The sequence below is a fragment of the Dioscorea cayenensis genome, chromosome 14 (genome assembly GCF_009730915.1).
Source record: "Dioscorea cayenensis subsp. rotundata cultivar TDr96_F1 chromosome 14, TDr96_F1_v2_PseudoChromosome.rev07_lg8_w22 25.fasta, whole genome shotgun sequence".
NCBI classification, from domain to species: domain Eukaryota; kingdom Viridiplantae; phylum Streptophyta; class Magnoliopsida; order Dioscoreales; family Dioscoreaceae; genus Dioscorea; species Dioscorea cayenensis.
The window spans coordinates 17,982,562-18,054,650 of NC_052484.1; the positions used below are offsets into that span (position 1 = coordinate 17,982,562).

The following is a 72,089-nucleotide window of genomic DNA, read 5'->3' on the forward strand; positions in this document are numbered from 1 at the left end:
CGCCACGACGGGTTCCGGGAAGCTCGAAGAGCAAGCCCGGCGATAGCAACACGAACAGCAACACGCCGATCACCACCGGCGCCCAATCCGCCATTGATTGAAAGAGATCGAGAGTGAGATTGAGAATGAGAGAGAAACGGAAAAAATGGAAAAAAGGGCGAAAAGTGAAGAGGGGAAAAGGACTAGTCGTTTTTAATGGCGCTTTGGAATTCGATGCCCGGAATTCAAAAGCGTTTGAAATTTTATTAATTAATCGTGGCGAGAGACAAAGGCGGTTCCTGAGGCCATTATTGGAAATTCGTGTAAATTATTTGTCTAAATTTTATTTAGTGCCTCAAAATATATGTTATTTTTAAAAAAATTTATTTTAAAATAGTTGTTATTCCACAATATTAAGATAATATTTGTTTTTTTTTTATTTTATCTATTTTTAATTTTTTTAATTTTATAAATAAAAAAATAATATTTATAATTAAAAAATTCATAGTTTTAAGAAAAAGATAATTTAGTAATTTAATTATTTTTTATGTTAAACTTAAAATAATTTAATAATATTTTTAATTCTTGTATAACATTTTTAAAGGACATACATTTAAAAATAAAAAGAGTAAAAAAATTGAAATTATTCAGCTGATTTGTCTAAATATGTGATTATTCGCTTTTTAAATTGTTTTGATTGAAAAACAAATATTATTATTTTACTTATTTTGTGTGGAATCGTTGTAATTAGTGTTTGTTTATAAATAAGTAATGTTTATTGAATTGGTATGGATTAAGAGTGGCTTTTTTTATGAAATTACTAGGACCTCACACTGTTGTGTACTATGTTGAGTTGAATAACTTATTATCTAATAAGATTAAATAATTTGTTAGTAATTAAATAATCATTGTGAATTATTGTAACTACAGTGCTTTTTCACTTTGCCTTTTCAAGCCGAACAATTATAGGAGCATCTATTTTCTAAACATTAAATCCAAAAATAATTTGATATTACTAATAAGAAATAACAAAAAAGGGCGACATTTTTTCCTTTTAAATTGAAAATATTTATTTTAAAAAATTAAAATAAATTTTGTACTATCGTTTTAGCTTAATAAATCTGTGATTTATCCACATTTAATTTTAAAAAAAAAAAAATTAAAATAAAAGGTGAAATTGTGTTAAAAAAACAAAAACAAAAACAATATATATATATATTTAAAATACTAAAAACAAAACCCATGTGAGAGTTATGTACATCAAGCATCTCTGCTGGTCCATCATCTCTAGTTTCCAAGAAACTAATTTATTACCAATATTAATAATATTATTATATACATATGCAAAATAATTAATAATAAATAAATAAACCTAATTTGCCCCCAGATTTGGAATTTCCCAATTTGCAATTTAAGAGGGAAAAGAAAAAAAAAAAGCATCTAATTAATCCCAAAGCAAAGGCGATGCCCAAATGCATAGTCAACAAACACAACAATCTCATAAAAAACTAATAAGATATTATAATCACAAGCCAAGTGTTTGAACAAATGCCTGAGAGAAAGACGAGATCGGAGAGGTCGATCAGGAGCCGATGTACATGTGGACGCGGACGGCGAGGAGGAAGATGGAGATAAGAGCGAAGTAGATGAGGGAGTGGACTAAGATGGAAGCGCCGCTGGTGTGAAGCGTGCCGAACTCCGCCATCCGGTTCTTACCCGGGATCTGGACGAGAAGTCCCGGCGAAAGCACCACGAAGAGCACCACCGCCACGAAGACTGGTCCCCAATCCGCCATCGATCTACCTCGATTGATCAATGGAATTGGGAATAGATGATGGATCTCTAAAAAGGAGAAGGATTTGAGTGGGGGCTTTTGGGGGAAAAAGAGAAGAGAATGAGTGGGAGATGAGGAGTGGAGATCCGAAACCCTGACCTCGCATCCACCTTAAATTTTTTTTTTTATATTATTTCCTTTTTTTTTTGTGGGTTTTTATATCTGAGTCCTTGGAATTCTTGATATTTGAATTAGTTTGCATGGATTTCACGTGTGTAGAGGTTGGCGGGTCTTTTTTTTATTTATGTTTGAGTACCCAACCTAGGGGGCGTTCATTTCACTGTAAGTGAGGGGAAGTCAGGAAGTGAGGAAAGTGTCATTTCCCTGAAGAGGGAAGAAGTGATATCACTTCCAGGACTTATGTGTTCATTTGTTAGAAAGTGAGAATAGAACCGAAGAATTTAAGTGTTGGATGAAGTTCTATAAGTTCAAGAAAGACTTTAGAAGTGAAAAATAAATTAGTTTTTTTATAGATTGATCCCACTTCCCACTTGCGTAAAGAAAAAAATACTAAAGTGAGCTTAGTTCAAAAATCCACTTTTGGTCGGGAGTGGGGAAGTCGCCACTTTTTCCCACTTCAACGACAAACGAGCCAAAAGTGGGGAAAATTTGACTCACTTTTCCCCGAAAATGAACGCCCCACAAGCCCTCCAAGCCCTTTTATTGGATGAGTGAATGGGCTTTGTAATCCAACTATGAATCTGATCCATTTAGGAGGTCCACTCCAACACATGTATCTGTGTTATAATAGACCTGACCAAATCCGGGTTACCCACACAAGCCCGAAGGTCCGTCCGAAAAATGAGAGGGTTTGGACAAATATATAAGGCCCGATGTCCAGCCTTGGATAAAAAAAAAACACATTTTAAAAATGGGCCGGGTTTGGTTTTCATTATTAATAGTCTGGTCCGGCCCGGTTCAAATTATAAAATATATTTATTAATTAGTTTTGTATATACTTATATATATAATGGTTTGAATTTCTATTGATTATTTATTAATTAGTTTTGTATATACTTATATGATATATATTTATTGTATATTGTCGTTGATTATAATAGTTTGAATTTTAGTTATTGTAATTGGATACATATTTACATTTGGTATTTTAATTTTTTAGTGTTTTATAGAATAATATTTGGTCATATTAACATATTAATATTATTGTTAAGTTTTTTTATAAGTTATATATTATTTGATAAAAAACCTACTTGGGCTGGCTTAAGCATGCCTTGGGTAGAGGTCATTAAATTTGGGTGGGTTCTGACAAGAATTAAGGCCCAGATTTTCTGGCTAGGTCGGGCTTAGACAAGTTTAAATTTTAGTAATTATAGATAAAGCCCGGCCCAGACAGGGCCATGGACAGGTCTAGTGTTATAGATTTTTACAAATTTGGATAAGACTTATTTTAAGAACAGGCAAAGGTAAAGAGCTAAGCTCTATAATACTTATATGAGTTGATATTCAAACCTACCTCCAAAATGAAAGAAATACCCTATATACAAGAGAATCGATGTTAATAAACTATACAGTTGTTGATTTTATAAAATTTTATTGCAAAATAAATTATTAATGATGATTATAATAGAACACTTGACATTTCATTAACTCCTCTATGCAAATAGCTGAAGTAAAAAAATTGAAATTTCAAATACATACCGTGGTTTACCAACATTTCTTAATAAATAAATTATTAAATTGAGCAAAACTACACCCGGTTTGCAATTTTAAGTAGCTTTAAAACAGTGTGATTACTAGAAATGACCTAAGAAGTTTTTTTTTTTTTTGAAGTAATAAGTAAGTCAATCCATTTATTTCATAATCCGTTTATAATAAACTCAAACTAAGCTAAAAAGAGTTGTGTCTGAACTATCTACTGTTTAGGTCATAGTTTGACCTTTTAGTACTGTAGTTTGATTTTTTTTTTTTTTACAAGGAAAAAATAATAATAACTTTTTTTAATAAGTTTTACTTTAAAAAAATAATAATAATAGTCAAAACATGGGTAAATATCTTGAGTGGGTACTATACTATAGTCAAATTTCACTTTGAGCATCAAACTTCAATTTGTATCATTTCGGTTATCCAACTTCAATTTGGTTTCACTGGACGATTACCAAGAGGTTTCTGGGAGGAATTTGATGATCTTGTTGCCAGAATTGCCTTGTCCATAGCAATTAACGATGTCATCTACTAATGTGTGTATGCCACATCATCAACAATGTCCATGTTACCACCTATTATGTACACGAGGACATCATTGAATTGCATAATAGGTGACTATATTGACATCGTTGATGATGGGATATGTAGCCACAATAGATAACCCCATGAATTGCTACTGACAATGCAATTCTCGTAGCATCATTATTAAATTCCTCTAAAAAGTCTCTTAGTACCCGCTCAGTGAAACCAAATTGAAGTTGGATAACTGAAATGATTCAAATTAAAATTTGATGTTTAAAGTGAAAATTGACCATAGTACAGTACCCACTCAAGATATATGCCCGTCAAAACATATTTAACAATCTTGTGAAATATGGTTGACAAAGGATAACAATTGTTTTATTGTAGTCGAGCCACCTCATCAGACATAAAATAAGGAAAGTGAAGGGATTGAGATTTTTTACCGTTCTCATTCTTCACAAGCTAATAGCACCATTAAAGAAAATTAACAAGTTTCTTATCTTTTTCAATAGAAATACAATAATATTTTTAGATTGATAAAATTGCTTAATTGTATCAACTTATATAATAAAATAATACTTAGAAATTAGGGGTGTGTCCAACAAAGTACTTGAACTGATTTTCAGAACCGGATCAAACATATTTTATTTTTTGGATAGGCAAAAGGTCGATAATCGGGTATCAATTTTTAAGTATCTGGTTTAAACTGAATTAAATATTAATTTTTTGGTTCCAAATTTAAGTTTTGCTTAATTTAAAATGAATTTTTTTATAAATTATTTCATATAAAATCAAATTTTGTTTTTAATTATTATTGTTTAAATAATCAATAAAACATGGAGTAGAATTTTTTTCCGGTTCATAATTAACTAGTTTGATGAATATAAATAAAAATAATTTTTTTAATAATATATAATTTAACACACTTAATATTATTCAAATTAACTAATGATAATGATGTAACTTAACTTTTTATATTTTTTTAGAAATCAAATAAATAAGTTACTGGATTACAAATGAAAGAATCTTTTAGGTCTAAACATTTTGAATATAATATTAAATTATCATATATATATATATATATAATGGATTTGTTATCTAGCTTTTTGTTCTCCTCGACCTTATATCGCTTCATCTCAAAAAAATCCTGCGATAAAAACTTTGATCATTGGATTGTGTTATTCACCCTTACTTAGAGTATATTCATTGTGGGCAAGTGGCGAAATAACAAGTTAAGGTGAAATTTCAATTTTATTTTATTTTATTTTATTTTATTTTGAGAAAGCGCAATGTCACGAACCCAGGGGACGAACACGTGGGGAGCGAAAGACTCACCACCGAACCGTGCCCTCACCTTGCCCGAGATGGGGATCGAACTCGAGAGCCACGCCGACACTCGAGCGAACACCCCTATGCAGTGAGACGCCGATCGATCAAATTTTATTTGTTTCTAAAGAAACATCTTTATTTTTTTCTAAAAAAACATCATATTTTTTTATATATATATATATATATATATATATATATATATATATATATATATATATATATTATATTCTAATTCAACAGAAGCTAGAAGAGATGATAAATATAGTGATAAGTGTCTTTGCAAAACGTGAAAAGGTATTTTTAATCTCTTGATTATAGATATAATTTAGAGACCTAAACTAAGAAATCATGCATAGTGGAACTATATGCCCAACATTTGGATAGATATCTGTTAGTTCCGTCTGTGTATTTTAGAACTAACTTGTAATCAAGACATTTATGCAGCGTGGTTCTTTATAATGAAGTTTTAATGTTTGATTATTTCTTTAGTAGAAAGTTACATTCTCATAAAACCATATTTTGCATAAAAGGATGAGGTTTGTTCATTGTTCAACACATTCCTTAGCAATCTAAACTCACTCCCACTAATAAACCATATATTGATATACATACATACATACATATATATATATATATATATATATATATATATATATATATAATTAACCTATTGAAATAAATGACAAATGATAACAAAAATAATCTGAATTATTATTATTTTTTTTTGATAAATATGGATAAACCACAGATTTATTAAAAAAAAGACAACAGTACAAGGAGAAACATAGTAACAAGGAAAGAGTCATCACTCACCAGAGATGATGAGGAACAAAGAAAGCGAAAACAGTAAAAAAAAAACAGACAGAGTAAGTGAGCTTAGGAGATGAAAGATGTCGTCTGACATCTCAGGCCTACTAAGACGAGCAACATGAGCATCTACTCCTAAGCAGTACCGATGTCTTGATCACCAGCAGAGGTGGATTCTCTAGCGCTGAGGAAGTTGAGTGCGCGCTTGATTTTTTGGGTTGCTTCATTGAGGGGTTGCTGGTGCCTATCAGCTGCTAGTACATTTTAATATCATATAATCATTTTGTTATTATTTTGAACTAAAATTTTCTCTGCCTTGGATGATCTGTGGATGCTCAGTGGGAATGGGCTTAAAGTTTTCAAATGGGATGTTTGACCTTCGGGAGCAATGCTGGTAATAAAAAGCAATCTTGGACGGGACATGCCTGCGGCCAAGGAGTTTACCATTTTAGTTTACCATTTTGCCCTTACTATTTGCCGTATTGGAGTAAGTTGGCCAAACGGTTAAAGTGATTTTACTATTATGCCCTTAATGTTGAGCAACATCAACAGTGTATTCTGTCGACCGAGAGGGTCTTTTCCATTTTGGTTCTACTTGCGCATTATAGTCTTCCACTTCAGGTTGTATGTTGTGAGCTCTTCTTTGTCATGTTAAAGTAGCTGATCGAACAAGTATACGTGATTAGTGTTGCAGAGTAGGGAAAAGAGATGGCCGGCTTCACCGAGGACAATCCTTGGGCATTCACCTGCGCTATCATAGGTACGCACATGTGTGTGTGTATATACATGTATGTATTTCTTTTTGTTATCAACTCCATCTTCCTAGATCTTCATACTATTTTTTTTTTCCCTTCCAACCATGATATATATATATTGATCTGTCTTGATTATACATACATATATATATATATAAGAGTGATCATGATTATAGAAAGATATATATATATATATATATATAATATAGAGAGAGAGAATGCTCCCATCTCCACCACCGAGATGTCGCCCGATAACTGGTCGTTACCGATCCCAAGGTGTCGGAGAGTAAAGCCTTGGATTTGAAAAAAACACCTCTCTCAAAAACTCCATTTGTGCCCATCCCCCAACCTTTTTTTGTTTTGTTTTTTTGTTTTTAATGTAATATCCTTGTTTTTATTCATCATCTTCAATTTCTTCTTTTTTTTTTTTCCTTTTCTCTCGTGTTACGAATATTTTTTTAAAAAAAATAAATAAGAGTTCTAAGATGCACTTGCTGCTTGTTTTCATGTTTTCATGGCTGTTTTTCTGTGAGTGTGTACACAACTTGGTTGTATATCATGGAGGTGCTTCTTCCATGGGAGGATATATGGTAGTGTTTTTCTGGTGTTGTAGATGTGTTTACGAGGTGTGATGGTGTTCATAGTGTTTTAGTCCTGATTTACAAGGCTCAGTGGGGTTTTTTTTTTTCCATTTAGTATTTTGTGTGAGTGTGTGATTTTTTGCTTGTTGAGATACCAATATCCATATCTTGCTTTTGGTCAGATGTGATGTACTCTCTTCAAATTTTGAATTTAATTAATTTTCTCTTATATTATGATCTATGGTTTATAAAAAAAGAAACAGTTTTATAATGAGAGGAAAGATGGACATGCATACATTCAAACTTTGCAAATTTTATTTAAATTTTTTAATGAAACTGATGATGAGTTTTTTTAACAGCTAATACATATTTCTCCTTTCTTCCTGTTTTTGTAGGCAGCGTCATGTCCGGCGTCCTGTATCTAACTCCACTGTAAGATTGATAAATACTTGCTGTATATAATATTATCATTCCCAACACATCAATATATTTGTTGATTTACAGGCGAACATTTTATGGAGTTTATAATCTTAAGGGAGGCATTGAAGAACTCACTCCAGTGCCTTACATCATATCATTGTTCAATTGTATGCTAAGGATTTATTATGCAAGCATCAACGGCAGTGGATACATTGTGTTTCTCATCATCAATATGTTTGGGTGTTTCTTCAATGCCATGTACATCATCGTATACCTTATTTACACTCCCAAGAAGGTTAAAGTATATGTTTTTTTCTTTCTTTCTCTTGTCGTTTTTTTTTCACATAAATATATAATGAAATAGATGAAGCTGTGGAGGATAAACATAACTGCATGTGTGAGAGTTGTATGTATATATATATATGCAGATGTACACTGGTATCTTGATCATCATCTTGGATGTGTGCTTGTTCTCTCTAATTGTTCTCTTAACTCTCTTGTTATGGAGAGGCGAAGAACGCATCCATGTTCTTGGTTGGATCTATCTCATCTGCCTCACCTTCAGCTCAGTTCTGTCTCCGTTAAACACCATTGTACGTGAGTCTCTGTATAAATGTTCGTTTTAATTAGTGATTCTCTTTTGTTACCTATATATATATATATATATAGCTAGCTAACTCAAGGACTTTGAATTATTGTTTGTGTTCAAATATACATAGTGGCAAGTGATTAAAACGAGGAGCATCAAATGCATGCCATTATATGATCCTTTACTCACAACAGTGGGAGCAACCTCGTGGTTGGCCTATGGCATACTCATGAAGAACGTAAACATTGCAGTAATGTCTCTTTTATCAGCTCTCCATCAAATCTTGTTTAAATTACCATCTCTGAAGAAGTGTTTAATATATCATCTATTAATCTTACTGTGATAATATAAATGCAGGTTCCAAATGCATTGTCTTTGATGTTTGGTGTGATTCAAATTGTGATATACATGATGTACAAACATGCTGCTACTGAAGAGGTGACTGATTCTCTTCAGCTGGCGGAGGGACATTCCGGAACTGGCAAGGGTGAGGTGATTGTTGAGATGTCGATTGTTGTCTAAATTATTTAAATATATATGTTGATATATATATATATATATATAGTGAAAACATCATCTAGCGACGTTCTCTAGATTTTTAAATCTCAGGATGTTTTTAAATCTAAGTTCACGGATCATCATCCAAATTCGATCGATTATATAAACACCGTACACATTTTTACCGTTCACGACATCGTGACAACAAACGTAGAACGCGGTTTCTACTCGTTCATAATGATAAGAGCTGGCTAAATTTTTCATCCGACTGGCTACTACTGACATCTCTCAGACTTTGAAAAATAAGTGACGCTCTAGATGATTTAGCTTCATCTATATATATATATATATATATATATATATATATATATGAGACCTGTTTCTAGAGGAAATATTATTTACTTGTATTAATATTGAACTTTGTGTTTGTATTAGAAACTTAAAAAGGTTGTGGTTGGCGTGAGAATTTTGGCTTGTTTGTGTGTGTGTGTGTGAACGTAAGTGTGAAAAAAGTCAATAATGGCTGTCGAAGGGAAAAATCCGAAATGGGTGTGTGTAAGTTTGATGATGGATAGAAGATTAGCTCTGTAAAAGAAGTTTAATTCCATTGTTTTGAATCATGATCCGTACCTAAATATTCTTATTCATTATGGAGGTCCTTTATGCAGGATTTCTCATTTGTAAGTGATTAAAAAAATATAAATTATAAGAACTTACAAGTTTTAAAGTCGATGTGATTAAAAAATTAATAAAAACTTGTAAGTTTTAAAGTTAATGGAGAGTTGTTCCGCTGCGATGCTAGAGAAGTAGACAAATAGCATAACCTCATAAAATTCGTGTGTTCCTTTTCTTTCTCTTTTCATTTTAGTATTTTAATATTTGTTATGTATTCATTCATAATATCGGTTAAATTATTAGTATTTAAAATATGATACTATTTGCATATATATTACTATTTATGATACTATTTATACATATGGTAGTATTTATTTTTACTCGGTTTTCCTAATAGTTGGGACCTCAATATTATTATACAAACATAATGGTAAAACATTTACTTCAAAAAAATTATATGTATATATATAATATGGGATTTTTTTATTTTTTATTTTTAAATTATTATGATGATAGTGGCTTCTTCGCTTCTTAATCCATTAAGTTATGAAAGAAATCAAGGGTGTGCACAAACTTTGATGAAGTAAGTTGGGTTGAGCCTGTGCGCATATGATTGCTATAACCATTCTCATATAACCACTTAATTACACTCTAAAAATTATGTTTTCACTTGTAAATCAAACTCTAACCATTTCTAAAAAATTCTTGCGGGGCTGGATATTAATAATTTTTTTTGTTGTCCCATATGATATTAATAAAAGGACCTATTTTCTTTCTATAGGTCCTTTGCTTAATTTTAATACTAGAAATACACATCTATGTTCTCTTGTTACCTATTATTGAAAACTACCCAGACCAGTAAATTATCTATAGATATTAGTAATTAGTTTAAATGAAACAGATATATGCACTATGAATAAATATAAATGATGACTAATTGATTTATTGTATGTGAGAATTAATATATGATTCAGAAAGAAATATAATATGAAAGTCAAGAGCTTATGTTGCTCCCACATGAATGGCTTTGATTTAAATTTATAGAAATATTTTACCCTGCTTGAGCCTTTCTACCAAACAACCCTAATTGAACAAGTATTAAACATTGACATTTTATTTATATTATTTTAATACATAAAAATAATCGTTAGCATGTTTGAAAAATAACGTACAAATTTATGTTAAAAAACAAACACTATATATAATGACATATTATTTTACAAGTCTCTGGATTTTAAGGGAAGTCCTTTTGATTTTTCGGCACTTTTACATGACAAAAAAAAAACTAAAGATTTGCATGCATGTGTACGTACGTTTGACTGTTTTTGAAAATCAAAAGTAAAATATTTTGATACAATGATCTTCCTTTATCTACATAATTAGTAGTTCATGATGTTATTTGGTAATTATATATCATGTTTACTGATAGTATCTATCTCATCAATTAATTGCACTCCATTCAGAAGAAGAGTGAATGTAAAGTCACCCAAAGAAGTGAAGTCAATGCCTGAGTGGATAAAAGAAAACAGTAGGCGTCATGATTAATAGTAACCTTTATGAATCGGCTTATAATTTTTTTTTTCTTATCATTTAATTTCACTCTTACACAGAATCATTAATACAACATATTTGGTTAAATTGTTAAAATATAATTGATGTTTTTAAATATCATAGAAGTATGAATTTAGTATTATTGTTATTTAGAAATAATCTGTATATTTGATAATAGTATTAGAAAATAACTATATTTAAAAGTAGCCATCTCTGTTTAATCACATATTTACTATTGCATCAATTAATGTTGACTAGTATTATAATATTTTTTTTTTCTTATCCTCATCTTTTTATATATATATATATATATATATGAGGACCTGTAATCTAGGGACATTTCTAAATTTAAAAATCTAATAACGTCCACAACAACCGTTAGATCATCATTTAACCGTTGTTGTTTTATTATAAAGCTAACCCATTAACCCCTATCTGGGGTTAAAAATAAAACAACAATCATTAGATGAGTGATCTAATGGTTGTTGTGGGGATATCATTAGATTCATTTTTTGGGCGCGTCCCTAGAAAATATATTGGCTATATATATATATATATATCTTCTCCACAAGAGAAGGATATGTACTTTCCTTTTTTTCTAAAATTTCTTTTTATATAAATAATTATTTAATTATCTAAGTTTTAGATAACAAATACAAGAGATGTATAAAGGAAAAATAATACAAGAGGGCTATAAAATAAATAAAAATTGTACTAAAGAAAATAAAAATCTCCTCCAAAGTGAGTAATCAACTAATCATGTACTAATAAACCTTGTGAAAACCCATGGTAAAACTAATAAATTTCAAATAAAAATTTACATAAATTGATTCTCATCCAAACAACCCAAATTTTCTTTTAAGTAAAAATATGCAAAAGAAATTCATCTCAGAATATTTTTTTATTAATTTAAATTTAAAAATAAGAATTTACAATACCTAAATTATAGTTCATGATTTATTTATTTATTTATGTTTTTATGAAATATAGACAAAGTAGTGTTAGGGGTGCACATCAATGTGGAGTAACAAGCTTAACACATATGTGCCTTCACTTTGTGAACACTATATACAAGAGACCTAGCGAAAATAGCCCAAAAAAATCGTTGGCTTATTTATTTTATTTTGACACAACATAAATTTATTTATTCATTTTTTTGAGTGATAGGGATAGAATATTTTTTTTTTCTCTTGTGAAAAAACTATTAAATGGATATTTTTTTTGTTATACTTCAATTTTTTAAAAATTTAAATTAACAAAAAAATAGTGAAAAAGGAAAATATATTTTTGTTTGAATAATAAAACTTAAATGGAAAATTCATTTCTCATAGAAAAAATGAAATTCAATTTTATTTTAAAATACCTGTTTAGCTTTAGCAAAGAAAATGGTCAATTTTTTTAAAACAAATTTAGTTAAAATGTAACTAACCAATATTAGGAAAATTGTTATTTATTTCCCTACCAGTAAAAAAAATAAGATTTTTCCATATTTATGAAAATATTTTTCATTAATAAAAATAACTTAATTCTGTTAAGTTAAACAGTTACATAAGACTTATAATATGTTCCTTGATGGGAAGCAGTGAAGCAATAAGATAAGGGAGAAATTTTTGTTCAAATAATAGAAGTATAATTAGATTATTTTTTATAAATATGAATAAGTCATAAACCTTCAGCTTAAATCCTTCACCCTTAATTAAAAATAAAAAAATAAAAAACTATGTCTGTTCTTTTGTTATAAAAGTGATTGATTTTTCTTTTAATAAATGTGGATTAACCATAATAATTAATTATTATTGTGAAATGAAGTTAAACACTATTCCTCACTTGCAAAAAAAAACAGAGTTACCACCTTTTATTATAGAGATAGTGAATATATAGTTGAAATTTTTTTTATAAAAATATTATATATATATATATTCTAAATTGGCATGATCAGCGTTAGATCAGAGATGGATGGTATGATGCTAGGCTTCAATCTCCTTAAATTTCGAGACGTACTCTTGGATGACAAACATTACGCAAGACTTGTTTGTTCACAGTTCAACAATACTTCACGGCGGTTTAGCGGTTTAACCCGCCGCAAATACAAGACATTAAACTCGTCATCCCACGGCGGTTTAACCCGCCACAAATACAAGACATTAAACTAGCCATCTCACGGCGGTTTAACCGGTCGCAAACACAAGACATCCAACTCGTCATCTCACGGCAGTTTAACCCGCCGCAAATACAAGACATTAAACTAGCCACACAAAACGTTCAACTCGCCATCTCACGGCGGTTTGACCCGCAGCGAATGCTTCATGCCATTCCCAACCCTATAATTACTTCACATTTCTTTACATTTTTTAGGTGGCATCGTTTGAGCTCTGTTCTCTCTCATTGAAGATAGGTTAACAAGTGTGGCCTGGTGTGTTGCAGTGAACAAAGAGATGGGTGCCTTCGTCTTCGCTATCCTCGGTATTTATTTCCTTTTTGTTATCTAATTTTTATCTTCCTTTTCAACTACTTTTTTTTCCCTTTAATTATACTCATCGTGGTCAGTGTGCTTGTGTGTGCTTGTGGGATAGAGGAATGATCCGATCGATCTCCACCGTGATGTTGTAACCGATCTCATGGTGTCAGAGTATGAGTTTTGCATTTAAAAAAAAAAAATCCATTCAATCCTCCTTTTTTATTTTTAATTTGGTTTTTTTATGATGTCCTTGTTTTTAAACATCATCTATCTTCATGTTTGTTTGTTTTTTCACCTTATGCTTGTCTGTCCACGATCATTCAAGTAAGCTCTTTATATATAGTCCGGCGAGGTCGCATGTGGCTCGCCGGGTTGAGCTTACCCTGGTCTGGCGTGAGCTCTCCTCAGCCTCAAGGGAGCTCCCTTGACACCAAGAGCTTGTTAATATATATATATATATATATAAAGCTCGTTTTATAAATGTATTTAAAAAATAAAAAATAAAAAATTATTAAGGTTAGTTATTGACAAGTAAGCTGTTTGTTTTTCATGGGTTTTTTCCTCCTGTGTCGATGTGAGCTTGCATGGAAGGATGATTGGTGGTGGTGGTGGTGTAGTTTCTGCTGATATGTTACCAGGTGTGATGGCCTTTCATAGTGTTTTAGACCTGTTGTTCTGGCTTTTAGGACCCGTTTGGATCATGGATTGCAATCCAAACGGGCCCTTAGTTCTAGATTTGATTGGGTCTTTTGTTCCTTTGGGTCAGTTCTTTTCATCAAGTTTTTTTTTATGTTTTTTTTATATATATATTTATATTTTTATTGGTGGGTGACGTGGGTCCTGCGTTGTTTGTTGAAATACCAACAACTATACCTTTTATGTAACGGGATGAATAATTTAAGATAAGTTATATATATATATATATATAGAGGGAGGGAGGGATGGATAGAGGGGAAGTCGATAGTGAACAAGATAGAGATTAGAGAGTGATGGATAATGTAAGGTGAATATATGTTGCATCTGGGCTAGCCCAAGACCAATACAAAATCTGGGCCAAACGCCAAATCCAATGTACGCCCAAACCTAAGAACCTCTTACTATAATATAAATTTTGGAAGAGAGAGAGAGTTCATTCTTCAACTCCTCGACTCATTAAAGTAAGTGTTTTTTATTAAATGAGGGGCTGGTATCTCTTAGAAAAGCTCCGTTCAAACTATGCAATTTTTTTTAGTTTTTAAAAGGTGGATAAACCACATTTATTAGCAACCAACTCTACATTTTTTATTTAATTTTTTAATAAAATTAATGATGAGATTTTAGCAACTAATTATATATATTTTCCCCACTTTTTTATTTTTGTATTTTTTGTAATTTTTGTAAGCGGCCTGATCTCCGCCACGCTGTATATAACTCCACTATAAGATTGATAAATACTTGCTGTACAATTCTATCGTTAAATTATTATATATTATCATTCAAGATGCATCGATATATTTGTTAATGTCACGTCCTAGCCCCACAAGCCGGGTCCACTGACAGATCGGCGTCATCCAATAGGACTGGGCCCCACTGGGTGCAAAGCCTCAGATTTGACCTGGTCAGAGTCAACCCTAATAAATAGAACAGAACAATAATATAGACTACAAATAAAGTCACAGAAACAAAGATAATACAGATATGGACTATGACAGTCCTACGGAGTACACAAGTAATTTACATGCCAAATTATACAAACAGAATACAAGTTTCACTCATACAGAATAAAATAACATACAAAGTTCACAACCTCAAAGAACAGGTGTTTGACAAGTCAACAACTACAGAAGAAGCCCCAGAACAACCCACCGATCCTAAACTTGATCTTCTCTTGTGGAAGGAAAAATTCACAGAGTACATGAGCCACAAGGGCCTAGTAATATCACAGAAAATAACAGAATAATACATATATAATAGAATAATTAATAATTCAGACAGAATACAAAAATAATCAGAAAATACAAAAAACACACAGAAAAACAGACATGTACATCTCCTCGATCGATAATGAAATCAACAGACGTACGGTGGATCATCGATCGTGAAGTCGGAGCAGACGAGAATATCAGCGATCAAGCTGGATCTTCAACTGCGATCGGAATCGGACCGCATGTCCGTGAGTGCTACTATAGAAAACATGTGCACATGGCTAGGACTTGCTCCTCCTAGCTGGGTGAGCGAGGAATGGAGATGTACTAAAAGCCACGAAATACTGTAATCATGATTGAGAAAAAAATACTCGAATAAATCACTTGACGAATATATAACTTAGATAATTAAACGGAATACAGAATAATAAATAAAATATGAATAAATATTGCAAGAACAATATAATTAAATAAATAAATGGCCACACACAAAATACAGAATTATACGGTACAAGAGCCTACCTGGCTCCGAGCTACTGTGCCGGGTTCACCAAGTCCCACGCACTAAGATTCTTTACCGAAATCTAACCCAACAAAACAAGCTAACTTAGATTCGCAAGACTTGGGCTGGGTTTTAACTTATAATTATTAGGATAATTTCAAGAGGATGAACAAGAAATAAAATAATAATAATATTATTTTCTAAATAACCACTCACAGAACCCACAATATTAACTTAATAACACCAACTAATATAAAAGGAGAACAAGCATTCTAACATGATACCAGGAAAAAAAAAAAATACCAAAATGAAGAACCAAGTTTAAGATCTCATGCAAATAAAATTTAAAAGAACATGCTCACAGACATTAATACATGTTTCAAAATATAAAAAATTTATATTTCTAACATGCACACACAAGCATTAACAGATAAGCTCTATTATAAAGTAATGATAAAGAAAACCAACTTTGGAATGGAGTTGTCAGAAATGGGTAAATTCTCAACGCAACAGGATTTAAAAAGAAAAAGAAACTGAAATGCATGCATACATTAATATATATATATATATATATATATATATATATATATATATATATATATATATATATATATATATATATATATACACAATTAAACTTATATGATAACAATTCAAAAACCCAACCAGAACATTGGCCATAATATAAATCTTGCAGCAAGGATAAACATGAGTACAAGGTGAACTACACTAACAAAATAAAACATGTTTTCAGGTTGCTATGCATGCTTACAAAATCAAGAAGGATAAATGTGGGCCCCACATTTTTTTTAAATTATTTTATTGATTGTGCATGGATGGCAGTTAAGGAATTTTATTTATTTATCTTTTATTTAGGTTTCAAAACCCTAGAGGCCGTCTCCTTGTTTCTCTCGTTATGGATCTTTGTTTGGATTAAGGAAGAAGGAGAGATCTAGTTTTTTTTCCCTCTTCTCTTTTTCTTTTGATTTGGTGTGTGGTGCCGGCGGTGAGGACGGGGATAGGTCTCTCCGTCAAGAGTTTTGTCTCTTACGTTGTGAGGTTCCATCGAAAAAATATCGTAGGATTTTGGGGGTTTTTGAGCGATCGACAAGTAAGTAAACCACATATAAACATGTATATATATGTATGTATTTAATTGTTGGTTACCGACAACGATCTACATAATTATTTAATTACCTTGAGTTTTACTGTTAAAGAAATGATTTATTAAGTCAATATTATTTTGGTTTTGACTGCTGTGAATATATTCACTGTCAAAGGTTGCAAATTTCACATGTATTCATTTGTTTATTTAATCGATTAATCCTTGATAATTTAATTAAGTATGGATTTCATGTTCTGTCAACAACTATTCAATTAGTTATTGTATAAACTATTCATTTTGTTTTATTTTGAAATTACAGAAACAATTATTACTTGAGATTTGCTGGATTGCTTTCAGATTTATTATTCAAAAATCCTAATCATAAACTCGAGTGATGGTTTTTATATATATATATACTTAATCAATTACCGAATTAATCATTGAGTTGTCAACTATGTTACTTAAATTATGTTTATTATTTGTTGAATTAGATTATGAATATGGTGACTTAATTATTGATTAAGTTAAGTCATTATTATTTTTGAAATAATTGGAATTAATTTTTGTTAGAAAACGGGATCATTAAATTTTCATATTATTGCGTTGACAATGATTTTGAACCCGACATATTTTTGTATAGAAATTCGTAGTCCCCAATTAATCGTCATGATAACCACTGTCATTGGGGGTTAAACACGCCAGGTAATGACACGCATGCTTGACGTAAAAACTATAGTTTCGCACCATTCCGTCGGTGAAGAATAACGACTTCTGATATTCTAGCTCGGGTCACCGAGGGTGAACCTATGAGTTCCGAAATCCGACTCGGGTCACCGAGTTTAAATAAATGAGTTATGATATTTTGTTTTGGCATTAGTTGTTTGGGGGACATATATGCTTGTTATTTTGGTAAAGTAAATCTGTATGATTTATTTCCGATTTCTAAATTTCACTTTGTTATTTATTCCGTTTTGTTACATTTTGTATGTTTTTAGAAATTATTGAATATTTTTGTGATCCCGATATTTTTAGTAGTTGCTTACTGGGCTCCCAAACTCATTAAGTTGTTTTCTTTCCCTTTCAGATCAGGAGTAGGGTTGAGTGTTGGAAAACTTAGCAAGGATCGTTGGGTATTTCGCCGTATAATTAGCTTGTAATAAGTATCATTTTTTTTGGTGTGGGCCTAAGTTTTGATTGAATTAGTTGTTTTGTTTTTTGCAAACATTCAGTCTGATTCTTTATTCTGTTTGGATCAGGTTTTGAGGCCTTGTATGTCTACTTGGTTTCGGCCTTGTAGGTGTGCGGCCGTTTGTCAATGCACTGGGCCTGGTGAGCCGGGTTCGGGGCGTGACAATAAATAAAATCATAATACAACAAGGTTGCAGGTTCACACCATGCTCAAAGTTACAACACGCACACATAAAAAAGCAAGATAAGAAAACACATCCATCACATGAAGAACAAACATTAGAAAAAAATTCTCAGACTTAACATGCTCAAAGAATTAAACAAAGCTTTAATCAAGACATAAAATGACAAACAACCCCACAAGGTCAAGCATTCAACACCAAAAACACCTACCTCTGAACTTGCTGGTGAAGAGATCCTCCAAAATCCAAGCTTCAAGAGAGAATAGAAGTTGAAAATTTGGCCAAGGTGTTGAGTTGTTATCAAGGAGGAAAGAGCTTTAGAGAGAAGAATGGTTTGGTTTTCAGACAAGCCTTTAAGAGCATCCCATAATCTCAATTATGAGCCTCAAATAATTCACCATCAGTCAGACAAGATCCAGAATTTAAGGGCAAAGAGACAAAGGTGGGGCTCACTCAAAAAATTCTCAGTCAAACCAGTCAAAGCACCTCTCACTCAGCAAACATTACAGTTAATTTACAGGCGAACATTTTATGGAGTCTATATTGAGGGAGGGATTGAAGAACTCACTCCAGTGCCTTACATCGTATCACTGTTCAATTGTATGCTAAGGATTTATTCTGCAAGCAGCATCAGTACAAGTGGATACCTTGTGTTTCTCATCATCAATATCTTTGGATGTTTCTTCAATGTCATCTACATCATTGTATACCTTATTTACTCTTCGAAGAAGGTTAAAATATATGTTTTTCTTTTTTTTAATTTTTTGGTCGCTTAAATATATAATGAAATAGATGAAGCTGTGGATGATAAATATAACTGTGTGAGAGAGTTGTATGTATATATGCAGATGTACACTGGTATTTGGATCATGATCTTGGATGTGGGCTTGTTCTCTCTCATTCTGCTATTAACTCTCTTGTTATGGAGAGGGGAAGAACGCATCCATGTTCTTGGTTGGATCTCACTTTTGTTACATATTATATATATATATATATATATATATATATATATATATATATTTAGAGAGAGAGATAGCTAACTCAAGGGACTTTGAATTATATATGACTTGTGTTCAAATATACATGTAGTGGCAAGTGATTAAAACAAGGAGCGTCAACTACATGCCATTCTATGATCCTTTACTCACAACAGTGGGAGCAGCTTTGTGGTTGGCCTATGGCTTACTCATGAAGAACTTAAAAATTGCAGTAATGTCTCTTTTATCATCCTCCTTCAAATCTTGTTCTAATTACCATCTCTGAACATGCATGTGTCTAATATATATATTCTTACTGTTATATATATATATATATATGAGGTTGCATTATCTATGAACGTTCGTATGAACTGTTCGATTGAAATCGAACGGTTCAGCACCATTGTGTCAACAGTAATATTGTGCATTATTCATAAGCACAGTGAAAAATGAGATGCATAGTATTTTAATCTGAACCACCAATCAATTTCAGCACAGTAATTAAACTAAACACAAATTAAACTAATCAATCCAACCCTAACCCAAAATTTTTTCTCACTGTAGCACAATTAGAGTTACTGTGCTCACCTAAGAACGTCCACAGATAACGTTTACCCTATATATATATATATATATATAAATGCAGGTGCCAAATGCATTGTCTTTAATGTTTGGTGTGATTCAAATGGCTGTCTACGTGGTGTACAAACATGCTGCTATTGAAGACCAAGGGGATTCTCTACAGCTGCCAGAGTGCCTCGCCGAAGCTTGCGAGGTGAAAATTGAAAATGGCGCCGGTTGTCAAAATCATTTAAATATGTAATATGTTAAGATACAGCCTTAATTAGTTTCTTGAAAAACACATTTATTATTATTATTAATATATAATGTGCCCTGCATTTATCTTGAAAACAGTTAGCTTTATTTGGGGGCAAAAGAGAGGAAAATCCTTTTCTTTATTTATTTTAATACAATATCATGTAAAAGATGGTAAAAAAAAACTGAAAATCCTAAAGCGAGGACACACTATAAAAAAACAAACCACGCACATTAAGAAGTGTTTAGTTGTCAAGAGTGGATTAGGGGAGGAGTGGAATAAGAGGGAGATGCGGGGGAGTGGAGTAGGAGTGAGAATGAAGAATATGTTTGGTTAATAAGGATTGGAGAGTGTAATTTATTGGAAATGAGAAAAGTAAGGAAGACAAATATGATAAAATGACATTTATGCCATTTATTCAAATGAATATTATGTAAATTGAAAAAAATAAATTAATTGTTATAAATAAATATTTCAAATTTTTTGTTAATATCATTAGTAATTAATTAACTATAATAAATAACTATATCGAATTGATAATTAATTATATTTTTTTTAAAATAATTAATTATTAATTAATTAATTATAATAATTAATTAATTAATGAAGAAGTATAATTAATTAATTACTAGATTTATGTGCCCGCGCTAACGCTGCGGGTTAATCATATCTAAAAGAAAGATTACAAAAATAGTATAAATTTTGAAAAAAAATTTGTTCATGTCATTTTTTTTATAAATCGTTTTCAATATGAGAAGTATATTTGCAAGATGTGAAAGGTTGAGAAATATATTTATGGAATATGTTATATTATTTATTGAATAATAAAAATGATTTTCATTTCAATGTTTTGAAAGGAAAAATAATTTCAAGTATTAAGGATTTTATTTATTTTTTTTTCTTTTTTGTTATAAAAATTGAAATAAGATACCTATCTAATATATATATATATATATACAAACACTTCATCATTTAAGAGAATTTGTTACAACTCATCATTACATAAATATTAATTTAAGAGCAATGTTGTTGTTCAAGTTCTCATCTTCAACACAAAAACTTGCATGACCACCATGTTCATAGATCATGGATCCTGAAGCTGGTTGAATAGATCCCAGTAAGCATTTAATGTTCTAATATCTATAAAAGTCAATATATATACACCTTTTCCTATATATACACACAAAAATAATAATTAACTATTTTTTTTTTTTATCAAAGTCCTTTCAAGCTGGTAAGCTAACCTTCAAGTTAATTTTTAATCATGAAGAACATCATGCTCTAATATGGGATGCAAACCCATTGCATTTCAGTGCTAAATATTTACTAAAGTTGCTCATGAATGAAGAACATAGCATATGTATTTCTTAACATTATTAACTTATTAATTATAAAATTTACCTGGTTTTCTGAATGAAGGATGGACTCAATTCGGAATGCAATGAGTTATAATGCACTCACACCATTTTATAAGTGATGAAATGTTTTTTTTTGTAAAAAAAAATGTATTAGTGTGGCAAAAGTCAAAAAAAGAAAAAAAATTACTGACATTTGTAACCAAAATGTCAACAATTTAGGTTCAAGCATGTTAGTAAATATGGATGCATTACAAAAAATCTCTGACATTTGTAACCAAAATGTCAACAATTTAGGTCAAGCATAAAAGAAACCTCTGACACAACCTAATTTGTAACAAAGTATGTACAATAGCTTAGAATGTCAACATTAGTGGCTAATAAATCTGCCAAAAATCACATCAAACATTTTTAAATTTTATCCTTTTCCTCACATGTCTAAATCACATGCATTGATGGAACACCTTTTCTTTTCTGTTCATGCTTCACATATCAGACCATATCCTCATCAAAATCTAAATATTTTAGCCTACAGGTAACAATAACCTGATTTTCCAGCTTGTCTCATATCATCCATGTTCAATGGCATGAGGATTACTGTCTGTTCTCCATCTAGCATAGCAAAGTTGAAACCCTACGGAAATAAATAAATAAAAAAATTATAATGGTATACCGCATAACTTTCTCATTCCTCTTAACTTTAAGAGGTCCCTAGTTCCACTTGTTGATCCATACTCGACGGATGAACATCCGGGACCTATAAACACACCACACTCATAAACATAATTATATATATATATATATATAACAAAGAAATAATTGAACAATAATGGCGACCTCCATCAAGTGAGAATAAGAATTTCGGGATTTTTCAATCTTGAAGCACAATAACAAAAATAAAGAAAAAGAAAAAAATTATGCCATTTATGCAGAGTGAATTACGAGTAGCATATAATAGGATAATAGTCCTGTTCATAAGCTAACAAACATATGCTAAATTAACTAAATATTTATACAACCAACAAATTTATAATCGAGTATTGTTGCAATAACAATGCTATACGCATCACGAGATATTTTCCTTATTAAATGATATCCAAAAATCGGGGTGCTACTAATTGATGCCTCTGTAAACCAAATCCGGGGGATTCCGGATATCTAAATCCGGGAACTCAAACCAAATCCGATGAAGATTGTAAAGATAAAAGATGCAAAGTTTAGCTAAAAACCCGGTTTTCGACGATATGCCTAGAGGGCGAGATAAAGCACCACCCTCAATCGCATAGGCCATTTCATAGGTTGTGCTTCCCACAGCAGCATTCGAGAGTTCAAATCATTATACACAACCTTCATGCAACTTGGAATTTATACAATAGAGCAGACAAACAAAAATTGATTCTTTGGCGGGTGTTTAATCTAAAAATATGTCAATAACTTGCTTTTTGAACAGCAGTTCTGCTTTGCTAAAAGCAGAATAAAAATCCAAATTGGTAACACCTGTGGCGACATACAAAAGATAATCGGGTTGTCGGATTAAGAATAATCTTACAATGAAAAAAAGGTGCTTAGCAAGAGTATCATTGGGCATATATTCGACAATAAGCAACCTCTCTTCGCCTTGACACGGCTGACCAAGTAAATTTGCCAATCTTTGGCTTCTAAGTTGACCAACAGATCTCGTTTCTTCCTAAAGCAAGGAAATCTTAGATTAGTGAGATGGCTAAGCAAATATGACAAATCAGGGTTTGATTTTTAATAACACACAATCAAAAACTCATTCTCATCGCAAGAGTTACAAAAACTATTGGGGCAAAGGTAAAATCAGTTGAACCAGCATTAGCAATGTACCAACTCACTTGCAAAGATGAAGCAAAGATGATTTAGAATGGTGTCATGTATATGATCAAAAAGAAGGAGAGCAACGAGCATAACGGACCTACGGTCTCCCTCTCACAATAGGCACTCATGTAAAGCTGAATAGAATTTCATTTTGCGTGAAAAAAGACAAACAATGCCAGTAGCCTAGTGCTATCTAAATGTGAAAAAAATTTAATTCACGACAAACAAACGAGCACTTCACGGAAGACCATATATTACCAAAAGCGAATTGAATATCAATTACCAAGAACTGGCGAGGATCGAGGCCATGCGAGCATGATTGAACCAGCTAACGGCAATCTGCGTTGCGCATCTAACTTCCCCTTGTACACTACATTAGGCGCCTTCTCCCTATGCTCGGACACAATGTTCTCTACCAGTAAAACCCAAATGTAGCAAGCGGGACTGCTCAAAAGAATACTCTCGGAACACGCAGCCCATCACCCTCACTCTTCACTTCACTCTCTGCAAACACAACCATCAATCACCAAAGCTCCAACACACCAGAAAAACACCAAAACCAACTCACAAAACTCACCAACATCCGAGCGTCTCCGAGACGAGTAACATTATTGTAAGAGCCCCAGTGACAAGTTCTCGACTTGGAGAACCGAGACCCCATGGGGGGATTTAAATGGATGCCAATCTTTGAACTCTCTTCTCAAACCCCTCCGAAATCCACTCCACCACCTCATGCGGACCCAACCGCCCAAATAAAAACCTTCGCAGTTCTCTAACCGAAAAGCTAGCTCCTTTATCCGCTCCGCCGTGATGATGATCGCATGGTTGGAAAGCTCGACTTCTCGAGCCGGTCGAGTATGATGGGAGGCGAAGACTTCGGGAGTTGAGAACGAGGTGACATGGATGGTATGGGGAAAGCCGGGGATGGAGAAAAAGCCCGAGCCGTCGGAGATGGAGTTGTCTGGCGGTGAAGGTCGAGATCATTGGCGGAGCGAGAGAGAGGAGAGAAGGTGGAAGAAAGGGTCACGGAGGGCGAAAGACAGGCGGAGAAGAAGTCGGGCGGCTTCTCAAAAAAATTTAAAAACCATAGAAAAGGGAGGAAGGTGGAGAAGGGATGGAGGAGACGACTCCGGCGCCCTCTTCGAGAAACCCAATCGAGGCGGGTGTGCTCGCTCTTGAAATGCCATTTGTCTAGTGTTTATTGGCTATGTGGGTGATAAGTGGATTGTGTTTGTTAACTTTTATCTTGGCAGTTGGATGAGATTCTGATAAGATTGGAAAATCAAAACACCCCATCAATCAATTAAAATAGCAACCATCAATCAATTTTACAAATATTTATTATTTACTAATAATACCTTGGATATACCAATAATATCTTGCCAAATGTCCACTCCGGAAGAAATTGGATGAATAGGAAATTTGGGGGATAGGATTAATATGAAGTATATATTATAAATAAATATTAACTATAATTATTAGTTATTATTATTTCATTTTAATTATTAATTATTATTAAATTATCAACTTAATTATTATATTTAATTAAATTATTATTATTTAATTAATGATTATTGTTAAAATTAATTAATTAATTATTATTTAAATTAAATTATTATTTTAATTATTAAATAAAAAGGGCAAATTGGTCATTCTCCCCAAGGAGTGAGGGAGGAGTGGAGCAATCCCCATTGCTCCACTCCTCCCTCACTCCTCATCCACTCCTCTCTCACTCCCACTCATGATCATCCAAACAAAGGCTTGAATTCACTCCCCTCCCACTCCTCCTACTCCAATCATGTGAACCAAATGCATTGCCCGGCAAAGTACACATCCGAGTGTAATATTGCCGAAAGTTCATTAATTGCAAACTTTATCAAATTTAATTTTTTTTATTGATATTTACCTATTTTTAGATTCTTATATATATATATATAATAGATAAATGAAATCAACGAAAACTTCAGATAGACAACTGTTACACGTGTACATAAAACAAAAACAAGATAAACATATAACAAAAACAAAACAGACATTGAAAAGACGAATGATCAAATAAAACAGCAATCCAATAATTCAATTTAAAAATAATTAAAATTTAATCAATAATTCACAAATAGATAAACACCAACCCATGCAGTAAAGTAGTAGAGCCTAGATTTTGATCAGCATTTGTTGATTAAGTATCTTGTGGCGAGCTTCTGAGAGCCGGTGACTACATATTTGTATGCTGAAAACAAAACCAATATTAAATGTCAAGAAAAAATGAATCCCTCAAACAAAAACATAAATGAAAAATGATGAAAATCATAAGAAATACAACATTGAAAACAACATCAACTAAAATTGCATCATATCAACCCCAACTCTACATATACATCATATACAAAACATACACATATAATATCACAAAATAGAAGATAACATGACAAAACAAAATGACAAGAAAAATCGGTAAAAGTATATAATTGACAAACAATAAACATATCAACAAAATCATCACATTCATAAGAAACAATAACTCTAAAAAGAGTTAAAAAAAAAAAACCCCCCGATTAGGCATGAAATTAGGGTTATGGCTTGCCTGTTGTCCAGTTAGCATTGCAATTTGTTCCTCTAATTGTTTTATTTTTTCTTTCATAGCATCAAATTCAACTTGTGTAGGCCCACCAGAATAAGGCATACTATTTGAGTTGCTTGATGATCCATATATTTGGGTTTTGACGACTCCAAGTCCCAAGCCTCGAACATAGCCCGGGTGTTCTTTGCCAAAAACACTAATATATGCATCATTTTCGGATAAAATCTGAGACTGAATAACTAGTTTTTCCTGCATAAGAAAAGTTGATGTTTTATAACCACTTATTATCACACAAATATCGAAGATAACATATAAAACCATATTTAACTTACATGATTCTTCTTGGCCTTCTCGTTTACAAAAGACCCATCATGTTTTTTTGTATAGCCAGCTTTAAACAACGCAACTCTGGTAACAGGCTCATCACCTCCAACTTTCTACAAAATTATATCAGTTTAATATATAAACAATATCGTGTACAACTAAATACACATAATTAAAGTTGCTCATGAAATGAAAGTAATAACCAGCTCATTCTCCAATCTAGCAAATGACTTTGACCCTAATGTATGATGCATTGTTAGGCTTTTGCAATTCCTAGTATTTTGGGTCGCTTTCTTCTGCATAATGCAATAGAAACATTAAAATGGAAATGCTAAGTAATAACCAATGATGAAACAAATAATCTTTGTATGAGTATTACCTCTGTGTCAGAGCAAGCTCTGTACATTAAAAAATCATGCCAATCATCCAAATTATTCCAATCATTAAAATCATCCCGATCATACCAATCATCCCTACTAGTGTATAGGCTGTATTGATAGTTATAGTCAACCAAATTATCACACAAATCAACCCTCCTGTTTAGTTCGTATCGATAGTCCCGCCATTTCTTTCCTAAGCTCTTGAAAATATAATTCTTATGTCCAGCATCATTGACCTCAAATTTCTACAAATAAACAAATATATCAATATACATGTTAGAAAATTTACAAATAAATGTGATTTAAATATGATTTAGACCTCTATAATGCAATTCCACACAGAAGCTTTATAATGTTGTGGAACCATACTCCACTTTTTGTATCCAATAGGAAGCATGCGATATTTTCTTATAATAAGACCTAAAAATCGACAAAGAATCCCCCCAGACTCATCAATTGGTTGGTCCTGATGATTCCATTCCACAACAATCCTCTTATGTCGAGGAAGCTTCTTAATGTCTTTTGTTCGTAAGCGTTCTCGGTTCACTTCTCCATTTGGCCCTAACATTTTAAAAAAAAAAATTTGAATTAATAAATAAAATATATATGTTAATAACCTCTAATTAGCACGTTCCAGGTTCTTCTTCCTCTTTTACGATTTCTATCAACACGAGCACCAACATTTTCTTGTACAATTTCTACTTGCTCTGGATGCATAAGAGCTTCTTGGTGCTCTTGAGCATCAATCTGTGGTGCTGACACAAATGTATTTGGCCACATAGCATGGATCGTAATTATCCCCAAACTCGATCCATGCTGAATTTGATGAGGGTAAACCTGCTTTGACCAGATTTCTGGTCAGGTTCAAGTAAAATCTGACTATTATGAAGTGAGGAAGGGGCGGATATGGGATCTAATACATTATCCAACAAATAAAATTACAAAAATGCCCTTAAATTATACATACCAATATGAATACCCATCTCTTGAATTTTTCTTTTAGTAGATTTGAAATAGTTAACTTTGTTGATGTAGGTTTATAATAATGTTATTTGTTTAGTATTATAATTTTATAATATTGTTATTTTGCTTTATTTAAAAAATATTGCATACTTGTTAGTCTTGTTTTAAGTTATTTTTTATAATAAATTAGATTTTAGATTATTTTTTGTGTAGGGGTGGAGGCAGAGATCCTTGCGGATACCCGAATCCCTTGTTTAGGTATAGGGTGGGATTTTGAAAATCCGATGGGCATCGGGGGTGGGGCAAGGAGGGCAAAACCCTGCCTCAACCTGATGCCCTGCCATCCCTAAGAGTTAGTATTAATATTACGTTCGGGTAAAGAAAATAGACATAGTATCATATCATTAACTAAACCACATTGAAAAGCAAACTCAATGAAAATCATATCTAATCATCCGCATGTGAGTTTTGGAGTGTTGGAATCCAAGATTTATCCATACCTATTACTATTAAGACTTTTTTTTTTAAACATAAACAACAAATAACACTTATTTGTTGATACTTATTTACTTAGTTAACAAGTGACAATTACAAACCAATGTTGTTAGACTTAACCTGGGCATTGATCTGGCCAAGCCAGAAGGTTAAGAATCAAGGGCTCAACCGGGTTTGACTCAAAAATTGAATCGAGGTCAATAATAAAATATAAAAAATATATTACAATAATTAATAATAGAAAGATGTGATTTAAAATATAATTATAATAATATAAAAAATCATAATGAACTAAATTTAATATGTAAAACTTAAATTTTATATACCACTTAGTCTCCTAAAAGCTAAAATATTCCAGATCATCATAGAAATGAAAACCCATAGAAATGACATGGTCACATGAAATGATAAAAAAATAATCTTTATTAATGGTATACCAGGAATCTAATAGAGCAACACGAAAGACCTTTAATCCACTGGCAATTGATGGCATGGCTAACACTGATTCTATTGGCTAACAATGCCATCATATAAAGATATCAAAATAAGATAAATACTTGATGAAGTCTTTTTTTCATAAGTGCTAATGAATCAAAATAAAGAAAACCATTGAGCCATACTGCAGTGAAATACAATTCAAAAGAAGAATTCATGATAACAGCAGAAGATAGCCCATGAAAGATAGCAATTATACTAAAAATAATAATAACTAGGTCATGATGGTCAACATATATAATTATTTTGAAAAAAAAAATAGCAGGCTGAAGCAAGCAACAATAAGCTTGACATGGACTTCATATGTCACTCATCAACTATATATATGAAGAATTGCCAAATCTGTTGAGACTGCAATAAAATAGATTAGCAAATTAATGGACTAACATCAAAAATCATTCAGAACTCAGTACACCTATGTTCTTTGTTTTTCATAAATAATGTAGTTAAATAAAATTATTAAAACTTTTAGAACTTTAACCAACCAAAATACTGCCATTTCTGTGCTATGTCTCTGCATCAGTTGTGCTAAGATCAATAGAAAATTTGATGCACACTCCTAATATAACTAAAAATGAACAAGCAAGACTCTCAAGCTCAGGAATCACATGGACACAAAAGGCATATTCCTTGTGCATATAGGTCAAAGAAATAAACATCTCAAATTTCATAACATAAACCTCAACACAAGATTGAAATATTATAAAAAAAAACATTCATCATAAAATCCTTTAAAAACCCCTTGTAATCATCAAGGATGAGAATACTCCATGCAATTAAAAAGAAAACCATACAAGAATACTGAAAAAAGAAAGAAGGAATAAATCAAAGATAAGCCCACAAAAAGTAAACCCAAGAATAAGAAGCCATACCGATTAAGGTTCTTAGCAAGGATTCTAGTGAATCGATTGAGGATCACTTCACGAACTTGTGCAAATAATTATTTGGGAGGAGGCAGATTCCCGTTGATCCCAAACTGCTTCGGCCGCTTCTCAAGCAATGGATTCACCAGTCACCACCTACTCCTGCAACCCGAAGAACAACCATTCAGATCAATGAAAAAAAATACAAAAAATATAATAATAATAAATACCCTACTGAAAACACCGTAGACGAACACGGAAGGTTTCAGTCGATTAGGATTTTAAAGAGGATTTCGAGTAGGCATTCCGCGAGAAGACTTTCGAGAATGGGTCTACCTACGAGAAGACCTTTCAGACCAGGTAGAGATAGTGTTATTTATTATTTATTATTTTAAAAAAATAAGCATTTATACTACTTAAATTATATTTGTTTTATTCGGAAACAGTATAAATATTTTTATTTTTAGTTTTTAAAATATTGACACAAATATGTTCAATTTAATTTCTAATTTATGTAAATATGTCTGTTGTTGTTTGGTTGGAAATATATTTAAATAGTATGAATATATATATATATATATATATATAAAGTTGGATAAAAAAAGGTTTTAAAAATACGAAAAGAAGACATTCATGCAACCTAGTGCTTTTTATAATGAAGTTATAATTTATATATATATATATATATAATAATCTTGTCTTCTTAATTATATTTTTTTCCCCAAGATGTTAAATACCAACTTGTGCTAACTTGTAATTAATCAAGACATTTATGCTGCCTAGTGCTTTTATAATGAAGTTTTAATATTTGATTATTTATTTTGTATGGAGTTACATTCTCATACATAAAACCACATTTTGCATAAAGGATGATATTTGTTCATTATTCAACACATTAATTTCTTAAGTAATCTATGTTAGATCTACCACATTTCACTCCAAGATCTCATACATGAAAACATATATAAAACACACAATAGCAAGATTATAGACAACCTCAACCTGATTTTAAATCCATATTAAAATAGCAGCAGACATTTTGTGGTGTCAGTTGCACTAGGAATTTTTGTCTTTTAGAGCTTTTCCTAATGGGTGAGAAACTTCAGCCTTGGCCGATGTAAGAAGACTCATTCACTGGATTGAAAATGAGACCTAACCTTATCTTTGTATGAGAGGAAAATCAACGGTACTCAATCTCTCACTAATCACTTAGGAAAAAAATAAATTTTTTTTTTTAAAATTGCATAGGTAGTCAGTGGTCAAGATTTTATTTTTTATAAAATATTATATAAATTATATATTCTAAACGAGCATGATCAACGTCATCAATATTATTATTATTATTATTATTATTATTATTCCACCAATAATATTGTAGGTGTCATCTGCTGATTCGATCAATTATTATTTCACGAATTGGATAATCAATTTTGGTGGTGTATAGGTCCTTCACTGAAAGTTTGCTACTTTGGGAAAAAAAATATTCTACTTGAATTTCGTGCCTAACATACTCTCGGATGACAAATATTGTATAAGACTTGCTATTTATACCAAGAGTCGTGGAATTCTATTTATGTTAGAATTAATAGGTCAGAGTACAGATTAATACAGTACACAGATGTTAATGTGGAAATTTCTATAATTTCTCTTAAAAAATGATAAACTCCAAATGAGGGTTTAATAATCGGCAAACAATGGGAAAAAGGTACATTTGACTGAATCTGACGGCGGTTTAAACCGCCGGGAATTGCATGTATGCGCATGTTTGGTGCATCCCACGGCGGTCAGCACCGCCGGGAAGTGCAAGATGGTATTGCAACCACGGCGGTTCGGACTAGGTGATGCATCCACGCCGGTTTGGACCGCCGTGAAGTGCAAGGTGTTACATCCACGGCGGTTTGGACCGCCGGGAAGTGCAAGGTGATGCATCCACGGCGGTTCAGACTGCCGGGAAGTGTAAGGTGTTACATCCATGACGGTTCGGACCGCCGGGAAGTGTAAGGTGTTACATCCATGATGGTTCGGACCGCCGGGAAGTGTAAGGTGTTACATCCACGGCGGTTCGGACCGCCGGGAAGTGCAAGGTGATGCATTCACATCCACGGCGGTTCAGACCGCCGGGAAGTGCAGGGTGTTACATCCACGGCGGTTCGGACCGCCGGGAAGTGTAAGGTGTTACATCCACGACGGTTCTGACCGCCGGGAAGTGCAAGGTGATGCACATCCACGGCGGTTCGGACCGCCGGGAAGTGCAGGGGTTGCATCCCTCCAAATATATATATATATATATATATATATATAAAAGTTGCATTTTGTAATGTGGCCTGTGTGTTGCAGAGGAAGAAGAGATGGGTACCTTCGTCTTAGCTATACTAGGTATGCATTTCTTTTTGTTATCAACTTTATCTTCCCTACTTTTTTTTTTCACTTCCAGAAATGATATACTCATCGAGATCAGTGTGCGCGTGTGTGTGAGAGAGAGAGAGAATGATCCAATCTCCACCCAATAACTCGTTGTAACCGATCTCATGGTGTCAAAGAGTATGAGTTCTGCATTTTAAAAGCATTTCCATTTAATCCTCCTTTTTTCTATTTTTATTTTAATTATTTTATGATATCCTTGTTTTTATACATCAATACCTTCATGTTTTTTTTTCCCACCTCGTGCTTTTCTGGCCACGATCATTAGGTCCTCAAGCAAGGTCCCGGGCGATGTCTCATGTGGCTCGCCGGGGTGAGCTTACCCAGGCCTGGTGTGAGCTCTCCTCAGCCTTGAGCAAGCTCCCTTAACACCAGGAGCTTGTTAAAAAAAAAAAAAAATTATAAAGCTCGTGTTATAAATATCTTTAAAAAAAATATTAAGGTTAGTAGGTATTGACAACCTGCTTGTTTCCATGAGTTTTTTCCTTGTGTGTCCATGTGGTTGTATATTCTGGAGGTGCTTGCATGGGAGGATGATTGGTGGTGGTGATGGTGGTGTAGTTGTTTCTGCTGATATGTTACCAGGTGTGATGGCCTTTCGTAGTGTTTTAGTCTTGTTGTTCTGGCTTCCATATCACATTTGATTGGGTCTTTTTGCTTTGGTTCAGTTTTTTTCATTAGGCTTTTTATGTTTTTTTTTTTAAATTTTTATTGGTGGGTCCCGCATTGTTTGTTGAAATACCAATAACTATACCTTTTTTTAATAGGGTGAATAATATAAGATGAATTATATATATATATATATATAGAGGGACAGAGGGACAGAGGGGGAGTCGATAGTGATCCATATAGAGAGTGATGGATAAATAATATGTTGCATCTGGGCTGGCCCAAGCCCAATGCAAAATCCCGCCCAAACCCAACTCTTTGTAACTTTAGTCCCACATTGGACAAGAGAGAGAGAGAGAGGGGTCTTTCTTCAACTCCTCGGACTCATTTAAGTAGGTGTTTTATATTAAATGAGGGGCTGGTATCTGAGTATCTCTTAGTAAAGCTCCCTTCAAACTCCGCACTTTTTATTTAATTTTTTAATGAAACTGATGATGAGATTTTAGCACCTAATTATGTATTTTTCCCACATTTTTTTATTTTTTTATTTTTTGTAATTTTTGTAGGCAGCCTGATCTCCGCCGTGCTGTATCTAACTCCACTGTAAGATTTAAACTTGTTGTACAATTATTTCTATTGTTAAATTAATATTATCATTCAAGATGCATCAGTATATTTGTTAATTTACAGGCGAACATTTTATGGAGTTTATAATCTTGAGGGAGGGATTGAAGAACTCACTCCAGTGCCTTACATCATATCACTGTTCAAGTGTATGCTAAGGATTTATTATGCAAGCAGCATCAGCACAAGTGGATACCTTCTGTTTCTCATCATCAATATGTTTGGATGTTTCTTCAATGTCATCTACATCATTGTATACCTTATTTACTCTTCGAAGAAGGTTAAAATATATGTTTTCCTTTTTTTTAATTTTTTGGTCGCTTAAATATATAATGAAATAGATGAAGCTGTGGATGATAAATATAACTGTGTGAGAGAGTTGTATGTATATATGCAGATGTACACTGGTATTTGGATCATGATCTTGGATGTGGGCTTGTTCTCTCTCATTCTGCTATTAACTCTCTTGTTATGGAGAGGGGAAGAACGCATCCATGTTCTTGGTTGGATCTATCTTATCTGCCTCACCATCACCTCAGCCGTGCCTCCGTTGAGCACCATTGTAAGTACTAGTCTTTGAATAAAAGTTCGTTTAGATTGGGATTTCACTTTTGTTACACATTATATATATATATATATATATATATATATAGAGAGAGAGAGAGAGAGAGAGAGCTAACTCAAGGGACTTTGAATTATATATGACTTGTGTTCAAATATACATGTAGTGGCAAGTGATTAAAACAAGGAGCGTCAACTGCATGCCATTCTATGATCCTTTACTCACAACAGTGGGAGCAGCTTTGTGGTTGGCCTATGGCTTACTCATGAAGAACTTAAAAATTGCAGTAATGTCTCTTTTATCATCCTCCTTCAAATCTTGTTCTAATTACCATCTCTGAACATGCATGTGTCGAATATATATATTCTTACTGTTATATATATATATAAATGCAGGTGCCAAATGCATTGTCTTTGATGTTTGGTGTAATTCAAATGGCGGTCTACGTGGTGTACAAACTTGCTGCTATTGAAGACCATGAGGATTCTCTTCAGCTGCCGTAAAGCCTCACCGGACCCTGCGTGGCTAAAATTGAGATGCTGGTTGTCAAAAGCATTTAAATATGTAATATGTTGAGATACGAGACTTAGTTTTTTGAAAAACACTTTTATTATTATTATTATTATTATTATTATTATTATGAATGTGCCCTGAATTTATCTTGAAAACAGTTAGGTAGCGTTTGGTTAAATGTAGTTGAAAATACAATGGATTTGAAATTACAATATAGTTGTAATTACTGTATTTAAAAATATGAGGAGTGTTAAATCTAGTGTTTGGTTTGATGTAGTTGGAATGCTGGATTATAAAATTTTGTGTTTGGTTGGAGGGATTTATAAATATGGATTTGATATATGGTCACATAAGGTAAGATTACCTTATATTCAATGATCATTAGTATTTATTAATTATAAAATAAACAGTTATATATATTATTATTATTAAATTTTGATTGTATTAGTTCAATTTATATAAATATTTCTATAGTCAATAAAATAATTTTTAAAAATATTAAACCATAGAGAAATGAGTTACTTTCAGTAAATATATTTCATTTGTTTAATATTTATGTTAAATATATTATACTTATCCCTCTAATTTAGTTTAGCCCTAAAAAATATTTTTAAGCATATATTGTGTAGTTTTATGATAAAAATAATGTATTAAATTAATAAATATCTTCTTTGGAATAACCCAAACATATTTTCATTTAAAAAATAAAATAGTTAAATAATTAAAAATGATAAATTATCTAATTTAGGATTAAAAACTATATATTTTTTTGAATTTAAAATTAAAATAATTGTTTGGATATTATTTGTAGAGGTTTTAAACTTAAAATAACACTGTTAAATATATTTAAATGTTAACAAAATCAGAAAATTTGTTGCTATATATATTTGATAAGTGGCTATAATGATGATCAAATAATCAACATCTAAATCTCACGTGATGATACGTATGAGTATATATTTTATAAATTAAAATCTCAGACTTAACTACACCTCAAATCGGGTGTAGTTCAAAAATCATCGAAATCCTTTACTTCATCAGAGTTCAAACTCCTTTGACTTTTTTAAATCCATATAAACAAACAAAGGATTTTCAATGATTTTATAATTCTAACTACATGAAGTTCAAAATCCGGTGAAACAAACACCACCTTAGCTTTATTTGGGGGCAAAAGAGTGGGAAGTTCTTTTCTTTATTTATTTTAATACAATATCATGTAAAAAAAAAAAACTGACAACCCTAAAACGAGGACACACAATAAAAAAACAAACCGCGCACACTAACTACAGCTAAATGCATTTCCCGGCAAAGTACACATCCGAGTGTAATATTGCCGAAAGTTCATTAATTGCAAACTTTATCAAATTTAATTTTTTTTATTGATATTTACCTATTTTTAGATTCCGATATATATATTGTTAGCGCAACTCAGCTATTTATCGGCATGATTTGACACTAGACCAAGGGTGATGTGGCAGAACCAGGTGACAAAGCATAATTGATGATGTGTGCTGACGTGGCATGGCAAGGGAGACTTGGAGTGCAGTGACATCTGCGAAGATCTTGATGGGTATTTTTTTAGTAGAGTCCTCAACATCAGACCAAATATCTTGAAGATCATGGTGAAAGCTATCTTGAAAAGATCTTGGTGGAGTTATTTTTAACAATGCAGTTACAACTTGAAGACAAAGATCATATCAGAGAATATATTTAGTGATTTGATTGAAGCTAAATATGGTGGGAACTAATTAAAGAAAGCATCTCATTCATGGTAGTGAATGAAGGAGATATGATTTGAAGAATCCTCAGATGAGAATCATTGAAGTCTAATTAACGCAAGATTTGAGAAACCAAACTTGGGTGAATTGAAGATCAAGTTTGGAGAATCTTTGAAGACCAAATTTAAAGTGATTGAAGACTAAGTTTGGCAAGTTTCATGGAAGACGCACTGAGGACGTGCACCACTTTGCAGGGATAGCGTGATGAGGGAGGCGAGGAGGTAGGCTAATTCTTGCGCGAGTCGGGATCGGGAGATTTGGTGCATCGACTCGGACTAAGCATGAGCGGAGGAGGTTGATGGGTCTTGAGGTCGTCCTGGCAGCATCTAGGAACTCAGTCAGTCGGTGATTGAGGACCCTAGTTGCAAACTTATGTTACAGCGGAGTTCGCAATGACTAATTTCGACAGGTTTTTAAGTTAGTAGCAGCGGAGATTCTAAAAGAGTATGTGTTATATGTGGGACGTTGAGAGCGCCTATATATGCCTACCTGCTCGTAGATCAGTAGGCGTGACTCTTGAGCGACTCGGTGAGGGAGCGTGTAGCACTCAAACAGACTGGGGGGTAGATGATCTATTATTGAGAGTGTGAGTGACAAGTATTTGTACTCATCTATCCCTCTTTTAGTGGATTGTTTATCTCCGGGGCTTATCCCGACGTAGGGCGCAGTGGACGCTCGAACTGGGTTAATAACGTTGTGTGTCTCCTTGTGCTTGTTTGTGTGCTTTTCTTTATCTGCTTTTCGTGTGAGACTTTCATGAGTGCTTGTGCTACTGTAATACCCACAAACCACACCGGAGGAACTAACAATATATATATATATATAATAGATAAATAAAATCAACGAAAACTTCGGATAAACAACTGTTACAGGTGTACATAACACAAAACAAGATAGACATATAACTGAAAAATTGATGAAAAACATAAATGAAAAATTGATGAAAATCATAAGAAATACAACATTGAAAACAACATCAACTATAGATGCATCATATCAACCTCAACTCCACATATGCATCATATACAACATACACATATAATATCACAAAATAGAAGATAACATGACAAAACAAAATGACGAGAAGAATCAGTAAAAGTATACAATTGACAAACAATAAACATATCAACAAAATCATCACATTCATAAGAAACAATAACTCTAAAAAGAGTAAAAAAAAAACCTGATTAGGCTTGAAATTTGGGTTATGGCTTGCTAGTTGTCCAGTTAGCATCGCAATTTGTACCTCTAATTGTTTTATTTTTTCTTTTATAGCATCAAATTCAACTTGTGTAGGCCCACTAAAATAAGGCATACTATTCGAGCTGCTTTATGATCCATATATTTGGGTTTTGACGGCTCCAAGTCCCAAGCCTCGAACATAGCCCGAGTGTTCTTTGCCAAAAGCACTAATATATGCATCATTTTCGGATAAAGTCTGAGACCGAATAACTCAGTTTTCCCCTGCAGCAAGAAAAAGTCGATGTTTTATAACCACTTTATTATCATACAGATATCAAAGATAACATATAAAAATCATATTTAACTTACATGATTCTTCTTGGCCTTCTCGTTTACAGAAGACCCATCATGTTTTTTTGTGTAGCCAGCTTTAAACAACGCAACTCTGGTAACAGGCTCATCACCTCTAACTTTCTACAAAATTATATCAGTTTAATATACAAACAATATTGTGTACAACTAAACACACATAATTAAGGTTGCTCATGAAATGAAAGTAATAACCAGCTCATTCTCCAATCTAGCAAATGACTTTGACCCTAATATATGATGCATTGTTAGATTTCTGCGATTCTTAGTATTTTGAGTCGCTTGCGTCTGTATAATACAATAGAAACATTAAAATGGAAACGATAATTAATAACCAATGATGAAACAAATAATCTTTGTATGAGTATTACCTCTGTGTCAGAGCAAGCTCTGTACGCAAAAAAATCATCCCAATCATGCAAATCATTCCAATCACAAATCATCCCTATCATCCTAATCATCCCTAAAGTATTGGTCAAATTGATCGCCCCAATCAACCCTATCATATGAATCAACCCTCTTGTTTAGGTCGTATCGATAGTCCCTCCATTTCTTTCCTAAACTCTTGAAAATATAATTCTTGTGTCAAGCATCATTGACCTCAAATTTCTACAAATAAACAAATATATCAATATACATGTTAGAAAATTTACAAATAAACGTGATTTAAATATGATTCAAACCTCTATAATGCAATTCCACACAGAAGCTTTATAATGTTGTGGAATCGTACTCCACTTTTCCTATCCGATAGGAAGCACGCGATATTTTCTTATAATAAGACCTAAAAATCGACCAAGAATCCCCCCAGACTCATCAATTGGCTGGTCCCGATGATTCTATTCCACAACAATCCTCTTATGTCGAGGAAGCTTCTTATTGTCTTCTGTTCGCATGCATTCTCGGTTCACTTCTCCATTTGGCCCTAACATTTAAAAAAAAAATCCGAAGGCATTATATGAGTGATTAACATTCATAACCTATAATCAGGGAAAAACTTCAGAAGCAGCCATTTGAATTAATAAATAAAATATATATGTTAATAACCTCTAATTAGCACGCTCTAGGTTCTTCCGCCTTTTTTACGATTTCTATCAACACGAGCATCAGCGTATTCTTGTACAATTTCTACCTGCTCTGGCTGCATAAGAGCTTCTTGGTGCTCTTGAGCATCAATCTGTGGTGTCGACATAAATGTATTTGGCCTCATAGCATGGCCCGGGACTGAGTCTTCAATAGAGTTTGCCATACCTGCAAACAACCCATGTAAGAAAGAGTTAGTTTATACTAACATTTAAAAATAATAAAATACTAGAATATGCAAGGATGATAATTATCCCAAACTCGATCATTAATTGCTGAATTTGATGGGGTAAACCTGCTTTGAGTAGATTTTTGGTCGGGTTCAAGTAAAACCCGACTATTATGAAGTGAGGCAAGGGCGGGTACATGGATCTTAATACATAATCCAAAAAATAAAATTACAAAAATACCCTTAAATTATACATACTGATATGAATACCCACTTGAATTTTCTTTTCGTAGATTTGAAATAGTTAACTTTGTTGATATAGTTTTATAATAATGTTATTTGTTTAGTATTATAATTTTAAAATATTGTTATTTTGCTTTATTGTAAAAACATTGCATACTTGTTAGTCTTGTTTTAAGTTATTTTTTATAACAAATTATGTTTTAGATTAATTTTTATGTAAGGGTGGAGGCGGAGATCCCTGCGGATACCCGAATCCCATGTTTAGGTATAGGGTGAGATTTTGAAAATCCGATGAACATCGGGGGTGGGGCAGGGAAGGCAAAACCCGGCCTCAACTTGATGCCCTGCCATCCCTAAGAGTTAATATCAATATCACGTTCGAGTATAGAACATAGAGATAGTATCATATTATTAGCTAAACCACCTTGAAAAGCAAACTCAATGAAAATCGTATCTAATCATCCACATGTGAGTTTCGGAGTGTTGGAATCCAAGATTTATCTATACCTACTAAGACATTTTTTTTTAAAAAACACAAACAACAAATAACACTTATTTGTTGATACTTATTTACTTAGTTAACAAGTGACAATTACAAACCAATATTGTTAGACTTAACCTGGGCATTGGGGCTCAACCGGGTTTGACTCAGGATTGAATCGAGGTCAATAATAAAATATAAAAAATATATTACAATAATTAATAATAGAAAGATGTGATTTAAAATATAATTATAATAATATAAAAAATCATAATGAACTAAATTTAATATGTAAAACTTTAATTTTATATACCACTTAGTCTCCAAAAAGCTAAAATATTCCAGATCATCATAGAAATGAAAACCCATAGAAATGACAGGGTCACATGAAATGATAAAAAAAATAATCTTTATTAATGGTATACCAGGAATCTGATAGAGCAACACGAAAGACCTCTAATCCACTGGCAATTGATGGCATGGCTAACACTGATTCTATTGGCTAACAATGCCATCATATAAATATATCAAAATAAGATAAATACTTGATGAAGTCTTTTTTTTCATAAGTGCTAATGAATCAAAATAAAGAAAAAACATTGAGCCATACTGTAGTGAAATACAATTCAAAAGAAGAATTCATAATAACAGCAGAAGATAGATGATGAAAGATAGCAATTATACTAAAAATAATAATAACTAGGATCATGATGGTCAACATAGATAATTATTTCAAAAAAAAACAGGCTGAAGAAGCAACAATAAGCTTGACATGAACTTCATATGTCACTCATCAACTATATGAAGAATTGCCAAATCTGTTGAAACTGTAATAAAATATATTAGCAAATTAATGGACCAACATCAAAAATCATTCAGAACACAGTACACTTTTGCTCTTTGTTTTCCACTAACAATTTAGTTAAATAAAATTGAAACTAAATCCTGGGTTATAAATTTAATGGCAAGATTAAAACTTTTCGAACTTTAAGGAACTTAAATATTGCCATTTTTGCGCTATGTCTCTACATCAGTTGTGCTAGGATCAATAGAAAAATTGATGCACACACCTAATATGACTAAAAATGAACATGCAAAACTCTCAAGTTTAGGAATCACAAGGACACAAAAGGCATGTTCCTTGTGCGTAAAGGTCAAAGAAATAAACATCTCAAATTTCATAACATAAAACCTCAACACAAGATTGAAATATTATAAAATTGCATTCATTAAAAATCCTCAAAACAACCCTTGTAATCATCAAGGATGAGAATACTCCATGAAATAAGAAAGTCATACAAGAAAACTGAAAAAAATAAAAAATAAAAAATAAACCCACAAAAAGTAAACTCAAGAATAAGAAGCCATACTAATTAACGTTCTTAGCAAGGATTCTAGTGAATCAATTGAGGATCACTTCACAAACCTGTGCAATCCCAAACTGCTTCGGGCGCTTCTCAAACCATGGATTCACCACCTTCTCCTGCAATCCGAAGAACAACAATCCTGATAATCAAGTCAAATTAAGATTAATGAAAAATATCAGAAAATACACATGCAAATGATAATATATAAATACCTTGCTGACAATGCAGACGAACACAGAAGGTCACTCGATTAGGGATTTCAAAGAGGGTTTCGGGGAAGGTGGCAGCGAGAAGACTTTTCAGACCAGGAAAAAACTATATATATATATTAATTAATTTCACAATAATTTTATTTATTAATTTAAGAGTAATACTATATAGAGCGAAGAAACCACACGAACCAGCCACACGACTGATGTAACTGGTGACGTGGAAAATATTTTTTTTATTTTATTAATTTTTTTTATAAAGTAAACACGTGAGTCTGTCTCTCTCACTCTCGTGTGGCTCTCTCTCTCTCTCTCGTGCCGCTTCTTCCCCCACTCCCGGCCCCCGCTCCCGGCCTTTGCTTCCCTCCCCGCTCCCGCCGTTTCTCTCCCCGCCCGTCCCAGCACTCGTGATCATGTATCTTAATTAAAGCTTCTCGTACACCACCGATCTCATGCCCTAGCTTCTCGTGCACCACCGATCTCATGCACCACCGATCCGGCCGCCACTCTCTCTCTTGTCCACCACCGACCTGTGCCTTAGTTTCTCTTCAAAACCAAACGAGAGAGAGACGGTGGCCGGTCACAAGGGAGGGAAGCGGCGGCCACATGAGAGAGAGAGTTTCTCTTCAAAACCAAACGAGAGAGAGACGGTGGCCGGTCACAAGGGAGGGAAGCGGCAGCCACACGAGAGAGAGAGAGAAAGCCCCACACGAGAGAGACACAAACTAGGGCTGACCTGTGCCATAGTTTTACTTTATCAATTTAATTAAATAAAAAAAATATTTTCTACGTCACCAGTCACATCAGTCGTGTGGGTGGTTCGTATGGTTTCTTCGCTCTATATATCATTACTCTTAATTTAATAAGCATTTATACTACCTAAATTATAGTTTGTTTCTTTTTTTTTTTAATTCGGAAACAATATAAATATAATTATTTTAATTTTTAAAATACACATATATGTTCAATTTAATGTTTAATTTATTTAAACTTGTTTACTTTTGTTTCAATGTAAATAATATTTAAATAGACCTTGGTAAATTTTCTCATTTTGTTTTGAGTGTTTACAATAGAAACTAGGATTAAATAGCTCTTTAGAATGAAAACTATTAGTATATCTGATTTTGAAATAATTTATCGTACAGATAAAGTGTAATTAATTTTTTTAATTATTAATAACATATTTAATATAAATAAAAAGTATTATATTTTTTTTCAAAATATTTATTTTATAACAAACAAATAATAATAAATATTATATTATATATTACATATTAAAAAATAGTTCATAATTTTAAAATAATACTTAAAAATATTTTTATTAAACTCACTAGCATTTACTCAAATGACTCTGACCCATAACCTAAAGGATTTGATGTTTGAACCGATTTTAATAATGGGGTATATTCTAAACAATATATAAACTGTTTTTTATATTTTTTTTCATATAAAATAAAAATATATTTTCAATAATTATAATTATTTGAAATAGCTAATAAAACATTTAATTTAAAGAAACGAATGAAATTAAACATTTTCAATCACTAATATTACATTAAATACAAAATGTAGACTTCAATGTAATAGGTACAATTCTTTAAAAAAATTATTTTTTTAAAACTTTTTTTAATAAAATTATACAACTGAATAGAATGAATTCTTTTTTCACTCTCTCACAAGCTAAATGATACCATAAATATAATTAAAAATTTAATGTTAACAAAAAAATAAAAAAGGAAAATAATATTTTTATTAAAACAGGGTAATCTGAATTTTTTTTTTTATTTCTGGTGATAAAAATATCAAAAATGTAATATCTTGCATATTTTTCACGTAATTAATAAAATGAAAGAAAATAAAAATTGTTTTAGAAGGTTTGACCGCCAACAATGGAATGCAGTGTCGTCGTCTTCCTCTCAACTCCCACTGACCACCTGAAGGGCATCCTCTCCTCGCCGAGCCTTCCGATCGCTTTCCGACCCGCTCGCAGGCGGATCGGAGATGGACGGCCATGGAGGACTTGGAGTTCCGGAGAGGAGTGGCATGGTGGGGAGGAAGAAGCCGTCGGAGAATGGGAACTCCGATGGAGGGCGGAGGCCTCTCTCTTCTCGTTCCTCGTATACCATTCTCGTCTTTAGGGAGAAGAGATTTTTTATTGGTTTAGTGCAAAGATCAGTGTTTGTGAACTGGTTTATTGCATGAAATTGATTGAATTTTGTTCCTTTTTTAAAATTTTGTCTCATGTTTGTGCTAGATTAATCTTTGTTTTCCTTGCTTTAATTTGTTGTTAATCATCTATTTTATTGATGTTTGTTCATCTTGTGTTGGATTTTAGCTTGATTTTGATTATCTCTGGTTTGCAATTAGACTTTTGAGTGTTCAACGTGAATCTCTACAACAGGACAGGGTTACCATCTCTCATGATAAAGTGTTGGGTATTGGGCTCCCGTCCTATGTGGAGAAAAGTCCAAATGGTCCAAGCCCATTAGGGTTCACTTTATTAAGTGTTTTCCATCATATTAGGGTTAAGAGAGTGAAAAAAATCGGGGGATATAGCCGCCATGAAAGATAAAAACGCAGATTTTTGCGAGGGTTCGGATTTGGCGAGAGCAACAAATTCAAAGTGGTGTTTGGAGGGTCAAACGATGTCCGATTGAGCTGAAATTTGGTGGGCACATTCGGGACTTGCAGAGCTTGATTTCCACCAGACGATTTGTGATTTGGATTCTCCTAACTCAAGATATGAGGGTCGAGCAGAAGCTACAGAAATATTGCTTTTTGTTTCCAATATAAAGCTTGTTTTAACTATTGTTTTGGTCAAGTTGTATTTTTATTTATGCTCATTCTCGAGACTCTCTTGTACCCTGAATTTGATTATAGTGGAGCTTGGATTGGTCAAGATTGACCCGTGGTTTTTCACCCTTGATTTAAGGGTTTTCCACGTAAAATTTGGTGTCTTGTGTGATTGCAATTTTGGTCTTGTTAGGTTGCTCTCCTTCATCTAGCAAGCTTGGGGATTGTTTATTTGTTTACAATCTATTGAGATTGTTGCTTAATTCCCATCAGAGTGGTATCAGAGCCAGGTTCTCAATCTTTGTGATCATAGTGGTTTTATTGCTTGAATGATGGAGCCAAATACAAACAGGATGATTAGTTTGAATGGAAGCAATTATCATCTTTGGAAAGGGAAAATGAAAGATTTGTTGTTTGTCAAAAATATGCACTTACCTGTGTTTGCTGCGAAGAAGCCAGATTCAAAATTTGATGAAGAATGGGCATTTGCACATCAACAAGTTTGTGGGTTTATTCGGCAATATGTTGATGATAATGTTTACAATCATATTGCTAATGAGATTGAAGCCAAAAAATTGTGGGAGAAGATTGAGTCTTTGTATGCTTCAAAGTCAGGAAACAACAAGCTGTATTTGTTGAATTCCATGATGAATTTGAGATATAAAGAGGGAACTTCTATATTAGATCACTTGAATGTGTTTCAGGGGTTTCTTGATCAGTTGTCAGGGATGAGTATTAAATTTGAGGATGAAATTCTTGGACTTTGGTTGTTGAACACACTACCAGATACATGGGAGACATTTCGGGTCTCAATAATAAATTCTGCTCCAGGTGGTGTGGTGTCTCTAGAGTCAGTTAAGAGTAGTACTCTTAATGAGGAGATGAGAAAGAAGGCTCAAGGTTCTTCTTCTCAACCAGAGGTTCTGCTTCATGAAGATCGGGGGAGAAATCTTCATAGAAATCAGAAAGGTAGAGATAAAAGCAGAAGCAAGTCCAAGTCCAGATACAAGGATGTTGAGTGCCATTATTGTCACAAAAATAGGGGCACATAAAAAAAGGAATTGTTTCAAATGGAAGCGAGAAAACAAGGGAAAGGGCAAGCGGAGAAGAAGGATCAAGATGGTGATTACGTGATCTGCTGCTACTCGATGATTTGGTCTTTACTATCGAGACCGATATAATCAACATTGTATCCGATGAGTTAAAGTCTGGGTTGAGGATAGTGGTGCTACTTTGCATGTGACGCCAAGGAAGGAATTCTTCACATCTTTCAAATCTGGAGATTTTGGCTCATTGAAGATGGGTAACAGTGGCATTGCAAAGGTGGCTGGTATTGGAGATGTGTGTCTGCAAACTACCATGGGTATGAAGCTACTTCTAAAAGATGTAAGGTATGCTCCTGATGTTCGCTTGAATCTTATTTCAGTTGGCAGACTTGATGATGACGGATATGACAACTGCTTTGGTGGTGGAAAATGGAAACTTACCAAAGGAAACATGGTTGTAGCCCGTGGAAATAAAGATTCTAAGTTGTATTGGTTGAAAGGTGTTATTCCTAGTGATGATGTGAATGCAGTAGATATGGAGGCATCTTACTTGTGGCACAGAAGACTTGGTCATATTAGTGAAAAAGGACTGTCTAGCTTGGCTAAAAAGAATGTGCTTCCAGGATTGAAGAATGCAGAGTTAGAGAGATGTTCTCACTGTATGGGCTGGAAAAACAAAACAGGGGTATCCTTTAAGAAGCATCCCTCTTCAAGGAAGTCGAGAGTTGCTTGAGTTAGTACATTCGGATATTTGTGGACCTTTAAAGGTAAAAATCTTATGGTGGTGCCTTATACTTTCGACATTCATTGATGATCATTCCAGGAAACTTTGGGTCTATGCTTTGAAGACCAAAGATCAGGTGCTTGAAAAATTCAAAGAATACCATGCCTTGGTTGAAAGACAGTCTGTTAAGAAGCTCAAATGTATCAGGAGTGATAACGGTGGTGAGTATTGTGGATCTTTTGATGCATACTGTAGACAACACAGAATCAGATATGAGAAGACACCTCCCAAAACTCCTCAGCTTAATATTCTGGTAGAGAGAATGAACAGAACATTGATGGAAAGAGTTAGATGCATGCTTTCAGAAGCAAAGTTACCTCAAATGTTTTGGGGTGAGGCATTGTGTGCAGGAGCACATGTTATCAATCTTAGTCCTGTTGTGGCCTTGAAAGGTGATGTGCCAGATAAAGTATGGTTTGGAAAGGATGTTTCCTATGACCACTTAAGAGCTTTTCGTTGTAAAGCATTTGTTCATATTCCAAAAGATGAGAGGTCTAAGCTTGATGAGAAGACTAGACAATGTATCTTCGTGGGCTATGGTCATAATGATGAGTTTGGGTATAGACTGTATGATCCAGTGAAGAAGAAGCTGGTTAGAAGCCGTGATGTGGTATTCATGGAAAACCAAATGCTTGATGACATTGATAAGGTGGGGCAGAAAGATCCCTTGAAGTTAATTAATGCAGAGCCAGTTCATGTTACACCAAATCTAGAGGCAGTTGATATTGATGTTCATAATGATGATCAGCAACTTGGAGATGAATTAGATGTTCCAAGAATGGATGTGCAGATACAACCTGAGCAACATGAAGATGAACCTGAAGATCCACCTCAAGTTCCACTTAGAAGGTCTAACAGAGAGAGACATGTGTCCACCAGATATCCATCTGATGAGTATGTGACCTTGACTGATGGGGGAGAACCAGAGAATTACAAAGAGGCCATAGAAAGTGAAGAAAAACAGAAATGGATTCATGCAATGGAAGATGAAATGAAATCCTTAGATGACAATCATACATTTGATATAGTCAAGTTGCCTAAAGGCAAAAGGGCCTTAAAGAATAGATGGATTTACAGGGTGAAATATGAAGGAAATTCAGCATCTCCTAGATATAAAGCTAGATTGGTGGTGAAAGGTTTTAGTCAAAGAAAGGGGATCGACTTTGATGAGATTTTCTCACCTGTTGTGAAAATGACATCTATTAGAACTGTGTTGGGTTTAGCTGCAACTCTTGATTTGGAAGTTGAGCAAATGGATGTCAAAACTGCATTTCTCCATGGTAATTTGGAGGAGGAAATTTATATGGAACAACCTGAGGGTTTCAGGGTGCAAGGTAAAGAAAATCATGTGTGTCTGTTGAAAAAGAGTTTGTATGGCTTGAAACAAGCTCCACGACAATGGTATAAGAAGTTTGAATCGGTTATGATTGAGCAAGGCTATAAAAAGACTACTTCTGATCATTGTTTCTTTGTGAGCAAGTTTGCTGATAGTGATTTTATTATCTTGCTATTGTATGTTGATGACATACTTATTGTTGGGAAAGATTTTTCTAAAATTGACAGGTTAAAGAAGCAACTCAGCAACTCATTTGCTATGAAAGATTTGGGATCAGCAAAGCAGATATTGGGTATTAGTATTGTGCGTGATAGAAAAGAGAAGAAGCTTTGGATGTCTCAAAAAGAAATATATTGAGAAGGTGCTCGGAGAGGTTCAACATGGGAACGCTCTAAGTCCGTAAGCATTCCTCTAGTGCACATTTCAAACTAAGTGTTAGTCAGAGTCCTTCAACTGAGACCGAGAAGGTTGACATGGAAAGTGTTCCAAGCCCATTAGGGTTCACTTTATTAAGTGTTTTCCATCATATTAGGGTTAAGAGAGTGAAAAAATCTGGGGATATAGCCACCGAAAGATAAAAAACGGCGATTTTCGCAGGGGTTCGGATTTGACGATGAGCGACAGAATTCAAGTCGGTGTTTGGAGGGTCAAACGATGTCCGATTGAGCTGAAATTTGGTGGGAACGTTCGGGACTTGCAGAGCTTGATTTCCACCAGACGGTTTGTGATTTGGTTTCCAATATAGCTTGTTTTAGCTATTGTTTTGGTCAAGTTGTATTTTTATTTATGCTCATTCTTGAGACTCTCTTGTACCCTGAATTTGATCATAGTGGAGCTTGGATTGGTCAAGATTGACCCGTGGTTTTTCACCCTTGATTTAAGGGTTTTCCACGTAAAATTTGGTGTCTTGTATGATTGCAATTTTGGTCTTGTTAGGTTGCTCTTCTTCATCTAGCAAGCTTGGGGATTGTTTATTTGTTTACCATCTATTGAGATTGTTGCTTAATTCCCATCAGAAAGAGCTATGGCTGTTGTTTTCACGTAATTAGTATTCATATATCTACTGTAATTATCAAGAGAATGGAACATCTAGCTGTGCATCATTTTATATTTTAGAAGTTAATACAAGAGTAATTGTATAGATTGATTACTCTTTAAAGAATTGTCCACAGCTTAACATCATTTCATTGCTAAAAGCAAGGGTTAGATAAGCTCGTATATCTGTACATACCTTGGCCAAAGAACATGCACTGATCATTGAGCTTAGTTTGAGTCAACTCTGAATTTGCTTCATATTCAGGCCAATGTCTTTTCAGGTTGAGTCTTAGATGATTGTATTCACAATATTTGGTGGAACTGAATATGAGGAAGAACTATAGTCAGGAATAAACAAGTTGTTAAAGGGTAAAGTTGAGAAGGGTCACATTTGCATCCTTATGAGAAGAAATAGTTTTGGTAACTGATTTGATGTTCCAAGGTATAATTAGTCTTGCGCTCTAACAATTTACATGATCAAGGAACCAAATTTACAGGAAAATATTGGTATTCAGGTCTAATAAATTAAGATATATATATATATATATTAAAAAAAAAATCAAAAGTTGTGTAGATTTCGTTATTGACATCTCCAAATGCCTTCACTCAGTTCTGAATGCGAGGCTATTTTTTGGGGAAAAAAGATTAAAGGAAGTGGGAAGAAAAAATCTTCTCCAGCATATTCTAATGACTGGTCAAATTTAAGTTGCAAATCTTGCTTTTGGGCTTGAGCATCCACCTTTTAATTTGCGTTAAGTCTCACTACTTGCCTTAAATGATCTTTTGGTGAATTAGTATGTGCCATTCAAATGCATTTTTGGCGCCCACTTGCATTTCATGTTTGTTCCTATTGACTCTTGTCCCTATCTGTGTTATATCAGTTTGAGCGGCCTTCTTTGTGCTTTTAGCATCAACCTTATGCTTCTTTAGCATGTGCCCTTTTAATAATGAAATTTATAACAAGTGATGGATCTTTTTTGCCTCCCTCTTTGGAAGGTGATCAATGGCATCTTTTTTTTAGTTACGCCTTCCTTCTTGATAGAGTCCTGGTTGCATCCTATACTTACCTCATACGGCTGCCGGCCTTGGATTGTATTTACTTTGTCTTTTAAATGATCAGATTGCTAATTGTTGTGACTTTGGTCATGCATTAAATTATATCATATTATCAATTCTGGCTGCAGTATTCATTCCTTGCTTTTGATGATAAGAGGTATGTTTTCATTTAAAAGCTTGTATTTTAACCTAGCAGGACACTACTAGAAGTTGAAAATATTCATAGCGATGCCTTGTTATATGCTTTTAGACTTTAGAAGTCAGTTAGAAGCAGCAGAGAAAAAGACAGTTTCATTTTTCTTTTTTCACTTTATAAGTTGAAGAACTTGGGAGAAAATACTTTATCGGGTTGCTTCATTTGCTAATTTTGTCAATAGGTTCTTCATCATCAAATGCATAGAAAGCTAACAGTTGACATGCTCTTGCAATATTTGTGCTTCTATAAAATGCACAGTAGCAAAAAGTTTAGTAATTGACATATTCCTGGAAATTGGGAAAATGGTTTCATCTGGAAGGCATGTTGAATGCTTAGAAAACAATACATCATGAATGTTATGATATCTATGTGCATGTAACTGTTGATTAACGTATTCTTGCATACCTGTTTTAACTATGGGAAAATGATTTCAGCTGGATGGCATGTTCAATTGTGAGAGACCGGCTCACCTCAGTGAGACCCGGAACAGAACTCGTCGCAAGCCAGATATTATTTTGCTTAGTCGGAAAATAATTCACACTCCCCCGGAGTCGAACCTGTGACCTAAGCCTTTTGTCTCACTTAAAGTGAGCGCCTTTCACCAATTGATCCGCATCACTGAGGTGGGCCGGTCTCTCACAAAAAAGGCGCGCTCATTTCTCAGTGAGACCCGGAACAGAACTCGTCACAAGTCAGGTATTATTTTGCTTAGTCGGGAAATAATTCGTACTCCTCCGGAGTCGAACCCGCAACCTAAGCCTTTTGTTTCACTCTCACATCGATGCTTAGAAAACAATACATCATATGTGACAGTTTTTTTTTTTTTAAAGTAAATGTGGATAAATCATAGCTTTATTGAAAATAACAAAATAGAACAGAAGAGCAGTCCTCTCACCAGAGGTGAAAAACAAAGCAAAGTACAATAAAGCAAAAAAAAAACCAAAGATAAACACTGGACAGACGAAAAACACCGTCTGGGACTTCAGGCCCGTCCAGACAAATAAGAGGGCCTACTCCTGTGCTACTTCAAACACCGGATAAATGGCTCATTTCAATATGAAAATCTATAATGTCATCTCACTAATATATGACCAAAGTGAGAGAGTGACAGACAAATTGATTCTTTCGCTTTGCGCAATTTTGTCATAATTAAATGTTAAAAAGCTCATCTACAGTACAGAAATTTATTACAAAATTTAAAACATTTATTTCACCTGTTAAATTAAAAATTAATTATTTTTTATTTTAAGTTTCCTAAAAGATAAACAGTTAAAGGAGGATTTACTGAGGTTGTACTTGTTAGTAATTGATGATGATAAATAATTGGCAATAATCAGACGTGCCCAATTATTTTTCAAATTGTTTAGCAGATACATATTAAAATTGCTTCTAGTAATGCACAACTAGAACTTTGTTTTTATTTTTTGCTTTTGTATAAGAACATGAACAAACAATTACTGTAATTTAATGCTTGTCTTGTTACAAAATAATTATATTATTTACTTTTACAAATAACCTAACTAAATATTCACAGCATATTATTCATTTAATATTGCTTACTAAATTATAATTATTTTAAATATCAAACTCCAATGAATTTTTTTTAAAATTTTGTATAAGAACATGAACAAACAATTCATGCTTCATTAAAAATTTATAATTTTACTTTATTATAAGTAATCAAGCTACTTTTTATTTTTATTTTTTTCTTTTCTTAATTCCGTGCTTAATAACTATAAAACTAGTGCGAAACTTAAATTAAAAACTATAATGTCATTTCAATATTAAAAATTTAGCTTTATTAAGTTTTCCCCACATTCCACTGTATATATAGTAATATACATATATACATATATATACATACGTGTATATATATATATATATATATATATATATATATATATCTATATGCTTAAAAACTATTATGTTTTTCCACACATTCTACCGTCATTTCAATTCCCAGATATGTAATTCCCAACATGTCAACCACAATATGCTAGAATTTTCCAATGATAAATTATTGGAAAATTGTTAGATGAAAATAAATATATATGTACTTTTTTTTTTTTGTACTCCATGCGTAATCCATTGATTGAGTCTCATGCTTTAAAAAAGGATATATTATTATATAACAATATGTGCACACTTATCATGAGAAAAATGAACAAATTGTGAATACAAATTGCATTCATTTTGAAAGTCCTATGTTGTGTGTACATCTATATATTATATATATATATATATATATATATATATATATATATATATATATATATATATTATATAGATAATAAGAACAATGAATCAATTATAAAAATGAACATTCAAACCGCTATTTTATTTCTAAAATACTTATTTACCTTAAGTATAATTAAAATTATTACCTTTTAATTGGAATATTGAAAGAAACCAATTACATATAATATTATAATAATTATTTCTATATATATATATATATATATATTATAAGAGTAGATATCTCTAAATATTTTTTCCCTTTGCTTTTTGAAGATGAATATTTAATAAATAAAAGCAAGCTTTTAAAAAAATTAAATTAAAAATATTTGAATCCCTTATTATATTAGTTATCTTATCAAAGATCCAATGCATAAGTCCAAACATTTACATTTATGTTTTTAGAAATTTATGTTTCCATTCTAATTTAATAACCTTCACGAACACATCATTTGATTTCTTATAACAAAATGCACCTTGATTTTTGAATTTGCATTATTTGTGATTTCTTGATTTCTTTTATTATATCTAGTTATTGCTCAAGAAGAATTCAATGCCTGAGTGGACAAAGGAAAACAGTAAGCTTCATAGTTAACAATAAGATTTATGAATTTGCTTATGATGTTTTTTTTTTCTTAACATTTAATTTCACTTCTTGCACAGAATCATTAATACGGCATATTTGGTTAAATTATTAAAATATAATTGATGTTTTTATATATCATAGAAGTCTACATTTCATATTATTGTTATTTAGAAATAAGCTCTATATTTGATAAGAGTATTAGAAAAAAAAAAATTACATTTAATAGTTGCCATCTCTATATAATCGCATATTTAATATTGCATCAATGTTGATTAGTATTATAATAAATATGCATCAATGTTGACTAGTATTATAATATTTTATATATGTTATAATATCTTTTTTTTTTCTTATTCTCATCTTCATATATATATATATATATATATATATATATATATATATATATATATATATCGATGAGTGCATCTATATGTGTATAGAGGTGGTAATGAGGCGGAGAATCCCATATCTCCACGGGGACCCAAACCGATGGGGACGAGGATTCCCCGAATCCCTCCCCCGTGGGGTGGGGACGGGGCAAATCCATCCCTGTTTCCTAAATGGGGGCGGGGGTGGGGAATGCCCTCTCCGCTTCGTGAGGATCTCCGACCCGATTAAAATATATATATATATACACATGTATGATGTATATATATAATTTTTTTTCAACATTAAAAAATTCAAAAACCTAAATAATGATATAAAAAACTCTATATTTAATTTAATTAATTAGATTAATCACATAAACTATTTATTTTAAACTAATAACAATTAAAATTAGATATTAGAAGTTTTATATAAATTCAAAGGCCTAAGTCGTTGTATTTGATTGTAATCATATACTACCTACTTGTATGAATTTTAAATTTTATGTTTTGCTTTATATTGACAACCATTTTGAGAATTTTTTTTTAAAGATTTTAAATGTTGGTTTGACAAGTTTTTTGAGCTCAATGTTGAGTAGATTTGATGTTATCATATTTTTATGTAAATATCTAGAGTAAATTTTTTGGTAGGATACCCAACTATGGTGAATTATCACTTTGGGGTCCAAACTTTGATTTGTATCAAAATGGTGCCTCAGCTTTAATTCCGTTTCACCAGTCAGTCACCCGAAAATTTCTGGCTTGTTTCATCTGACGTGGACACCGGAAAGTTGACGTCGACGCTTATTTACCACGTCATCTGCACAGCTGGTGATGCCACGTCATTTTAAGTGTGCCACGTGTGTAACCCTACCCCATGTCAGCACACCAACATTGCCACCAAAGCCCTTTTTGATATCTCTAACCTCTGTCTTTGTTCCCGAGATAAGAGGAGAGAAAGGGCAAGCAAATCTAGGGTTTGTCTTCAATCTAGCAAGGGAGAGCTCAAGGCTGCAGTCAAAGAACGAAATTGCGGTGACCAACAAGCTTGAAGAATAGATGACAGTAAATTGGGAGAGAAGACATGAGGGGGAGGAAGCCCCTGAGTATTGTAAGTGCTCATATTCTTAAACCCTATCACTTTTGGCAACATTATTAATTTTTGAAAGTGACGTTCATGTGAAGTTCGGGTCCACAATTGGATTTTTCTTGATGCCCTAACTCTATTCCTTTATGCCATGATTTTTCTTGATGCCATGATTTTTATTTCTTTAATGTTTCTTTAATTTATGTCCTTGTGTGTCAGGTTAATGGTAGCCATTCAAACCATTACGTTTTCAAAGCAAAAACCACACACATGCTTATATAGTTCTTCTCATGTAGTTTTTCTCACATGAAAAGGAAAGTACCTCCTTAGGAATTTTTACCTGTACATTGACATAAAATCATCTATTCTCAATTCATTGGGTAATTTTAAAAGAATAGAAATTAAAATAACAATGAGATATATGGCATTAACTCACTTGTTAAAACTGTCAAGGTAGTGAATATTTATAATATGTAAGCAAGAATCTTTTACTACTTGCAAGTTCATGAAACCTTCAGGGGTATATATGAAACAGAAAATTACTGTAGACAATCAACTCAAACATTTTGGCATCTCTTAACAGACAGTGAAATCAATTCTTTTAAAATGAAAAGCAATAGTAAATTCATTCATAATTATGGAAAACCAATATATTTTTCACACAATCTAAAAATACATTAATCTCAATCAACACATAATAAATGCTATTGCAGGACTATCAAACATCAACACATAAATGGGCACCATAATTGGAATCAATCTGTTTACTGGCAACCAATAATGGTCATAGAAAGTGAGAACATAGCCTAATAGGGATGTTTTAACTGCTTTGACCTCTGCTGAGGTCTTAGCTTGTGCATGCTCAATCTCTCCAGTCTTTTCTGCTTATTGTCTTACCAAAAAATAAGAAGGCAAATGAAATAAAAACACTAAAAATGAAAAGTTTTGTTTTATAATATGATTTTACATGTCAAGTTAAGATGTGAAGTTTGGGTCCCAATGTTTTAACTTAAATCAGATTCTATTGATTTTACATGTCAAGTTAAATGTGATCTAAGTTAGTTACAGGGCATGATTTATTATATGTTCTTTGTTTTTTATGTGTAGTTAGATATAATTTAACTTACTTTACACACTTTATTTACAGTACCCATTACAGAATTATTCACGATAAGGATGCATTATGTAGTGGGTGCAGTAAAAAGTTTTGTATGGCATGTGGATTACTGTAGTTCAGATCAAATGTCTAGGCTAGAACTAATTAGCATGGCTAAGGAGTTTGGGTTGGATATTGATAGATGTACAATTTGGTGGTTGGTTGTATTTGGTGAGGTACAGGATCTGAAAGAAATAAAAACAGATTCAGATGCTTTAAGTATGGCACTTTCTGTAGGGGCTACCAAGGAGATTAATGTGTACATTAAATATGCAAGGTCTGATTGAACCCAACATGAAACTATCCACCATGATGAAGGAGAAGATGGTGAAGGAGATAATAATCAAGTAGGTGTTGATCAAGGATACAAAGATGTAGAAGCAGAAAAGGAAGAGGAGGATGCAGATGTTGGACAAGATGGTGACTTACAAGGTATCTTGTTAGGAAAAAAAATTAAGGACAAGGCAATGGATGAGGAAAATGAATTTTATGATTCAGATTACAGTTTTAATGGGAAGACAGATGGTGAAGATGGTGATGAGGAATCCACAAGGATTAGAACAGAGATAGAAATAGATGGAGAGGCTGCTAGAGTGGGAAGTGATGGGGATGTAGAATCTGAATATGCAAGGTCTAATGAGCTGCAGTCTTGTTCTTCAACGCACGAGGGAGTCACTGTGCCGAATAGACCTAGATATGCGTAATTCAATGAAGAAGTTGATATGAAAAAAATCCACAGCTTTAAGATAGGCATGAAGTTCCAAGTTTTTAAACAGCTTAGGAAGTCAGTAAAGAATTATGGTATCAAGAATCACTATGTGATGAACTTCAAGCCCAATAATAAAAAAAGAAGTGTAAAGCATTCTCGTAGAAAAAGGGTGTCCCTTCTATCTTTTGCGCTTCTCCCATGGTGACTGATAAGAACACAGTTCAAATCAAGACTGGGGTTTTAAAGCATGAATGTACAAGAGATCATGTAAACAAGCATGTTAATGCAGATTGGGTGACAAGGAATTATTTAGAGCAATTTAGGGCAGATCCTGCTTGGAGGATTGCAGGAATTATTCAAGCAGTCAAAAACAATCAAGAGGTGGATATCAGCAGACTGAAAGCTTATAGGGCCAAGAACATTGCACTTAGGTAATTTTTTGTATTTCCACTTATAATATGTGTTTATTTATAATCTATGCTGGTATTCTGAATTTTTTCAGAAGTCACATGTACAAATTTTTGTTTGTTTACTGAAATTATAGATGGTGATGAGAAGTCTCAAATGTCAAGGTTGTATGATCAGAGCTGGAGCTTCTAAAGACACATCCTGGTTCAACAATCATTATCAACTGCACTGACGAGGGTGTCTTCCAAGCATTCTATGTATGCTTGGCTCCATTGAGGGAAGGATTTTTGGCAGGTTTGAGGGATTTTAATAGTTTGTATTTTGTTTTACTTGTCATGATCTGTAATTGTCTTCCTTTTATGTTTTTCCAAATTATGGTAGGTTGTAGGCATTTTGTTTCTCTAGATGGATGCTTGAAGGGGGTGTATGGAGGGCAATTATTATGTGCCGTTGGGATAGATGCAAATGATTGCATCTATCCCATATCTTGGGCTATGGTTAGTAAAGAGAACAAAGATAATTGGAAGTGGTTCTTGGAGGTAAATGGTCTTATCTCCATTTTTTTACTTGGCCAGCATATCTCTTGATGTTGTGTTTTAATCTCTATTTTGTTGTGTATTATTTCTATCATAGATCTTGGCACAAGATTTGAGGATAACTGATAGCAGACATTGGGCCTTTATGTCTGACATACAAAAGGTGAGCAAGTCTGAATTTTTCTCTTTGTGTTTATCTCCTATCTTGAATTTTGGAAATTATTCAATAGAAACTTTACTTGTACTAATTTATAATTGTCTTGGTGTTTCTCTCTTGCCTTTTACTTTGCTTTACTGGTTCTGGATGGTGATGTGGCAATGTGTGAGACACATTCACACAAACTTTCGAAAAACCTTTAGGGGCAAAGCACTAAAAGACCAACTATGGGCTTGTGCTAAAGCCACAAACCTTCATGTCTTTGAAAAAGAAATGGAAATTATGAAGGGGATGTCAGTGGGGGGACATGATTACATGAAAAAGATAGAACCTAAAACACTCGAGTAGGGCATACTTTCAAAGCAAAATTTAAGTGTGACATTCTATTAAATAACTTATGCGAGTGTTTTAATAGTAATATCCTAGAGGCTAGGTTAAAGGGAGTGATCACCACTGACCGAGATGATAAGAACACAATTAATGAAAAAGGATTCAAAAAAGAAGGGATGCAATGAAGAAGGTGACAACATCACATTGCCCAAAAATATTGATGAAGCTTGAAAAATTTAAACAGTTAAGTTGGTTTTATAATACAACTTTGTCGAGGGGACAAATACGAGAGTTATAGGGCCTAATGGCCGCTTTATGGTGGACAAGAGGCAGTGCACATGCTCTTGTAGAAGGTTGCAATTGAGTGGAATTCCATGTGGGCATGCAATATCTGTGTTATACTACAATAAAGAGACACCCGAAAATTATCTGGACAATTGTTACAAGGTTACCACTTTCATGAACACCTATAAGAATATACTAAATCCTACTCATGACAAAGACTCATGGCCTAAGAGCGACCAAGGTCATGTCATTCCACCTGAACCAGTGAACCAAAGAAGAGGTAGGAAAACACTTCTTAGGAGAAAGGAAGCTGAAGAAAACCAAGGCTTCACCAATGGGAAGGTTAGCAAGAGAGGTGTTAAAATGAGATGTAGTGTGTGTGGTGAAACAGGACACAACAAGAGATATCATGGACTAAAGGTTAGTGGTTAATTATGTGTTCTAAAGTTAGAACATTGCAGGGAAATATTTATTTTCATGCCTTGCAAATTTAATGGCATATCTATGATCACAATGTAGGGAAATAGAGATGCTTCAGGCGGGCAAACACATGGAGAGGCAAGCCGAGGTGAATCCATCACAACAGATGATCAAACTGCAATGGTATGTCAGAGAGCTGATGTTGTAAGCAAGTTTTGTGGTATTTTTTATTAATCTAACTATGTTCTTATGGAAATTATTAGAATGATGCTTTGAGACTAATTGATGAAAATGAGAGAGCTGAAGCAAATACAGAAGCAGGGGGAGAATATCACATAACACCACCAACATTGGATCATCAGGTGTCACAGGTGATAAACTGGGTGATATTTATTTTGATGTTCATGTTGATGTGTTAATTATCAGCTAATTAATCTATGAAGCCTGGGAGAATATCACCATTATTTAATAGGTAAGGTAATTAATTTTCTTGCTTACTATTGCAGTTCATTACAATTCCTGTTCAAGCAATTCATGAAGCAACACCCTTAGTAGAATATTCTATGAGACAGCAACAACATGAGTCAGGGATTCCTGTCACACGGGTATGCCTTAAAATCTGATAAAATTTGAAAATGAAGTCTTAAACAATTTTTTTTCCCATCACATTGGCAGGTTCCAATAATACCTAACCAAAAAGCCCATGTGGAATTACCTATTGGAGAAACCCCAGTGAGAAGACCAAAGATAACCATTAGGTCTAAAAAAGCAAGGATAAACGAAGGACCTTCATCTGATGCCAATCCACCATTTAAAAATCCTATTTTTGCTGCAATTGTCCCTAAGCTAAGGTCCCAGGGAAACCAGAAAGATGTCAAAGAAGGGAGTAGAGGGCGAGGCAACAGTGTGTCATCAAGAGAAGAGGGCATGGCTACCACCGTGAAATGGCTCCTCTGCTAGCTCAACCAACCCATGAAGGAAATGCGATCGCTTTGTGATGATGTTTTGTAACCATGTGTTAGTATTGTGTTGTGTAACCATTTGTTGGTACACAGGTGGATTAACCAACATAATTTTTGCTTTGCCCAAATTTATAAAGCCAATTTTGTAAAGCTTTTGATGTACTTTGTACTGTTGGCCAATTTTGTAAATCTTCTCATCTATGTTGTGTTAGTTCATAACAACATCTAGGTCTGTAATGATTCCCATTTTGTAAGAATGAAAATAGTTATAGTTGGTGATCAATGGAAGAGCATTTGGTAAATCTTCTGACCATTAATATTTTTGGCAGGTTAGACTTAGATATGCAGATTTAAACAAACTGCACACATTCAATTTAAATGCAGATTCACTGTAGGGTTTTCATTTGGTCATCAATTAAACAAAATAGCTTAAATGTAGATTCATTACAGGGTTTCCATTTGGTGATCAAATAAACAAAAAATCTTAAATGCATATTTAAGTGTTTCATTTTTTTTAATTGATGTATATTCATGAGGCATGACCTGAAAAATAGTACTAATTGAAAAATATACAAAATTTACATGCTTGAAGGTAAATTGCATGTTTGCATACATTCACAAAAATAAATAAATAAATAAATAAAAGAAATTATACAGATGATTTCATCTAACCAAGACCATTGATTTATAAATCTACAACAAATGATTAATAACATCATCCAAAACAATTAACACAATTTAGGGCAGGCTTGCCAACAACAACTGCCTCAACCTATTGTCACAAGATTCCATCCCCCATACTGCCTTCATTGTCCCTTTCTTTCTCACGAATGAATCAAGTAGAAGTCGATGGAGACCGGCAGATCTCACCGGATCCCGGCCGAAGTCGATAGAGACCGGTAGAAGTCACCAGAGCCTGGTAGAACTCGATGGAGACTTGCAAAAGCCCAGCAAAACTCGATGGAACTTGGCTGAGAGTGAAAGGAAGAGGATGAGGCTTTGGTGGCAATGTTGGTGTGCTAACATGGGGTAGGGTTACACACGTGACACACTTAAAATGACGTGGCATCACCAGCTACGCAGATGACGTGGCAAATAAGCGCTGACATCGACTTTCCGGCGTCCACATCGGATGAAACAAGCCAGAAATTTTCGGGTGACTGACCGATGAAACGGAATTAAAGCTGAGGCACCATTTTGATACAAATCAAAGTTTGGACCCCAAAGTGATCATTCACCATAGTTGGGTACCCTACCAAAAAATTTACTCTAAATATCTATGTAGAGTAGTTTTCATGTTCCAAAATGCAATAACATGCTTGCAAATACAGAATCTCCGTGGTGATCCCCGCAGGGATGGAGATGTAGAAACAAATTCCCCCCGTCGGGGAATTGGGGATGGGGGATCCCCGTCCCTGCCAATGACGGGGACAGGGATGGGGACGGGGATGAAGAGGGGTCTCCCCGCCCCGCCCCGTTACCACCCTTATGTGTATATATATATATATATTCTCCATAAGGGAAGAATGCCTTCCTTTTTGTCTAAAATCTTTTGTTATATAAATAACTATTTAATTATCTAAGTATTAGATAACAAATACAAGAAATGTATAAAGAGAAAGATACAAGAGGGCTATAAATAAATAAAATCAATGACCAAAAGGTCTATTGTTAGCGTGTCTCCATTAGAACTTTTTATAAATGTGAAAGTTCGAATCATGGGTGAGGGTATATTTTTGAAAGTGTAAATAGTGATTATATGCAGGTAGTCTCAGTGCTCATACGTGTGCGTGGCTTGCCTGCACGCCCTAGCTATTTATCTTGGCAAAATAATAATAATAATAATAATAATAATAAATAAATAAATAAATAAATATTGTAATAAAAAAAAAAAAATCTCCTCCAAAGTGAGTAATCAACTAATCATGTACTATTTTTCAAAAAAAAAAAAATTTAATCATGTACTAATTAACCTTGTGAAAACTCATAGTAAAATTAATAATTTTCAAATAAAATTTTACATATTTTGATTTCTCATCCAAACAACCCAAATTTCTTTTTAAGTAAAAGTATGAAAAAAATCATTTATTAATTTAAATTTAAAATAAGAATTTATAATACCTTAATTATAGTTCATTTATTATTTATTTATTTATTTATTTATTTATCAAATATAAATAAACCAGGAGTGTAAAACTGGAGTGATTACCTCAACACATTTGTACTTTTATTAGGTAACCGGCCTGCGCTAGAGACTTAGTGCTAGCTAATAAATTAAAAATTTTAACTTATTTATAATTTTGACACGACATAAATTTATATATTCATTTTTTAAACAACAAGAATAGAATATATTCTTCCCAAGGTTAAAAATACCATTAAATGGATACTTTGTTATAGTTAAATTTTAAAAAAATAAAATAAATTAAAAAAATAGAGATAAAAAGAAAATATAATATATTTTATTAAAATAGGATAATCCGAATTTTCTTTATTTCTGGTGACAAAAATACCAAAAATGTATTTATCTTGCATTATTTCACATAATTAATAAAATAAAAATAAAATAATAATTATTATTATTTTAGAAGCTTTGCCGTCAATAATGGAATGGAAGGCCGTGAGAATTTCATTTTGGAGATATCGTGTCGTCGTCTTCCTCTCAACTCTCGCTGACCACCAGAAGCCCCTCCTCTCCTCGCCGACCCTTCCGATCGCTTTCCGACCCGCTCGCCGGCGGATCGGAGATGGACGGCCATGGGGGACTCGGAGTTCCGGCGAGGAGGAGCGTAGCCGGGAGGAAGAAGGCGTCGGAGAACGGGAACCCTGATGGAGGGCGGAGGCATCTCTCTTCTCGTTCCTCGTATGCTATTCTCCTCTTTAGGGAGCAGAGATTTTTTTTTTTTTTAATTATTATTATTGGTTTAGTGAAAAGATCAGTGTTTATGAACTAGTTTATTGCATGAAATTTGATTGGATATTGTTCCTCTTTCCATATTATCTCATGTTTGTGCTGAAATCTCTGTTTTTATTGCTTGAAATTGTTGCCAATTATCTACTTCATTCATGATTGTTCATGTTGTGTTGGAGTTTAGCTTGATTTTGATTATCTCTAGTTTTGCAATTAGACTTTGGGGGTTGAGTGTTCAATGTGAATCTCTACAATTAGGATAGGTTTTGGATGTTGCTTATTTTGATCAGGGAGGGTTACCATCTCACTCTCAGGATGAAAGAGCTATGGCTGTTGTTTTCACGTAATTAGTATTCGTATATCTACTGTAATTATCAAGAGAATGGAACATCTAGCTATGTATCATTCTATATTTTATAAGTTAATACAAGAGATTATCACCTTTCATAATTGTGTAGATTGATTATCCTTTGAAGAATTGCCAGCAGCTTAACATCATTTCATTGCTAAAGAAACGTTCAGAGAAGCTCTTATATCTGTAGATACCTTTGGCTAGAGAACATACACTGATCATGGAGCTTAGTTTGAGTCAACTCTGAATTTGCTTCGTAGTCAGCCCATGTCTTTTCAGGTTGAGTCTTAGATGATTATATGCACAATATTTGTGGAACTGAATATGAGGAATAACTGTAGTTAATAAACAAGTAGTTAAAGGGTAAAGTTGAGAAGGGTCATGTTTGCATCCCAATGAGAGGAAATCATTTGGTAACTGATTCGATGTTTCAAGGTATAATTAGTCTTGCACTAACAATTCTCATGTTTAAGAAATCAAATATACAGGAAAACTTAGGTATTCAGGTCTATAAATTAAGATTAAAAAAAAAAAATCAAAAGCTGTGTATATTACCTTATTGACACCTTCAAATGCCTGTATTCCATGCTGATTGAGACGTTATTATTTGGAAAAAAGAAAAAAAGAACAAGAAAGTAAGGAAGTGGGACAGAGGGATATTCTCCAGCATGATTGTAATAACTGGTCAAATTTAAGTTGCCAATCTTGCTTATGCACTTGAACTTCTGCCTTTTAATTTGCATAGGTTTCATCTTGTGCCTTCAATGACCTTTTCCCCTTATTTAGCATACCTGATTTTTTGGTGAATTAGTATGTGTCATTCAAATGCATTTTTGGTGCACTCGTGTTTCATGTTGTTCCCATTAAATCTTATTTATCGCTATCTGTGTTATATCAATTTGAGCAGTGTTGTTTGTGCTTTCAGCTTGAACCTTTGACTTCTTTAGAAAGTTCCCTTTCAATAATGACATTTACAACAAGTCATGGATCTTTCTTGCCTCTCTCTTAGGAAGGTGGTCAATGGCATGTTTTTTTTAGTTACTCCTACCTTCTTGAGTGAATCCTGGTTACATCCTATACTTACCTCTTACGGTTGCTGCCCTCTGATAGTAATTACTACGTCTTTTAAATGAGCAGATAGCTCATTTCTGTGGCTTTAGTCATATATTATATTATACTATCAATTCTGCCTGCAGTATCCATTTTTGCTTTTGATGACAAGAGGTTGGTTCCATTTAAAAGCTTTCCTTTAAACCTAGTAGGACACTTGAAGTTGGAAAATATTCATAGTTATACCTTGATGTATGCTTTTACACTTTAAAAGTCAGTTTGAAGCAACAGAGAAAAAAACTGCTGCTTTTTTCTCATTTCACTTTATGAGTTGAAGTGATTGGGAGAAAACACTTTATTCAGTTGCTCATTTGCGAATTTTGTCAATAGGTTCTTGATCATCAAATGCATAGAAAATTATTAGTTGACATATTCTTGCAATATTTGTGCTTCTATAAAATGCACAGTAGTATGAAGCTGTAATTTGTTCCCAAGTGTGGGAAAATGGTTTCAGGTGGATGGCATGTTCAATGTTTAGAAAACAATACATCGTGAATGTAATCATAACTTTGTTTATGTGAGTTTAGATAGACATAAATGAGACACTACACAATGGGGGTCAGTTTATTTTATTTAATAATGCTTAAATTATATCTTATCCTTTTCTGTGTTTGCTCAGATCTCTTGGTGGTGAAAGAACTGTAAGAAGACTACGATTGAGTAGGGCCTTAACTATACCTGAGAGTACAACTGTCCATGAGGCATGCCGCAGAATGGTTGCTCGTAAGGTGGATGCTGTGCTGTTGACAGATTCAAATGCATTGCTTTGTGGGATCCTGACAGACAAAGTGATTCTTTCTCTTTGTGCAAATTTTTCTTTCTAAAGTCTAGTACATTGAAACTTAAGATACTTTCATGCTTTTTGAAAAAAGGACATCACAACAAGAGTTATTGCCCGTGAACTCAAGCTAGAGGAAACACCAGTTTCGAAGGTCATGACTAGGAATCCTCTTTTTGTTCTTTCAGACACATTAGCTGTGGAAGCACTGCAAAAGATGGTTCAAGGTTCGTTATCTTATGATTGTATTATGATTGATCTTTTTTCGTTTTCTTTTTTTTTTTTTATTTACATGCAGCCTTGTCTGCTCTCAGGGAAGTTCAGGCATCTACCTGTTGTGGAGAATGGTGAAGTCATTGCGTTACTTGACATAGCAAAATGTCTATATGATGCCATTGCACGAATGGAAAGGGCTGCTGAAAAAGGTAAAGCAATTGCAGCTGCTGTTGAAGGGGTGGAGAAACAATGGGGAACATCAATTTCAGGTTTATAGAAAGGATTTGCTTGACAATCTTATTTATTTATGAATTTGCTTAAGTGACTTCGCTCCAGTTATCATCTACCTTCGCTTTTTCTTTATCATTCAAAAGAATGATGTAAATGAAGGTTATAGCCTATGGCTCTATGCAAAACCCCATGCCTTATAACATATTTTATTGGTTTCTCCCCAGGTCCTAATACATTTATTGAAACTCTTCGAGAGAAAATGTTTAGGCCATCATTGTCTACCATCATTCCTGAGAATCCAAAGTAGGTAATACCCGAATTTCAAATCTTTGAGTTTTCACATGCATCACACACTCCCATACATTTTCTTTCAATAAATTGGATTGATTTTGTTTATGGAAAGAAACCTGTCAAAAGGTATGGCTTGGCTGATGAAAGCATACATATCATATGACCATATCAGGGTTGTTGCCGTCTCACCAACTGACTCTGTGTTAACCACAACAAAAAAGATGCTAGAGCACAAATTAAGTTCTGCAGTTGTAACAGTTGATAATAAGCCTCAGGGAATTCTGACGTAAGCAATTTTCTGATTTACAGATGTCATTCTTATTGGTTCCTTGAACTTATAGTTTCGTATATTTTCTTTGATTTTGTCTCAGTTCAAGGGACATCTTGATGCGTGTGATTGCACAGAATCTTTCTCCGGATTCAACTCCTGTGGAAAAGGTATGTTACCTGCACATTAATTATTCCTTTGACAAAGTTGTATTAATAGTCTCAAGTGTCAGCTTGTAATTTTCTTGCTTTCTTCTAATATATGTATACCTTTCGTTCAATCCTTCCAAAAATATCAACTGGAACTACTGAATATATATTACATATCTTCTGGACCATAAGAGCCAAAGCAAATTTAGCTTTTCTCTTTCCGAGGATGGCAGATTTTTTGGTCAGTCATAAATAAAAAGATTGCCCTGGCTGTCTTAACTTGATACAAGAAAGCTGATGGATTGTTTAATAATAAATGTAGGTTTTAAATTTGATTTGTTAGCTTATAATTTTCTCGTCCTGTTGTCAGATACTTTATTTAGGATTAACTTATATTTGTTAATTGTTTTTATTTGAGAGAATACTGATAGAAAATGTTCTCCTTGATATTCTTTTCGTATCATATATCATAAACCAATCTGCCAGATTGGTTTTAATATAGAATTAAATTTATAGCTAACTAGATAATATGTTTCAGGTCATGACTCCAGATCCTGAATGTGCAACAATTGATACACCCATTGTTGATGCTCTGCATAAAATGCATGAGGGGAGATTTTTACATCTTCCTGTCATAGACAGAGGTAACTCTATACACAAAACTCAAACCATGAAACAATTAACACACACCCATACTCACACAGAAGGAGGGAGACACTGGCTCCTCTATTATAATATTTCTTTACTTAAAGAGCTCATTTATTTGGTAACAGATGGGAACATTGTTTCTGTAATTGATGTGATTCATATAACCCATGCTGCAGTGGCCACGGTAAGCTGCCTTTTTCTGACTGACATCATTGGTTCTTGCCCTTGCATTCTATTTTTCATGTTTGTAACAGCGTTTCAACTTCTTCTCGCAATCTTGTTCAACTCAACGAGCATGTGCTATTTCCTCATTGCTAGATCTGTGTCATTTTATGACTATTGTCTGAGGCTCTGAGCCAAGTATCTATAGCTAGAGAGTCTGGCTATGCCTCAGGTTACTGCTAAACAAGGTTTTGTCTCTGTGAATTTTGTATGTAATTTTATGTAGGCCCTTCTCTTAGACTCGAGAAAATGCTTTGTTTTGCAAATCAAGAAAGGCTTCTGTTAGTAGCTAATGTATTGTGCTGCTTGAGTCTATATCCAGAAACGAATTCTTGACTTATATGAAAACCATAGCTCTCTGATACTAAAGCGTCATGCACCTTAGCTGCTAGTCCATCCATGCTTAAGTGTTGGTATTGGTGTGCCTTGGCCTATATCTCCGAAGTGATTTTCTTCTCCCTATACACTTATCCTTGCAAAAGAAATTGCATTGGTAGGAGATTTCACACTTAGTGATCATTGAATATAACAAGGATGCCAAACTCTGCCTTCTTGATTGTAGGGTTAATTGATGGGTCAATATTCATATTTATCCTCTGAAATTGAGAGGCTCAAGCTTGGTATTTATTGAAGGAAACTAGTTGGCAAAGAGCTCTTTTTGTGGTGTTATCTGATTCATGGCTGAGAAAAACTGTCCATTCACCAAACATTTGAAAAAATCTTTCATACAAATTTGTTTGGTCAGTTTACCAACATGATAACAAACAATGTTATAATTAGCATGAATACATCCTTATTTTCACAGGTGACAGATCTGTGCAACTTTGAGTTATATTGATAAGTTTTCATGACTTACATGTGCAAATGGTTATGCTATACCCTTGCTGGAAAAAAAAAACTGGTCTACATACTAAAGCTTTTATGGACATGTTTGTGGACTTTTTCCTGCAACCTTATTTGTGAACCACTAATGGATGAAAATTATCAAACATAAAAATAATCCTGTGCATGTTAGATATATATATATATATATTTAAATGTGTTTGTGCCATTTTATTTATATTTGTTCCAGTGTGAAGAGTAGCTGTTTTTTACAATTTTTTTTTTCGTTGTGATTGTTGAAGGTGGGAAAGAGTGGAGGAATTGGAAGTGAGTCTACAAGCAGCCTTATGCAAAAGTTTTGGGATTCTGCTATGGCACTACCTTTGGATGATGATGATGATTCTCGCAGGTTACATGATACTTTCTGCATCTGAACTTTTATGGACGTTTTCAAGATTCTTTTATTCTCACATAAATAATCTGCTCAAATTTTAGTGAAGGGTCCACAAAATTTACATCTGAAGGAACAGAAATGGGGAGACTTGCTTCTTATCCACATTCAAGCTTGTCCGATAACTTCGGCTTCAAGCTTGAGGACAAAAAGGGCAGAATGCATAGATTTAATTGTGGTATGTTACATTTAAGCTAAACTCATTTTTGAATTCTCCTACCATCACCATGTAACAAATCTTTACTATTGCTTTATGGTGCAGAAACTCAAACCATTACAAACCTTGTAACCTCTATTCTTCAGAGAGTTGGTGATGACATTGATAGGGATCATCTTCCTGAAATTTTGGTATCTAGAATCAATATCTGATATATATATATATATATATATTTTTCGTGTTTCATAAGAAGTTACTCAACAGAATCATTTCCTGATGGTGTGTACAGTATGAAGATGCAGAACATGACAAAGTGCTGCTGGCATCAGACAGTGACCTGGCAGCTGCTGTGGAACATGCAAGGTTATCTGGCTGGAAGGTATGTTGGTCTACTTAGAAGCTGGCTAATTTTGAAATGATTTTTCTGAACTATAACCTAAGACTCAGCAGCAAAATCATTTTAACAAAAAACCAAAACTGGTTCTGGTTTGCTCATAAATAACAGTGTGTATCCTTCGGCTTGCAGAGTTTAAGGTTGCATTTAGACTATTCTGGTTCCGGTGTTCAGAAAAGAGGTGGAAGATCTGGAAGTCTCGATGTTTCTCATAAAGATGCATGGGCATCTGCATATAGCACAGTTGCTGCTGGCGCTGCACTTGTTGCTGGACTCGGAGTGATGGCCTACTTGAAACGATCGTCCTGATGTTCTTGTGGTTCAATCAGTTTCAAGATCTCTTGCAATGCATGAGATATCATTACAACAATTACTGCAAACAGCAAGAAAATGATCATAATATTGCTGCATCTTATATATAATCTGACTGGGGTATGCAGAATCTCATCAAACAATACCATACAATTTTATCAGGATACTCTTTGTTGAAAGAACACTTGCAATGGGCTTGGTTTGTAAACTAAAAAGAAGAAGAAAAGTTTATTCTGCTTTTTAATTTTTTGATGTCCCTAGTCCAATCTGCAATTCAATTTGTCTAATAATAACAAAAAAAAAATCTTGTTCAGTTGCTGTGAAACAATTTGTCAAGACCCAATAAATATGTCTATATTTTTGACTTTTCTCTAAATTATTTGCTGGGTTAGATAGAATTATTTGCTGGGTTAGATAGAATTCAACTTCATTGCACTAGGGTTAGGAACTTTTGAAACTAACCATGATGCTTCTCAAACTATCTCAAGAAACATGGTTTCCAACTTTCGTGTCAATTGTATATAACCCCCTCAAATTTAATTTTATATTTATTTGAGTTTGACTTAAAGAAGTTGTGGTGTATCTCATTTGTGTAATATTTGTTTCAAGGAAGTAAGATCATAAATTAGGAATAATTTAAAAAAAAAAATCACAAATCACACATTAGGATTTAGCATTGATCAGTAAACCAAATCAAGAGAAATACATGCAATTTTACTAAATAGAAACCAACATAACCAAACTAACCCAGAGGAATAATCCTCTCAATTTCATTGCACCAATATTTATTACAATGTATATATATATATACACATTCATTTCCATTATTCCTTGACAAAGACATACTATCACAGACTTATAGGAACATAAGAACAAGAATATTTCCATCACTGTACACTCTTTTGTCTTCCGAAAAAAGGCGGCGAAAAACAAAAACTCAATCACTAGTTATATATCACAAAGTCCATGGTGCTTGGAGGTGCTTCCTCTCCATTTGAATGCTGATGAGAAACTTTCGTATTTCTTGAGATGTAGAACTCTTTGGACATCGATAATAAGAAGCTATACCAGGTTAGAATTGTAGCAAAACAAACCAAAACTATTTGTTTGATCTCCAATTCAAGCCCTGAGAATATAAGCATCAAGAAAAATATCAATTCAATGTAAATGCAAGCGTTTGCAGTGCTAGCCGATAATCTAGGCATATATAGTAAACAAATCAATTAACCAAGCTCTAATACTGACATAACATAAGATATCGAAAACCATAAACTAAGCAAAGAAAGTTAAGCACTTACTGTACAAGACAATGTCAGCTCTATCCTCTAATGCACGCGAAGCTGCCATTAGAAAATTCCATGCAGCAGTGTTCTCTTTTATGATCCCACATAATAATGAGCTTACTGAGTTTTCTTGGCAGCCGATTTGAAGAATCTAGCTACTTCCCGATATAATTGTTCTCCTTCAAAAGGTTTGGAGACATAACCATCCATTCCCCACCTCGAGCACTCTTCGTGTGTTGCATGGATAACATCTGCTGTCATTGCCAGTATAGGAATATGCCGCCGCATGACACTTCCACTAGACTGTTCTCCGAGCTCTGTTTGGTCATTTATCTTCTTTTCCATTTCACGTATTTTTTTAGTAGCTTCAAACCTGATAGGAGAAAACGATGTTCTTCACAATCGAACAACTGAATGATGAACTTGGATATAATAAAAAGAAAATGCCACAGGGAGATTAAAAGTAATCATTTGTATGTGTTAGATATATTAGGATGTAAACTTATGTATCTAATATTATATAAAAACAGTCTGTATATAAAATTGTTACTTTATATAGATGTGTCATAAGATAGGCGAGCAATACGCAAAAAAATTCAAACAGAAGAGAGAAGATGCAATATGTACCCATCCATTTCTGGCATTTGAATGTCCATGAAACAAGCATCAAACTTATTATCTGGTTTGAAGAGCAACTCAATGGCCTTCTTCCCACTCTCAGCACATTTTACTTCAGCTCCGTATTTCTTCAAAGCCCCTTCAGCAACTTTGAGGTTAACAGCATTATCGTCGACAATCAGTATCTGTCTACCATGAAGAAGGTTGCAAACAGGCACACGAGGAAGCATCCCGTTCTGCAAACCGTCCCCGAATCCATTACCCATAGCTCGTTGCAAAGTCACTGCTAAATTACTTGCTCTTAGAGGTTTCATAATGATAGTTGCATCACATCCCATTAAGTTCACTGAACTGCTCTTTGCAGAATTGGTGGGATTTGCCAAAATAAAAAGTTTTGGTACCTCTGGCAGGCTACTTTTTCTTAGTTTGCTCATAAAAAGAGGCCAGAAATCAGTAAATTTTAACCAAGCCTCTTTCTCTACAAGCACCATATTAACATTTGATTTACCATGTGCAATGCTAGGATATATCCGACTCAATTCAGTGGCCACTTCACAATGAATACCAAGCCTTTGGAGATGATACTTTGTGACTTTTGCACGGGCCGGCCTCTCATCCAGCACTAATGCATTCATTCCTTGAAACTCTGATGATTTATAGTCACTTGAATTGTTATGAGCTTTTTTAAGTACCAGACTGAAGGTGAAAGTTGAACCAATCTGCGGGACACTCACAAATCCGATTTCTCCATTCATAAGGTTAACAACGAGACGTTTACTAATGCTAAGTCCAATGCCTGTGCCTCCATGAATACGGGAAATTGAAGGCCCGCCCTGCATAAACGGTGTAAAAACACGAGATTGTGCTTCTTGTGGGATGCCTACTCCAGTATCCTCCACAGATATAATCAATGTGATTTCATCAGAGGAGGAGGAGGATGATGATGATGAAGCCTGCTTAACTGTAAGTGAATCTTGACTAAAAAGCTTGAAGGTCTCCCAGCTTCGTCTTTTATCTGCCACTGGGAAGCCACTCAAGGTACTTGAAGACTCACTAGTTTTGACTTCCAATGAACTCCTTACCTCCTCAACAAGATTGACAGTAACAAAGATATGACCTTTTTCTGTGAACTGTATAAAGAAATATTTTTGTTGAATTGTTGGCACTGCTATTATGTTTTAAAATCATAAGCACCATTTTTGTTAACAAGATAGATCGAAGTCACTTACTTTGATAGAGTTCCCCATGAGGTTGGTGATTATTTGCCGAATTCGGCCAGAGTCACCAAGAAGAGTGTCAGGAACCTGGTCTGAGACATACACTGCTAACTGTTTGCCAAATCATGTTAATGCAAAAGATAAAAGATCAGAGAACAAAACATGAAAATAATTTGCCAAATGGACTTATTGATGCAACATATTACCTCTATTCCTTTCTCCTGAGCTTTTCCATAGAAGAGTGATAATATATCATCTAAAACTGCCCGCAAATCAAATCGAACAACCTCAAGCTCAAGCTTACCATGCTCAACCTTTGATTGGTCCAATACCTCATTTATAAGGGAGACAAGTGCTTTTCCACTGGCTTGGGCAGTCCTCACATAATCTTGTTGTGTTATGTCTAGATCAGTATCCATGAGCATTTGTAGCATGCCTGAAGAACAGCACATCAATCTTTCAAGCCCTTCTCTTTTTATCAGGAGAACAAGCATGTCACAATGATTAGATTTTCAAGACCTTACCTAAAACACCATTCATTGGAGTTCTGATCTCATGAGAAACAGTTGCCAAGAACTACAAAAAAAATAACATAGAACAATTAAATCAATTTAATTGATAACCAGAAAACCACTATGAGACTACCTGAGATTTTGCAACATCGGCGTCTTCAGCTCGCTTCTTGAGCTCCATCATCTTCCGGTAATCCTCTTCGACTTTTGCTATACGGTTCACAGTAGCATGGAATATATATCCAATAAGTAAAGCGATCACAAGGGTCCCGATTGATGTGGTTATTGCAAGCCATGGCAAAGGTGGCTTTTGCTTGAAACTGAAATGTCCAATTGAATAAGGAATATGATAAGCACATTAAGCCCTCTACTAAGCCTCTACATGCACAATCTTTCATAATTTTGCTGAATACAATAAATCCGTTTATTTGAGAAATGTGAATTACCTGCAAAGCATATCATGTTTTCTCACTGGATCTCCA

The 72,089-nt window shown here is 33.5% G+C and overlaps 6 protein-coding genes and 1 long non-coding RNA gene across 12 annotated transcripts in view; 3 read left to right on the forward strand and 4 right to left on the reverse strand.

Annotated features, from left to right (window-relative positions):
• Positions 1–1,402: 1,402 nt before the first annotated feature.
• On the reverse strand, positions 1,403–1,906 carry LOC120275344. The gene has a single exon (XM_039281884.1). It carries the CDS (start codon positions 1,772–1,774, stop codon positions 1,562–1,564), a length of 213 nt encoding a protein of 70 aa, XP_039137818.1. The 5' UTR covers positions 1,775–1,906; the 3' UTR covers positions 1,403–1,561.
• A 4,938-nt stretch (positions 1,907–6,844) lies between these two features.
• On the forward strand, positions 6,845–9,003 carry LOC120276214 (bidirectional sugar transporter SWEET14-like). The gene is made up of 4 exons (XM_039282936.1): positions 6,845–6,896; positions 7,868–7,889; positions 7,977–8,193; positions 8,839–9,003. Exons 1-4 carry the CDS (start codon positions 6,845–6,847, stop codon positions 9,001–9,003), a joined length of 456 nt encoding a protein of 151 aa, XP_039138870.1.
• Positions 9,004–25,609: 16,606 nt separating this feature from the next.
• LOC120276403 lies at positions 25,610–29,871 on the reverse strand. Its single transcript, XM_039283134.1, has 8 exons — positions 29,809–29,871; positions 29,583–29,735; positions 27,077–27,318; positions 26,757–27,002; positions 26,581–26,673; positions 26,386–26,490; positions 26,057–26,302; positions 25,610–25,702 (listed from the first exon to the last, which is right to left on the reverse strand). The coding sequence occupies exons 3-8, from the start codon at positions 27,152–27,154 to the stop codon at positions 25,688–25,690; spliced, it is 783 nt and encodes a 260-aa protein (XP_039139068.1). The 5' UTR covers positions 27,155–27,318; positions 29,583–29,735; positions 29,809–29,871; the 3' UTR covers positions 25,610–25,687.
• A 7,774-nt stretch (positions 29,872–37,645) lies between these two features.
• Positions 37,646–41,261, reverse strand: LOC120276266. Of its 3 annotated transcripts, XR_005541203.1 has the most exons (6): positions 41,187–41,249; positions 41,034–41,113; positions 38,679–38,882; positions 38,315–38,556; positions 38,003–38,240; positions 37,646–37,919 (listed from the first exon to the last, which is right to left on the reverse strand). It is a non-coding gene; the product is annotated as an uncharacterized LOC120276266 (long non-coding RNA). The 3 variants fall into 3 exon arrangements; XR_005541202.1 differs by lacking the exon at positions 37,646–37,919 and having other exon boundaries at positions 37,925–38,240; positions 41,034–41,090; positions 41,187–41,261; XR_005541201.1 differs by lacking the exon at positions 37,646–37,919 and having other exon boundaries at positions 37,925–38,240.
• Positions 41,262–57,313: 16,052 nt separating this feature from the next.
• On the forward strand, positions 57,314–58,663 carry LOC120276215. The gene is made up of 5 exons (XM_039282937.1): positions 57,314–57,703; positions 57,803–57,886; positions 57,967–58,074; positions 58,210–58,308; positions 58,379–58,663. Exons 1-5 carry the CDS (start codon positions 57,314–57,316, stop codon positions 58,661–58,663), a joined length of 966 nt encoding a protein of 321 aa, XP_039138871.1.
• A 2,626-nt stretch (positions 58,664–61,289) lies between these two features.
• Positions 61,290–68,290, forward strand: LOC120275853 (CBS domain-containing protein CBSCBSPB5-like). Its single transcript, XM_039282570.1, has 14 exons — positions 61,290–61,528; positions 63,658–63,826; positions 63,911–64,043; positions 64,131–64,301; positions 64,488–64,566; positions 64,727–64,840; positions 64,926–64,992; positions 65,510–65,615; positions 65,745–65,803; positions 66,966–67,072; positions 67,159–67,292; positions 67,377–67,462; positions 67,561–67,650; positions 67,798–68,290. Exons 1-14 carry the CDS (start codon positions 61,413–61,415, stop codon positions 67,972–67,974), a joined length of 1,608 nt encoding a protein of 535 aa, XP_039138504.1. The 5' UTR covers positions 61,290–61,412; the 3' UTR covers positions 67,975–68,290.
• A 421-nt stretch (positions 68,291–68,711) lies between these two features.
• LOC120275195 (probable histidine kinase 3) overlaps positions 68,712–72,089 on the reverse strand; it is a 6,282-nt gene continuing 2,904 nt past the window's right edge. For all 4 annotated transcript variants that reach the window (XM_039281718.1, XM_039281720.1, XM_039281719.1 and 1 more), the window contains 8 exons: positions 72,054–72,089; positions 71,741–71,927; positions 71,620–71,671; positions 71,302–71,531; positions 71,108–71,206; positions 69,888–71,008; positions 69,276–69,633; positions 68,712–69,103 (listed from right to left, as the gene is read on the reverse strand). The exon at positions 72,054–72,089 is cut by the window's right edge and continues 177 nt beyond it. In XM_039281718.1, the coding sequence (XP_039137652.1) occupies positions 69,378–69,633; positions 69,888–71,008; positions 71,108–71,206; positions 71,302–71,531; positions 71,620–71,671; positions 71,741–71,927; positions 72,054–72,089 (1,981 nt within the window). In that variant the 3' untranslated portion in view covers positions 68,712–69,103; positions 69,276–69,377. The remainder of the gene's footprint in view (positions 69,104–69,275; positions 69,634–69,887; positions 71,009–71,107; positions 71,207–71,301; positions 71,532–71,619; positions 71,672–71,740; positions 71,928–72,053) is intronic.

Bases quoted from the DNA above. Each gene is read 5' to 3' on its own strand.
- LOC120275344 (XM_039281884.1), bottom strand. From the start codon at position 1,774: ATGGCGGATTGGGGACCAGTCTTCGTGGCGGTGGTGCTCTTCGTGGTG.
- LOC120276214 (XM_039282936.1), top strand. From the start codon at position 6,845: ATGGCCGGCTTCACCGAGGACAATCCTTGGGCATTCACCTGCGCTATC. The intron at 6,897-7,867 runs GTACGCACATGT...CTGTTTTTGTAG, and splicing joins ATTCACCTGCGCTATCATAG to GCAGCGTCATGTCCGGCGTC. The intron at 7,890-7,976 runs GTATCTAACTCC...GTTGATTTACAG, and splicing joins AGCGTCATGTCCGGCGTCCT to GCGAACATTTTATGGAGTTT.
- LOC120276403 (XM_039283134.1), bottom strand. From the start codon at position 27,154: ATGCTTCCTATTGGATACAAAAAGTGGAGTATGGTTCCACAACATTAT. The intron at 27,003-27,076 runs GTCTAAATCATA...GTTTATTTGTAG, and splicing joins TGTGGAATTGCATTATAGAG to AAATTTGAGGTCAATGATGC. The intron at 26,303-26,385 runs GTAAGTTAAATA...TTTCTTATGCAG, and splicing joins AGAAGGCCAAGAAGAATCAT to GAAAAACTAGTTATTCAGTC.
- LOC120276215 (XM_039282937.1), top strand. From the start codon at position 57,314: ATGGTGGACAAGAGGCAGTGCACATGCTCTTGTAGAAGGTTGCAATTG. The intron at 57,704-57,802 runs GTTAGTGGTTAA...ATCACAATGTAG, and splicing joins AGAGATATCATGGACTAAAG to GGAAATAGAGATGCTTCAGG. The intron at 57,887-57,966 runs GTATGTCAGAGA...GGAAATTATTAG, and splicing joins CAGATGATCAAACTGCAATG to AATGATGCTTTGAGACTAAT.
- LOC120275853 (XM_039282570.1), top strand. From the start codon at position 61,413: ATGGACGGCCATGGGGGACTCGGAGTTCCGGCGAGGAGGAGCGTAGCC. The intron at 64,044-64,130 runs GTTCGTTATCTT...GTCTGCTCTCAG, and splicing joins ACTGCAAAAGATGGTTCAAG to GGAAGTTCAGGCATCTACCT. The intron at 65,804-66,965 runs GTAAGCTGCCTT...TGATTGTTGAAG, and splicing joins CCCATGCTGCAGTGGCCACG to GTGGGAAAGAGTGGAGGAAT.